The sequence below is a fragment of the Chenopodium quinoa genome, unplaced genomic scaffold (assembly GCF_001683475.1).
Source record: "Chenopodium quinoa cultivar QQ74 unplaced genomic scaffold, ASM168347v1, whole genome shotgun sequence".
NCBI classification, from domain to species: domain Eukaryota; kingdom Viridiplantae; phylum Streptophyta; class Magnoliopsida; order Caryophyllales; family Amaranthaceae; genus Chenopodium; species Chenopodium quinoa.
In genome coordinates, this window is record NW_018743518.1 from 178,967 (window position 1) to 239,914 (window position 60,948).

At 36.7% G+C, this 60,948-nt stretch overlaps 6 protein-coding genes, 1 long non-coding RNA gene and 1 pseudogene across 9 annotated transcripts; 3 read left to right on the forward strand and 5 right to left on the reverse strand.

Moving 5' to 3' along the window:
* Nucleotides 1-2,559: 2,559 nt before the first annotated feature.
* On the reverse strand, nucleotides 2,560-2,985 carry LOC110740120. The gene has a single exon (XM_021920618.1). The coding sequence runs from the start codon at nucleotides 2,983-2,985 to the stop codon at nucleotides 2,560-2,562; it is 426 nt and encodes a 141-aa protein (XP_021776310.1).
* A 532-nt stretch (nucleotides 2,986-3,517) lies between these two features.
* Nucleotides 3,518-4,504, forward strand: LOC110739929 (annotated as a pseudogene).
* A 317-nt stretch (nucleotides 4,505-4,821) lies between these two features.
* Nucleotides 4,822-5,652, reverse strand: LOC110739959. Its single transcript, XR_002514961.1, has 2 exons — nucleotides 5,189-5,652; nucleotides 4,822-5,067 (listed from the first exon to the last, which is right to left on the reverse strand). It is a non-coding gene; the product is annotated as an uncharacterized LOC110739959 (long non-coding RNA).
* A 4,130-nt stretch (nucleotides 5,653-9,782) lies between these two features.
* Nucleotides 9,783-11,095, reverse strand: LOC110739958 (probable CCR4-associated factor 1 homolog 7). Its single transcript, XM_021920440.1, has 2 exons — nucleotides 10,883-11,095; nucleotides 9,783-10,792 (listed from the first exon to the last, which is right to left on the reverse strand). Exon 2 carries the CDS (start codon nucleotides 10,711-10,713, stop codon nucleotides 9,889-9,891), a length of 825 nt encoding a protein of 274 aa, XP_021776132.1. The 5' UTR covers nucleotides 10,714-10,792; nucleotides 10,883-11,095; the 3' UTR covers nucleotides 9,783-9,888.
* Nucleotides 11,096-18,439: 7,344 nt separating this feature from the next.
* On the reverse strand, nucleotides 18,440-21,220 carry LOC110739960 (stromal cell-derived factor 2-like protein). The gene is made up of 6 exons (XM_021920441.1): nucleotides 20,849-21,220; nucleotides 20,612-20,752; nucleotides 20,395-20,535; nucleotides 20,068-20,117; nucleotides 19,860-19,989; nucleotides 18,440-18,897 (listed from the first exon to the last, which is right to left on the reverse strand). Exons 1-6 carry the CDS (start codon nucleotides 20,942-20,944, stop codon nucleotides 18,802-18,804), a joined length of 654 nt encoding a protein of 217 aa, XP_021776133.1. The 5' UTR covers nucleotides 20,945-21,220; the 3' UTR covers nucleotides 18,440-18,801.
* A 12,035-nt stretch (nucleotides 21,221-33,255) lies between these two features.
* LOC110739961 lies at nucleotides 33,256-42,377 on the forward strand. Of its 3 annotated transcripts, XM_021920443.1 has the most exons (13): nucleotides 33,263-33,630; nucleotides 33,745-33,872; nucleotides 34,091-34,294; nucleotides 34,381-34,562; nucleotides 35,548-35,674; nucleotides 35,773-35,961; nucleotides 36,235-36,624; nucleotides 36,715-36,801; nucleotides 38,197-38,282; nucleotides 41,055-41,106; nucleotides 41,318-41,404; nucleotides 41,496-41,539; nucleotides 41,842-42,377. In XM_021920443.1, exons 2-13 carry the CDS (start codon nucleotides 33,747-33,749, stop codon nucleotides 42,038-42,040), a joined length of 1,773 nt encoding a protein of 590 aa, XP_021776135.1. In that variant the 5' UTR covers nucleotides 33,263-33,630; nucleotides 33,745-33,746; the 3' UTR covers nucleotides 42,041-42,377. The 3 variants fall into 3 exon arrangements, with proteins under 3 accessions (XP_021776136.1, XP_021776134.1, XP_021776135.1); XM_021920444.1 differs by having other exon boundaries at nucleotides 33,256-33,872; nucleotides 35,554-35,674; XM_021920442.1 differs by having other exon boundaries at nucleotides 33,262-33,872.
* Nucleotides 42,378-50,714: 8,337 nt separating this feature from the next.
* Nucleotides 50,715-55,114, forward strand: LOC110739964 (cinnamoyl-CoA reductase 1-like). Its single transcript, XM_021920446.1, has 5 exons — nucleotides 50,715-51,048; nucleotides 51,153-51,307; nucleotides 51,410-51,595; nucleotides 52,315-52,667; nucleotides 54,744-55,114. The coding sequence occupies exons 1-5, from the start codon at nucleotides 50,898-50,900 to the stop codon at nucleotides 54,928-54,930; spliced, it is 1,032 nt and encodes a 343-aa protein (XP_021776138.1). The 5' UTR covers nucleotides 50,715-50,897; the 3' UTR covers nucleotides 54,931-55,114.
* An 81-nt stretch (nucleotides 55,115-55,195) lies between these two features.
* LOC110739963 (metal transporter Nramp6-like) lies at nucleotides 55,196-60,737 on the reverse strand. The gene is made up of 14 exons (XM_021920445.1): nucleotides 60,139-60,737; nucleotides 59,893-60,043; nucleotides 59,394-59,472; nucleotides 59,259-59,299; nucleotides 59,092-59,170; nucleotides 58,909-59,013; nucleotides 58,611-58,720; nucleotides 58,336-58,517; nucleotides 58,134-58,203; nucleotides 57,658-57,831; nucleotides 57,440-57,544; nucleotides 56,746-56,877; nucleotides 56,126-56,221; nucleotides 55,196-55,962 (listed from the first exon to the last, which is right to left on the reverse strand). The coding sequence occupies exons 2-14, from the start codon at nucleotides 60,013-60,015 to the stop codon at nucleotides 55,654-55,656; spliced, it is 1,605 nt and encodes a 534-aa protein (XP_021776137.1). The 5' UTR covers nucleotides 60,016-60,043; nucleotides 60,139-60,737; the 3' UTR covers nucleotides 55,196-55,653.
* Nucleotides 60,738-60,948: the final 211 nt, after the last annotated feature.

The following is a 60,948-nucleotide window of genomic DNA, read 5'->3' on the forward strand; positions in this document are numbered from 1 at the left end:
TGTGGCAGGTTGTAGACCTATATTAGGACTTGATGGTTGTCACTTGAGGGGACCAGTTCCTGGCATATGTTTGGCTGCAGTAGCTAAGGATGGGAACAACAACTTGTTCCCTGTTGCATGGGCTATTGTTGAAGTGGAGAATGCTGAAACATGGGAATGGTTTTTGGAGTTACTAGTTGCAGACTTAGGTAGTGTTGCTCAGCATTCTACTTGAGTGGGAGATACAGGTGTGACATATATGTCTGACAGGCAGAAGGTCAGGTTTATATTGCACACTATCATATTTGATTGCCTAATTATGCTAATTGTAACTCCTAATGGTAGTTTGCTAATTTTACAGGGCTTGTTGGATGTTTTCAAGAAAGTTGTACCTAGAGCTTAAATCAGATTCTGCTGCAGACATATATGGGCAAACTTCAAACTCAAATTCTCAGGGACGCTTTTCAAGCAATACTTCTACAAGGCAGCAAGAGCAACCACAAAGGTATAACCTTTATGATCTTGTTAATGTTTAAAAGTACTGAAAAAGGGTAATAAGTTGTAGTCATTTATTTATTTGGTTTCTATTTTTTTTTATTTCAGTTTAGGGTTGACCAACAAATGGAGTCAATTAAGTTAATATCACAAGAAGCTTTTGATTATTTGAACAAGATTCCACCATGCCATTGGTCAAGGCATGCATTCAGCAGTAGTTGTAAGTCTGGCATGTTACTCAATAACGTTTGTGAAAGCTTCAATAATGTCATTAGAGAAGCTAGGTCTATGCCTATCTTGGGAATGATGGAATGGATAAGGAGGTGGGTAATGAAGAGATGATGTGTGAAAAGGGAAGGGCTGGCAAAGTTTGATGGTCAGATTATGCCATCAGTGGTGAGGATGATAGAAAGGGCAAGTGAAGAAGTACAGAAGTGTGATGTGACTCGAGCAGATGTGCATGAGTTTGAGGTAGATCATGTAACAACTGGGGAGACATATGTGGTGAATTTGCAAACAAGAACATGTGGCTGTTTCAGGTGGGAGTTAATGGGGATCCCTTGTTACCATGCATTGGCTTGCATAGCAATGCAAAGGTACAAGTGGGAGGATTATGTCCATAGAGCATACCATGTTGCAACCTATGCTAAGACATATGCCCCATCATTCCACCCTATGCCAGGGAAAAATTAGTGGCCAAGGAGTGCATTACCAGGACCTTTGCCACCTCCATTCAAGAAACAACCAGGCAGGCCTAAGGGGAAAAAGAGAATCAAGGAACCAGGGGAAGGAGAGGATGCTTATGTACAGAGACCTAAGAAGCAAAATACATGCAAGAAGTGTGGTAGGCCTCGGCATTATCAGAAAACTTGCAAGAATCCACCACTCCAAGTACCTCCAAATGTTGAGGTAAACAAGGGTGGTAGAACTAAAAATGTTGCACCTATCTATGCTGGAAAAACTTCATCAACATATTTAACACTACCAGAATCACATGCAACAACAGCAACACCTATGACAACCACAAACACCCCCACACAAGTTGCTGCTAAGTCTGGCAAAAAGAGGGAAAGACCACCAACAAATGCTTCAAAAGGGTCAGCATCTTCTAAGGGCCTATCTACCTCAAAGAAGCAACAAGCTAATTCTGCTAGTGTCATCAGCTCTCAAGCATCCACTTCATGAGTTTATTATGCCTGTAATATCTAGCTTTTGTGGATTATGTATTGAACATATTTAAGTTTTAAATTCTATGTTCTGTTATGACATACATTTGCTACTATGGTTTAATTCAAGCTTGATGTTTAATGAAAGCTACAAGCCTCTTATCCTTCTATTTATTACATATGTTTCTGTTTTCTAATGCTTCTATTTATTATGCTATGGTTGTCTTATGCTGTCTTGTTCTGTGTTCTGATGCTGCTGGGGTGGGTTGCTTTCAGCAGCTGACTAGTTATTGCTGCCTGCAGCCTGCTTGGTTGTTCTGTGATGTTGCTGGCTGAGCCAGCTGATCTGCAGTTGCTTGGTGAAGTGCAGATCTGTATGTGACTTGGCTGTTAATTATCTTGTCTGTTGGTGTGGTTGTTATGCTTTCTTAGTCAGGGCTGACTGCCCCTACCAACTGCTGAATTGGATGGCATGCTCCTGAGTTCCTTCCAGGCTGCTGCTGTGGCTTTTCCTGCTTGCTGCAATGATGGAGGCATGTCCTGCAGTCTGTTTCCTGGTTGCTACAATCATCCTGCATTGCTACAGGGCCAGGCTGCTGTTATGGTTGTGTGTGGAATTATGATGTTGTATGTGACTAAAATCAGCTCTAAAATAAGAAAATCACATAAGTTCTATCAAAATTAAAACCCCGTCCCCTCACTTTGCAATGCTCAAATACACATTTACTACCACCAAGGATCAACCAATCATCAATTTGTCATAACAATATCCAAATTCACCCTAAAATGAGCTAAATCAACATATCTTAGGTAAGATTCTGTAACATTTGAATATGATCCTTTGATTTATGTAACACATTACAAATGCTTGCCTAATTCATACTACTTCTTATCAACTAAGCATATTATACAGGTTCATTCAACCTAACAATTTCACCATGATGAAACTAAACATGACAGATACAACTATACACAACATTATCATAATTCCAAAGCTTTCACTGTGCCCCTTCTTTGACTTCTTCAGCTTCAATTTCAGTTTCTCAAACTCCTCCTTCAACCTCTTATTCTCAGTCTCTAAGCAACATAATCTTGTTTGCAATACGCTGACTTCTCCTTTCATAAGTTGCTTCTCAGTTACCAGTTGATTAATGGTGTCGCGCTGCCAATTGGTCATATCTTCATCAACCCACCGAAAAAACTTGCAGCCCCTTTGATTCGTTTCTGGGTTGTAAAATTTACAGGCCTCAAATCTTCGTGCAGGGTTCTCATGAGTCCAAGACTTCAACCGAGCAATTGGGACGCCACACCCACACTTATAATTGTTCACTGGAGATTGAGACATCCTGTGGTACAAAAAAAAATTCGAAGTTAGCAAACCCTAATTTTCGCATTTCCCAATTCCAATTCGCATTTCAAAATTCGAAATTAGCAAACAAGAGATGGAGAAAGAGAAGGACATAGAGATAATGAGGAGAGAAAGATAAAGAAAAAAAAATGAACAAATAAACCTTACACACAACAATGGAGGAACGAAAGAAAGAAAGAGAAAGAAAGAAAGAAAATGTACGGGAAATTCGAAGAATAAATGAAAAAAAAAATGGGTTATTAAAAGTCACGTGCTTCGCACGTGACTGGGTCAACGCCGGAATTTAATGGTCAACGGCAACTTTCCGGCAAGTGGTGTTATTTTGCAACAAAATTTTTAAACAAGGTGGTCTTTCACAACATTTTTTTAAAAGGTGGTTTTTTACAAAAACAAGTTTTAAAAAGGTGGTTTTATACAAAATTTCCTTTATTAAATGATCGATATGTACTCAAAGCAATGGCATCAAGTACTAATAAAGTTCTATTTCTTTAGCACAAACTTTGGGGGTTGGGTACAGTAAATGACATAAACTATATCTAGTGTCGGAGATTCCACCGGATTCAACATAATATCACTATGTATTTTATTTTTTTGGTGTTTAGAGAGCCACAAGGGCGGGGGTGAGAATAAATCTCAGGATCTCTTGAAACCGAGAGGGAAGCTATAACAACTTGAGCTATTCCTCACTCTCAATCACTATGCATTTTATAACTCTTTTTTTTAATTTAATTTTCCAATGCCCTCTACTCTTAAGTCCTATCTATACATGGCAACTAGATTTCTGGGAAGCTCCTGAAGCAGCTGTCAAAAGAGCTTATAAAGACAAAGTGGTAGGCTCACGAGGCAGATCAACGTCAGTAACTGCTATCCTGATTAACCATGAGAAACTTATTGTTGCGAATGTTGGTGACTCCCGTGGAATATTATGCAATAAACACAGTATATAACAGATTACAGTTGATCATGAACCAGAAAAGGAAAAGGAGCTGGTTAAAGAAAGGGTGGTGGTTTAGTCTCCCAAAGACCAGGTACACCTTCATCATATAATTATTGGAAACTACCTATTTGTAAGACATGGCAAATAAAGACTGAATTCATTCATCAATTCAGGGAACGTTCGTTGTGTAGATGGCGTGTTGTCAATGACACGGGCATTCGGTGATGGAAGACTAAAGGAACATATTTCTTGTGAGCCCCATGTAAGGATCGAGACTGTGGGTGCAGATGCAAAGTTCATAGTACTTGCAAGCGATGGAATCTGGAATGTGAGTCAGTCATACAGAAATGGTTGATATAGGAAATAAATAGTTTATGATCTGATATGTTGGTGGTCTAAATGTGTTGTATATTGGCACGGGTTATGTCAAATGAAGAGGCTTGCAATTGTATCAGAGAACTCAATGATGCCCAAGTAGCGGCATAGCAGTTAGTCAAGGAGGCGTTGCTAAGAAGCCCTGATGATATATCATGTGTTGCTATTATGTTCCATGAATAATGTAGTACTAAGATTAGATATTAAGATTCACCCTAGCTATACAATACTCCTTATTCAGAATACACAAACATTAGTGAAATAGAGGATTTAGATTTCTTTCCCAACTCTTGCATCAAATTTGTTTGTGGCTACATGCAAATAAATCAATAATATGCATTTTTTAGGTTATACACCATAAGAATGGCATTAATATTGTTCTTGACTCGATCAAGTCTTTAGAATGCTTCTACATTTTTATCAAATGTAATAACCCCTTTAGAAATATACTTTGGAATAATTGATGTATGACTTTTTCTATCAATCTGTGATGTGATTTCATAAAATCAAATACAAACTCAGATACATGAGTATGGCTATATACCTTGATAAGGCTTAGAGTTAGAGATGACAAGGCTCTCCAAAATAAGAGTATATACAGGCATTACAGCATAACAGTACAACAGTTATTGGCATCCTCATGATAATACGTAATGTACAGGCCTACTGTGGCTACGCATAAGAGGCTTCAGTTCATAAAATCACATATTTGCTGTCAATTCCCGAATTTCATCCAAGGTGATAGTCTGCAAACAACATGGCAAGATTATAAGAAATCTTGATGAGACCACCAAATCTTGATGAGACCAGCATATTCAGAAAACAAAAGCCTTATTGGAAAAAGAGCATTTAGGATGTTAGGCTAACCTGATCCTTTCCAGCAAAATCATTGTCAGGGGTTAGGAATAGCAAGCAGTGGCACTCTTTCCTGTAAAATTGTCCAGTTCAGTTATAAGCTATGAGCCCTTTTGTTAGATAAAACAGAAATAAAAAATAAAAAATAAAAATAAAAAAAAAAAACCCGAGGAATTATCATGATCGAATGACAAGGCTATTCCACATAGGCACAGAGTAGCCATAAACATAAACACCGCCACCTAGAGTAACATAATGGCCAGTTGAGCAGCAATTAGCCAATAAGGTAGTCTTTCCTTATTGTATTCTAAGTTATAGACGTGAACATAAGAACGTAAATTGCAAGCAACAACTACCATAAAGGCATAGACCGCCACTTCCCAGCTCCCCATTCCCTCCTATAATAGGACACAAAAAGAAGACCCCTGATCAGACATTTCTATATTTGCATTATATCTTTCAGTTACCACATGTTTGGAAGCAACTTCTTAGCTTTTGCCGCTCAGATTATCTTTGTCAGTCCCAGAACAGTATATGCACAACTTCAGTACAACAGCATAACATGAACTCAAATCCATTAGCAGTCCATAGCACACTTTGGGATACAATTGGTTTGACTGTTTTGAGACATTACCCTCTTAAACACAGAGCAGCATATTAGAAAAAGTCATGAGTGTTTAGCAGGCATGAATTAGCTGGTGAATATGTGGAAGCCGGTCCCTGAAGGTTAATTTTTTTTAATTAGGAAACTAGGAATAGTGAAGTTCATCATCATAATTTTTTCCAAGGAGATTAAAAGGCAGTAGGAAAAGAACTGGAAGTAGATTCTCTCATAAAACAGGCTATGATGAATCAACACAGCTATAATTATCAAGCTCCTTTCTACTTTACTGCTAATCAAAAAACAATTGGAGGTATCAAGGTTAGCAATTCAGAGTATTGTCCACTGTCATTATGAAGTTGGTCCTTCTAGACATCTTACAGCATTCTATTTCAAAAAGGAATGCTGGAAAATTCACTTAAACCTCTTTGGTAGACTTAATTAATCGCCTTCGGTCCCCATATTCCCATGACCACACTTAAGAGTAGAGACAAACTGACTAACAATACTCGCCAAAAAATAAGAATCATAATCAGAGCATACAGAAATTGCCTATTCAAAGCAATACAATTTGTGACACTCTTAGCTCAAAATGAATACACGATAGCCACTGATTGGAAGTATGCAGAACATCTGAACATTCAATGGAGGGTGGAGGTGGAGCTGGAGCTGGAGCCATAGAGGTATCATAACGCAACACTATATAACTTGCTTCCAACAGTCTCAAAAGTTATAAAGCAGAGAGACTGACAATACCCACCAGAGTCACCACACATGCATGTAACTGACTCCATCACATCCTTACAAACTCTTGAACAGTTTATAGGCTAGTCTGTCCTTAAGCTACAAACTTGACAATTAAATTCCATTGAATCCCTTCACTCTGCATTGCACAGATGCAAATTGGAATTTGGGTAATAATTAAGTACAATCTCCCTCTGACCCCTCCACTATCAACCTCAGTATCTCGAAAATATGAGAATTGAAGCGTCTTGAGTTACTGTATTATTAACTCTTAATGGAGATGACAGAATCATATGTATGCTCCACAAGTTAAGCAGGCATCACTATATGCAGAATCATCTGCAAGAAAAGTTGATTTGGAAGAGAATTATACCTCTCCCTTATAGCCTTATAGGCACAGTAGAATTGTTTTTAACATCAAAATGTAAACAATCTTGTGAGAAAGTAGGAAAGCTCCGTGAAAAGTAACAGTACTCACCGACATGGACATAGGGGGGCACCTAATGTTTCCCTGTGTTCTGCTAATCCCTGTAAACATCCAAGCAGGAAAGTTACATAAAAGTTTTAAATTGCAGAACAAGAAGCAGTGGGCCTGTGGAGAATTTTACATATCAGACCAGGAATTATTCTTTTCCCCAACAGATATCTGACCAGATAGATGAAACAAACCTTTTGACATATACTCCTCCAATTTGTATGAATTACTTCTAAAAAAATTCATACATTCTCGTTTTTCTATGATGGTCGTTTAGGTAGCTCATCTAAAGTACAAACAATAAGCAGCATCGAAAAAATTGTCAGATCTTTATTGAAACACCAAATATAGTTCAAGATCCCTAGTTACATTTCTTGACAAGAAATACAATTATATTAGGTGGCTAATGGCTTCCTTGGATGTTCTTATATTGCACACACTAAGTTGACTCTATTGGAAGTGGCTCATAATCTACAATCTACATGAGTACGTGGCAATGATGGCATGGCATCTTTGATTGACAATCCGTTCATATTGGAAGCAAGCTCTACCTAACATTATAAAACCTTCAACAAACATACTACGTATTAAATTTACCACCCAATTCTTATGTGGTTTCCATAGGGTAATAATTATCTTCTTAAATAGACAACATCTACACAAATATAATTGTGAAAGAAGTACCACATAAACAAGCAAGAGCAAACATGAAATATAAGAAGGCAACATTTACCTTGATAACAACAGCAGTGGCACTTTTATCAACACAAAAGTATGTATCAGATTTACGACAGAACTGCTCAGAGAGTTTCCTCATTACTTCAATAGATTTCTCCGAAGGATCCGCTGAAAACAAGTTGAGATGTCAATAACTAATAATACCTAGATGCTGAATGAACTAAAACAGAAAGATAGAATACTGAAAATAGGTACTCTTCAAATATCTTTTAAAAGAACTTGACCAGCATCTCAAAATGCACAATCCTTATTCATATCTTTGTACAGTTTATGGAGCTCATTATCTTAGTCCTGACACACAAACAATCTTCTCCTTGTCTCACAAACTCTTGAGTGTTGAGGCCACTCCAAGAATTCCAAGAATAAGATATTACAACTTCTAACATATAACATACAACGTATTACACGAACAATATTCCAATTCACCCTTGCTTGTTCAAATGTACGCGTCCATGGGAACTTCAAGTTCCATGGCATACCGAAAAAGAAGGATTAATTATCTCATTTCCAATACCCACGTCATCAATCTCATGAAACATAAGAACTTGCTTGCCTACAAAGCGCCTAGGAAGTTAATACATCCCTCATTCATCTATCACACAAAATACAACTTGCCAATCATTTGTTTCACTTAGTTTTTTTTTTTTAAAACAAGTCATAGACTAAATATTATTGCAGACATAATCCTTAGAAATTGGCTTACCAATCAAATGAAAGAATAACAAAATTTACTTCCATTTTCCATGAATCACTCATCTTCCATTACCCATGTATTAAAATTCTTGCAAACCATATTGATTAATAATTTATAAAATTACAATAATTCAGCTAACAATAACAGCCACAAACCTCAATTGATAATTAATCTTCTAACTTCTCAACAACTTAACAGAAACTCCAAAACTATGTTCATATCCAAGATTTAATGTATGTAGCACAGAAACAGCTCGGGTTTTGGAAACGGAAAAACCTCAAGTCTAAACCATTTCTGGGTTTCATTAATACCAAAATTTGTATCGCTTCTATCGCGCAAATTAACAGGAAAAACTTTTAGAGACGAAAGAGTATCAAACAAAGTGAATATGAGAGGAGGAGATAACAACATATGTAGTACTCGTAGTTTAAGTTGCACTTCTATTTTGGAGCTCAAATCCGAGAGGCAAAGCATTATTGTGAACCTTCCATAGGAAGACTTACCAGTTCCGCTGATCAGAATCTTTCAGGTCCTATTTCATTGGTAATTAACCCTCCCAGTAAGCTCAGTAAAAGTCCCAATGCCACATCGTAGGCAAAAAGGCCCCCTTCCTGAAAAGCATTGAGACCAAGTCTCTGGTGCCCACTGTGGATTGTATAACTACAGTCCCTAGAATGGTTCCAAACGATGGAGTCTTCTTTGCCAACTTGGAGAAGATCTGTGTCGAGAAGTTTATTACAAGCAAAAGGAATAACCTCTCATCCACTTTCTAGTGGTCCTAGGTAGTGCCTTGGCTTGTTAAATCCCGCACAAAGTTGATCTAAGGTAGCCCTGTTAACAAACATCAGTGGTTTGCCATCCCCATCCACCCAAGAACCATAGAAGCTACCCACCCACTCTTGTTGGACTGAACAATGACCAACAGAAGCAACATTTTAAGCAGGGCCTGCTGATCAGACTTGCCAGGTGCCCACTCTGGTTAGACTGGAAAGAAGGCCTTGACGGATGTTCAAACATCTTTCTTAGTCAAAAACTATAAAGAAGAATCATAAGAACAGATGTCTATTTTAGCACTGATGTAGCAGGAATATTTCAAGCGTCATCCAATAAATGCTGAGCACTATCAGAGAACATCATCAGTCGATTAAGTATCTACATTTTAAATAAGGCAGTGTGAAATTCACATTAAGATTGCCAGCTACCTCTATTTTACAATCACAAGCAGATAAGGAATTGTAAAGCGTTGAACACAGAGAGAAAGAAAGTGCAGTCGGTAGAAGAACGCGGGGGGGGGGGGGGGGGGGGGGGGGGGGGGGGGGGGGGGGGGGTGGTTATGATCAGCAGAGCACAGGTATGACAAAACTCTATAAATCAAAAATTGATTATAAAGCTGATATTACCAAAAGTGTACACAAAATGGCTACATGGAAATTGGACATTAAGTTTGATAGTTCTCCTGATTAGTGAACACTTTGACCATTATCAAAACCTAGTCCATACAAAACACCAGCATATTTCTCCATGGATCCACTGAAGAAATTGTCCTTCAACTTCCTGAATGTACAAGATGTAAGCAAACTATCAGAACCTGCCTGGTGACACACACCAACCCTTTCGACTTCCAACAACTCAGCGAGCTTGTTCAAGCCACCATGTAAGCTGTTACAGAACTTCATGAGGTGCTTAATATCATAAACGGTAGGGAAATAGGTCTTGATCATCTCAAAGAACTCCTGCTGGGTGTCAGGGAGGTTGCGACAAGTGAGGAGCTTAAGCAAGTAACCAAAATCATAACCACTATGGAAAGTGACCCAGTGAACATTATAGTTCAAAACAACACCAGAAGACATCAAAAGCTCACCAAACCTCTTGGCATCAATACCCTTGTCATTATTTTTCTTGAAATCGATGCCACTCTGACAGAGAAGCTCAATAGAATCATTGGCAAAAACATCCTCATTAAGGTTGAATTCGCGGAAATTGAATTGCCAAATGCAGAATTTATCAGTACCGCAAGTTGGAAGGTTACCAAGTTCATCAGAAAAGGTGAGGCCTAATTGAATCAATTTCAGCATGTCGACATTATCCTTGAGAGTACGGTAGTGGAAATCAGAGCTACTCTTAAAAGTACCGACAGGTCGAAGGACAATACCTGGAAACTCAGTATCCATCGCTACAAAAGGGTAATCGTCTACAATATCACGAATAAAACCAAATTCATCCTCCAGATTATCTTCCCAGACCTCTCTAATGTGAATTGAATCGCTATTCGGAAGAAGCGACATTTCATTAACTGATTACAACAGCAATTAAAGAATTGAGCATACCCAATTCAATCCCCAGCCTTCTCAGAATTGATAAGATCTGCCAAAACAAAGAAATGAATCAGTAAACAAAACGAAAATCAGAATGAAATAGTCGTACAAAGTAAATGAATTGGCGAATATAGAGAACCTGAAGGATCTAGAGAGAGAAAGAGATTAGGGTTTGAAAATGTGGTCTAAAAAGATAACAACTTTATCAATTACTCTGGGAATTAATTAGGAATTTGATGAAAATTCCAGAAATTGAGACCCACAGGAACAAAGACCGAGACAGAGGAGAGAGAAAAAGAGAGGACAAAGGGCCCTCTCCTGCAAACCTCCAACTTCAACAGATGCCACACCAAACAAATACTTCTTTTAACTCAAACCTTATTTTAATTCCTTCATTAGATATTCAATTGACACCACTTTATTTTTCTTTCAATTCGTGTGTATTTTGTGGAATTTGATAAAAATCCAATCTTTTTTCAAAAAAAAAAACATTGTATTCGGTACATAGTTGTGAAACATATACGTAGTATGGAGTACATACCAATTGTAATACCAAGTCAAGTTTGTCTAGTGGTAAGTTTGTATCTCACAACCAAGAGGTTGTAGGATCAAACCCCATTAGAGGCACTTTGGTGGTGGGATTCCCTTATCCTTCCCTCATTCTCAAACTGTCTAACCTGCTATCCCAAGTCGGGAGAACTTGTGAGAGTTCCGGCCAGATAGAGTCCTTCTCCTTACCGATCAAAAAAAAAAAAAAAAAAATTAATGTACATAGAATTGATTTCTCTGTTTTTTTTTTTTTTTTTTTTTGGAGGAAACAAGTAATTGATTTCTAGTACAAAGCTAAGGTTTTTATTTTTTTACAACATTAAAATTTAAGAGAGTGAGGGATAAATATGTTTTTATTATGTTAGTAAAAAATTATGGTCAAAACTAATACATAAATAGTGAAAAAAGTCCAACTTCACATTTATTCTGGGACGGAGGGAGTACACTTTTGCATCAGTGCATGTGTCAACAAATTTGTTTGTATTATTTGTCAAGCGGCTCTCCAAAATAGTGTAGTTCTGTAATTTAAGTTCAGTAAAAATAAGTTTAGTTCAGCAAAAATAATTTCATTTCAATAAAAATAAGATCTAAACAATAAAAATTATTTCAATTTAGTAAAAATAATTTAAATCAACAAAATAATTTCAATTCTGTAAAAAGAATTTTAGTTCAAAAATCCTTCAAAAAAAAAAATAGTTCAACAAAAATAAGTTTAAGAGAATAGAGAATAGATATTGTGCTATTACTTTTATTCATTGATACATTTGAAAAGATAGTAGTACATACAATAGCATAAAGGGGTGTTTGGTATGTGGGAATTGGGGCTTGGGAATGGGAATTGAGGGGTAGGAGTATATATTGCCTTGTTTGTTTTGTGAGAAGGGGAATTGTAGGTGGGATTGGAAATGGGAATAAAATTGCTCTATTCTCATGATTTTATTACCTAGGGAGGCAAGTAATAGAGATTGAAATAGGGAATAAAGAGGAAAAGACCACTTTGCCATTAATGAATGTTTAAGGATATATATTAGTAAGGGTGTTATTGTAAATTTGCAATTTTACTCCCAATTAATTCCCTTCATAACCCAAACAAGGGATTGTCAATATTTTATTGAATTCCCAACTATAAAGGATTTTTTTGACTTTTACCACCAAAAAAAGAACAAAAAAATGTTTTTTACCACCAAAACTTTTATTTTACCACCAAAAAAATTTAAAAATTAATTTTTACTACCTGCCATCAGAAATTTTTGTAAACTTAACGGAATTTTTTAAATTGTTTGAATTTTGTGTCAAAAACATGCTCTTGAGGGGTTTAGGGAGCATATTGGCCCTATGGGTCCAATTTAAGGTTAGAATTTAAAAAAACGTTCGTAAATGGCTCGTTTTTCCTACGAAAAAATACCTCGATTTGCATGAAACATGCAAAACGAGGCATTTTCGATCATTTTTTGTCAATTCTGACCTCAAATTGGATTTGTAGGGCCAAAATGCCTCCCTAAACCTATAAAGAACATGTTTTGCATACGAAAATCGAATAATTTTTTTTAGCACTGTTAGATTTAACGGTTTTCTTGACATAGGTGGTAAAAGACAATTTTTAGAATTTTTTGTGGTAAAATAAAAGTTTTAGAAGTTTTGGTGGTAAAAAACTTTTTTTTTTTTTTTTTTTGATAAAAGTGAAAAAATCCCAAATTCTCATTCCCACTTGCCAAACGCCCCGTAAGTTCACATAGGTATGTAGTAAATGGCGAAGAGATATATTATAAGATGAAAATAAAAGAGTTTTTTTAATGTCTAAGATGACATTTAAGTAGTTAAGGAAATTGTAGCCCTTGCATCTAAGTTATCTTCTACGTATGTTTTTATAAATTTTATAAATATATTTTAATTATATTTAAAATTTATTTAAGGGAAATTATCAATAATCCACCCCAGGTTTTGACTTTTATCAATGGTACACATCATTAAACTTCCATTATCAGTGATACCCCTAAACTTTTACCTAAATTACAACAGTAAGCATGACGTTAAACAAACGTTAATTATCCTTTGTTTTAAGCGTTTTAAAGGTTAGGTAGGTGAAAATACTTCATTGCCCCTCTCATCTAATTTCCCTCCAATTTTCCCTTCCAATTTTCCCTTCCAATTTCCCTCCTTTTTTCTGAAATTTGCCTACTTATACACCCTTCCTGTTTCCCCTTTAATTACATTCACGCTTTTTTTTCTTCTTTTGATTCCATATCTTCACCTTCTGGAAAATCAATGGCATCATCTGGCAGGGCTTCATCTTCAACTAGTGTATATGGAAGAGGTGATTGGTTCAAAGGCATGAATTGCAACTGTGAACCTCCAAGATATCAACCAAAGTTCAACATTTACACTGTACCAGGGGCGGAACTAGGGTGGGTTCAAGTGGGTTCATTGAACCCACTGATTTTTTGAAAAAAATTTAAAATTTTTTTTTTTAAAAAAAAAAAAAATCAAAATAGGTTTAAATAGAATATTTGTGTATTATATGGCAACAAGTAAAGTTGTAGCCCAGTGGTTATTTTTACCTCCCATCACACAAGAGTTTGTGGGTTCAAAACCCATAACTCACACTTTTTTTTTTTAATTTTGTTTCCTGAGCACTGAGCTTTCCTGCTTCCAGAGTTCGCTTTCCTCTTCCTCATTCCCCCAAATTGCAAAACCCTAACTTCTTCCTCCAATCCTCCTTCTCTTAATCTCTTCCCGTTCTTCCTCCTTCTCTTCCCGGCGCAGCACGGCAGCAGAGTCAGCAGAACACGGCGGCAGCGGCAGGCCGGCAGCGCACCAGCCACTCACCCAGACCCAGCCTCACAGCCGTGTATGGTGTATCGGTGTATGTAGGGGTAAGTGAATTTGGGGATTTTTTTTTTTTTGCAAATGTAATTTACTTCTCAATTTGGGGATTTTTTTTGCTAAATCATTGAATACTTGAAAATTGAAATTCATATGCTAAATTCAATTGCTAATATACATTACGATTTACGAATTGCCAATGTTTTGTAAATTGCTGAAGTTTGGATATAATTATCTAATTTACTTCTCAAGTTCTCAATTTGGGGATTTTTTTGTATTTCGTATGCTATTTTCATATGCTATGCTATTTTCTGCCTTTCGTTTCTGCCAATTCATATGCTATTTTCTGTATTTCGTTTCTGCCTTCTAGTTTTCATAATTTCATTTGCTATTTCGTTGATATGGGTTTGATTGATGAATATTATAGATCTTAGAGATAATTTATTTACATTGTTATGTTTAATATATGCTAATTTTTAATTCAATCGTGAAAATTTGGCCTTTAATTATTCTGTGTTTGAAGCATGATTTTGAGTTAAGTGATGTTTGGCGAACACTCTTTGATAATTTTATTTGTATAATTTTGAGTTCAGTGATGGTTTTGTATTGTTGATTAATTATATATAAAAAATTGAAATTAATCCTGTGACATGAATCTACTACACAATTTAACTCTAACTAAGCTACATTGAATTGAACATTTTTATTGTCGGCACATAAGAATTCTGTCAAGCCATAGCTAACGACAGTAATCTGCTACAATAATCTAAGTGAGCAATCAGAATGAGAAAAGCTTCGATAGTGAAACGATAATATTTAGCTACTTGAACTTAATATCCCTATTTGGTTAGTTTGGCAACTTATCAAATGAGAAATAAATGTAAGGTGGGATGTTGATCCATGTATTGGGTTAAGTCCTTAAGCTCTAGCGATGCGTGAAAGGATACAATGAAATATCATGGCCATTATCATTATTTTTCCGTCATTAAGTTAATATGTGCTGATTGTTGGCCTCTTTGACTAGTTGAATCCATATTTTAACTCTATAACAATGATAGTATGTAGCTTATTCAGTTTAAATAGTATATGTGCAATGTAATGCTTACTTGCTAATTAGAATATTGTAGCTTTTTTTTTAATGTTAACTTGTAATTTATTTAATGTGTTGCTTCTCTGCCATTGTATTAGCTTGATCAGATTTTATCGGTTATAGCTTTTTTTTTTTTTTTTTTTCATTTTTCTATGTGTAATCTATTTGTAATCCATAGTTTGAAATTATTTATGTACTGAATATTTAATTATTGTATTTTTATTCCTTTGTTAATTATGATTTCAAATTTCGGAAGTTTCGAACCCACACTTCGAAAATCCTGGTGACGCCACTGCACTGTACCATGCAAATTCACTGACAATCTCATCGAATTAAGAGCATAATCCAACAAAAAAAATACAAAATTTAGCACACAAATATGATCATATGGAAATCGAGATAAATTAAGAGCAAAATCCAACAACAAACTACACAAGTATACATATATTCATTTAAACCTAACAATTTAAACTAACAAAATCCAAAATTCAAGAAAGCACTAACCTTTAATTATCAAAAATCCACACAATGTAGCTGAAATTCCACGAATTTTGCGTCAAACCAGAAGAAAAAGGGCGTCAAGGGTTTAAAGAAGAAGAAGTAGAACAGGGGAGAGAGGAAGAAGATGAACGATCGTTTTTTTTTTTTTTGTACTTAATGCTGTTGGTTGGGCTTGGAGGGAGGAGTAATGAATGGGGGTGCATTTTAGTCAACGAAAGTCAGACCCAAAACAAAGGATAATTAACGTTTGTTTAACGTCATGCTTACTGTTGTAATTTAGGTAAAAGTTTAGGGGTAGAAATGGTCCGGAGATTACTCATCTATTCTTTGCAGATGATAACCTTTTGTTTACAAGAGCCACTCGACAGGAATGTTCAATTATTGTTGATATACTCAACAAATACGAAGCAACTTCCGGGCAAAAAATCAATTTAGAGAAGTCGGAGGTGTCTTTTAGCAAAGGGGTTAATCTTCCGTGAAGGATCACATTTAGCTCCATTCTTGGGATGGAAATGGTGGACATCCACATAAAATACCTTGGCTTGCCGACCGTGGTGGGAAGATCAAAGAAAACGGTCTTTGCCTTTGTGAAGGACCGAATTTGGAAGAAGATACAAGGATGGAAGGAAAAGCTTTTGTCAAGAGCGGGTAAAGAGATCCTTCTCAAGTCTATAGTCCAAGCCATTCCGACATACTTGATGGGGGTTTATAGATTCCCGAACACTCTCATCCAAGACATTCACGCCATGATGGCACGTTTTTGGTGGGGGTCTAATGAGAAGGGCAGGAAGATACATTGGAAAAGTTGGGAGGCTTTGTGTCAACCTAAGTTCCTAGGGGGTATGGGGTTCAGAGACATGGGAGTGTTCAATATTGCTTTACTAGGCAAACAACTTTGGCGTTTAGCAACGAATGAGAACTCCCTGGTGAGCAGGGTTTTCAAAGCCAAATACTACCCCAGGATATCGATTTTTGAGGCTGCTTTAAGCCTAGTGTCGAGTTACTCTTGGCAAAGTTTATGGAGTGCTAAAGCTCTTGTGAAGGAAGGCTTGCTATGGAGAATTGGGAATGGGCATAGTATCAACGTCTGGTCAGATCCTTGGCTTATAGATGATGAAAGCAGATTTGTAACTACAGAAAGTAGGACGGACCTTTGTTTGACAGTAGAGGAACTCATTGATCGAGAAAAATGTGCCTGGGATTTGACTAAGATCGAAAGCATTTTCAATGATCGAGACAAAACAGCAATCCTAGCCATCCCGATTAGTGAACGCCTACCCAATGATGCTCTAACCTGGGCTTGGTCGAAAGATGGATGCTACACAGTGAAGTCTACATACACTCTGGGAAAATCACTTGAATTGGACAATTTTGAGAAATTCTGGGTTGAACTATGGAAAGCACGGATTACTCCTAAAGTCTGCCATTTCCTATGGAGGTGTTGTTCTGATACTTTACCTTCTCGAAGCCTTCTAGCACACATGCACCTTTTAGAGGACTCTCACTGCCCCTGCTGCGAGCTGAGGCCTGAAACAGCCATTCATGCTGTGATCCTATGCCCGAAATCACACCAATTATGGAGGAAGAGTGGCTGTCTTGAGGCCCTTTCTTTCACCTCATCAGAATCCTTTGGTGAAGTGTTGTTAGAATGGGCAAGCAATCTCTCGGCCGAAGTTTTTCAGAAATGCTTGTTCCTTACTTGGCTCATCTGGTATCGTCGCAACAAATGGGTATTTGAAAAGGTATGGGACCCGGATGAAATCATCCTTCTCAGGCATAGCAGGTTGGTAACTGATTTTGGAGAGTATGTAGAACGAATTTATGGAAGGAACCCTCTGATCTTTGTCCCAGCCAGCAGAACAAAGTGGGAACCTCCTCCCTCTGGCCTTGTAAAGGTGAATGTTGATGCGGCATTATCAGAGGATGGATGGGTGGGGCTGGGTGCTGTTGCCAGAGATAGTAGGGGCTGCATCCTCTTCTCGACTGTCAAACGAATTCGCGCAAATTGGGAGCCAATGATTGCTGAAGCTATGGCAGCCCTGTTCGGAATCAAGAAAGCTATAACGCAAGGTATAAGAGATATTATCTTGGAGGCTGATTCCCTTGTGCTTATCACGAAGATGAAGAAGGGGTCTTTTGGCCTTGCTGCTGTTGATGGGGTGTTAGAAGATATTTCTTCTGCTAGCTCAGTTTTTTCATCTATAGTTTGGTCTCATGTACGACGTGACGGGAATTTTGTGGCCCATCATCTAGCAAGGTTAGTGTCGAGTAGTCTAGAAAATTTGTGGGAATTCTCTTTTCCGGATGAGATATCCCCATATGTACTGTTAGACTCTCTTTCTATGAATTAATGCACTCCCTGCTTTCTTTCAAAAAAAAGGTAAAAGTTTAGGGGTATCACTGATAATGAAAATTTAATGATGTGTACCATTGATAAAAGTCAAAACTTGGGGTGTATTATTGATAATTTCCCTTTATTTAAAGTATTTTATTGAAAGCTCTAGGAGTCCATTTGTTAATAGCTTAAACAGATTATGCGCTTTTCCAACCCTTTTCGATTTGCAAAGTATATCGAGTAAAGTATTAAACGGAGTCAAACAGCCATGTTTAACCAGTAGCTCAAGAAGCAGCATGGAAGTTCAATTCTTCTCCACTGAAAAAACGACTACATGGCGTATCCCATACTGGTACTCAATGCGAAGGGAAAAGGGGGGAGAAGTAAATGAATGTAACTTGAGGGAAGTTTCAAGTTTGATAAATAACAACCACCTCAGTTTTAAGGTAATAGAGCAATTTGACTATTACTTTTAAAAGTATAGATGCTAAAAATATAGTGTTAAAAACAATAAACTGTGGCCTTCTTGAAAAGTTTATAGATGAAACTAGCCCCTCTTACACTTCATAACACATACATCATCAACCAAAGAGCTTCAAGTATCGTAGCCTTTCCTGTTATAAAAACATCAGTCCTACTCACCTATACGTTCCAGACAACATAAATAAGAGAGCAATGCTACACCAACTCAAAATTCGCTTCAGAGCATCAATAGAGTGGATCCTGAGTAATACTAATGAGGTTAATTGGGTGAAGAAAACTAAGATGACTCTGCCTTTCCATCACTGATTGGGAGGTATACACCCTCTGCTGCAAGCCAAACATTGTCCCGGCTCTTCTCTTTGACACCACAAACCTGCACAGAATAAATGTCACAAATCACCACAATACAATAATAAGAATTTAAAAGGTGCTCAAGGCCATAGGGGGTAAAAACAATGTCGAATCCAAGGGCTCCTAAAGATGCAGATTATCATTTAAGCTTTACACGATGTTTGGATAAAGAGAAATGAAAGGAAAAGAAGAGAAGAGAAAGGGAGGGAACTGTCATCCCTTATTTAAATAGCATATGGAAAGAGGGAAGAGGAGGGAATTAGAAGGATCCATTTTCCTTCTTTAATATATCAAATCCTTCCAACATTGGAAAGATTAGGAAAGAAAATAGAAGCTCACACTCTCCCTCCCCTTCCTTTCCTCCTCCTTCTTTATACTTCCCTTCTCTTCATTTCCTTTCATAATTGCTATCCAAATTCCAAACATAGCATTGATATCAGGATAGAGTTTCTTTTTTTTTTTTTCAATATTCAGCCAGAAGTCTATGTTTCCTACATTGTAATATTGTATAGCCAAAATTCAAACCAGAATGGTGCTAACAGAATCGAATGTGATCATGATGAGTTTTTTTTTAAAAAAAAAAGTGATAGCTTAATTAATGCCCGTCACAATACAATCTAGCATATGATGAAGTATCAAAGAGTTGAAGGAATTCTTCGTAACTTTATACAGATGATACTACAAAGGGAAAACGTTTTGGAGAAATTGTTTGACTAGTAAAAAGTAGGTAAGCAAATGTTTAAGATGGCTGAATAGTAATGAAAGAAATAATTATGATTAAAAAGGGGCTGATACATATACTCATGAAAGAAATAATGGTCCTTTAATAAATAATTGTTAATTAAGATAATTTTTAATAAAGATGGCAAAATCTTAGTATAGCTATATTTAATGTCTAGCCGGTCATTACCAGAAACTCATCCAAGCATAGCTCTTCAACAGCAAACAACATCAGAAAGGGAAAAGAAAGAAAACTATCCTTACCTCTTGCTGACCTCCAGCTATGCGCTGATATTTCTTGTCATGGCTGTGCAGATACCCTCCAGTGTCCACGTGATGAAGCCTGATCTTCTGATCTTGCTTCCAGATCTTCCCTTTTCCCTCGATTTCAAGTCTACCAGGAAACATCAGATAGAGTAATCAACAACAACAACAACAACAACAAAGAGTAAAACACAGTTTTGAGCCTTACTTCCAGAAATCCCCTGTATCTGAGACTGAATCTCCCCCATAGCAACTTACCTAAAGCAATCGAATAGGATTAGAAGTTAATGCTATATCCCCATATTTAATAATCACTAATGCCTGCACCTACTACATAAGTTGTCAATCAATAATCTAATTTGATAAACATGAAATGAGAACCCTGAAGACTGAAAGTGAATGTCACATAACAAAAAGTGTTGGCATAGCACTGAAATCATAATCTAATTTGTTTTCCAGGCAGCATAGATAAATTACAGGCGAAACATGTAGTAATTAATCAAATGGGGACATTAAAATAGTAAAACAATTATACCTCTAAGTTCCCTGATATAGGGGATGCATGGAGGTGACTGTGTAGCCATTTACGAGTCTTCATGTGTTGCAGGCGGATAATTGCCCCATTTGTGACGGTGTCACCCTGCTTTGCAGGCGTGTCGGGTACAGGCTTAACAACCTAGGCAAACAGCAGGTAAGAGTGGGAGGCAAGAGAAAAAAGAAAAATGGAAATGAAAGAGCAGGTTAGAAATTACCCAGTAGCTATTGGAATCGTCAACATTAGGAAAAGCAGTAACTGATTGCTGACCACTTCCAGAACCATACGGCACATCGTGTGAATGCAGCCTGAACTTTGTTCTTTCATGCATCAGTTTGATCACAGACCCATATGTAACCTGTAAATGTCAAAATCAATCTTGCTAAGCCTCAATCAGATCCCCAATTAATCAGAAATCCAGTATTTGAAAACCCTAAAAAGAAGGGAAAGAGACCTCTACACCCTCGGAGGCAGGGACAGCGGAGGCAAAGTAGTCGGAATCAAGTGAGAGAAAGAGGAAGATGGCGAGGGCAAAGAAGGCGAAAGCCATAACAAGCAAAACAAGAATGAACCAGGTTTTCTGCCAAAAAGGCAAATCTTCAGATTCAGCTGGAAATTTCTCTCGGTAAACGATCCTAGTCGGAGAAGAAGATGATGATGAAGTTGTGGCGGTTGCGGAAGACTTTCTCCGGGAGAGAGACTGAGATTGTTGGCTTGAGTGAGCCACGGTGCTTTGATTTTTAACCGCCGGGAACTTTGACCTCAGGATTCAGGAATTCAGTATTGGAGAACCCAAGCGCCTTTTACTTCTGCTATCTTCTCAAGCCACGTAACATTTCGACTTTGTACCCAATTATATCGTGACATGTTGGAACCCACTCAGGACGTGGACCAATTATTCTTCTGTTTTTGCTGTTACTTCGTCGTCTTTTTATTTAAGTAAAATTAATCGAGGAAGTAGAGAAGTACATAACAATATTAAAATATAATAAAAGTACATATAAGATTAATAAAAATAAAAAAGGTTTTTCTAAACTATACCTCTAAAATAGTCAAGTTTCTAAGGTGTACCCATACTTTTTCAAGTTTCTAAGCCGTGTCCTTCAACTACTTATCAATACTAAAATGTACCCTTATTAGTTGTTTAAAAGTTAATTGAGAGTGTGATTTCGTGGCTTCGGTTTTCGTTATTAGGGATACGGTGGCTAAGATTTCTTTCTCCTATCATTTCCTAACCTTTTATCATCTTTTTATTAAACTTATAGTTAACTTTAGGTGATGTGAAAGTCCCAAGGAGGGTACCATTCATTAATGGTAGTGAATTGAGGGGCATAACTTAGAAATTTGAAAAAGCATGGGTACACCTTAGAAACTCGACTACCTTAGGGGCATAGCTTAGAAAAACCCAAATAAAAAAGTGATGTGAACCCATTACACGTAAAAATAGTGTTTTTTCGAAAGTAAGCTTAATTGCAAAACTATTTTTTAAAGTAGACTTGTGGCCAAATTATTTATCAAACTAAGCTTTCAGGGTAAAACGCTGTTTCGAACAGCATTTTATACCCTGATTTTTTTTTTAAAAGAAGTCAACATGTAAAACGTTGTTCCAGGCAGCGGTTTATGTACTGGATGTTGGGGAAAAAATTAGTATATAATACGCTGCCTGGGACAGCGTTTTATGTACAATTTTTTTATATACATAAAATGCTATCCCAGACAGCGTTTTTTCTGCTAGACTGTAGCAGCCTCCTCACTCCAAATTCAGCCCCCAACCCACCACCCCCACCACCAACCCCAACCTCCCCACCACCATCGACCACCACTAACCACCCCCTCCCGCCACTTTCGCCCACCCTTAGCCACTTCAAACCACTCCAACCACCCCCAACAACACTACAACCACCATGAACCACCACATTAACCACGATCGGCCATCGCTTCTACCCCGTTTCTCATTATAGAGCCCAAATGTTTTGTGTTTGATGTATCACCTTAGAATGATCTATTTTGACTGACATAAGTCCAATTTGGACAAATAAGAAAATTAACTTCAAACCACACACAGATTCATTCAAAAAAACATTTATTATATTAATAATGTAAGTGTTATATACAACAAATTAGAAAATCCGATTACAACAAATAAATCAGATGATAATACTATCCCCTTGACTCATTTATTTGGGGTAACAGTTCTCTATCTTGTCTGTCGTCCCTCTGCCTAACACGACGCCGCCTGTAATGAGTAATGGTGGTAAATGGGTCTGGGGGCGGTAGCGGAGTCTGCTGGCTGGACAATGGGTCCTCCGGAATAGGGGTGGCGCAGAACTGTGGATGATGTAATCCTCTGCGATTTTGGGTGACGTAGGATCACCTCCACCGCTACTCTAGCCGAACTCGAACTGTGAATGGACGGAGTGGCCTCCATGACCATCCCACAGGTGGACAAAATAGTTGTGACCATATCTCTACAAGGTAGCCACGCCCATATCTCGCACCCGCTCGACCTGGGCTCTAGTGGGTCCATCTGCAAGGCGTCTGATAGTGCATCAACCATCGCCACCATATCCGCCGCCTGCAGTAATCATCGATCAATCAGTTGTATGACATAGAAATTTAAAAGTTGATGAAAATAAGTAAATTAAATAAACTCACATATCCGGTAATGACGTCAAAGGCTGGATCGTAGTGGGTGGATGGTGGCGTGTAGGTGGGGTTGATGAAACGCCGTGTAATACACCTGTACCAGACCATGTATAGATCGTGAGGATCCATAACGCCCTGGATTGGATCACCGGCGACGACGAACTCCAACCGTCGCTGTCATAGGTCAATGTAAAGCCTATGCTACACTAACTAGTTTGTCTCCCTCTTTCCCCGACGGTCAATGTCGTGCAAGCGGATACTAGTGTCACACTGTACTGCTGAGGGACAGGCCGGCGTAGTCCAAACTGTCGCATGACTCAGTCGGGTAGGTGACTCTCCACAACCTCGAAACAGATCATGGGGGTCCTGGCACGCCACTCTGCCTGATGATCCAGCAGATGAGCAGGCATGGCATCAACTAAGTCAGCTACATACAGATCCCATGTCACCTGCAATAACACATCAAAAGTAATACCGTAAATAGGTTAGTGCACAAACAGTATACATATTAAATAAATGTTTACAAATTCCTTTTAAGTTACCACCTGATCCTCGGTGAGTCGGTCAAGGGCGTCTCGGTAGTACGGAATACCCCTCGCCGCATGCGCATGTGTCAGTTGGGGACCACCCACCTAATACCAAAAAATGTTTTAGTTTGTCAACTAGTAAAATAAAACTGTATGAGGTCTAAAATAATGACAATTGTTACAATCCTGCAACTGTACGCCTCGTCAGGTGTAGGGAGCGATGGAGCAACGTACGCCTGGTACTGCTGGTCCTGGTCCTACTGCCCCTGACGATGTATAACAGGCCTACCTGGTCTGTCTGCATGGATGTGCTCCCAAGCCCATAACTGTAATATAAAAATACAAAACTAGGTTAAGTATAAATTAGGTAAGTAATTTCCAAACTAAATTGTTGATAAGTAGGTGAGTTACCTGAAGCACAATCAAAGGACCCCCGATCTCACCAGAACCACGGTTGGATGCTCTACACAGCTGGCGATACAACGTCACCAAACGGGCACTACCCCAGCTGTAGCCACGGATATGATCCCAGTCGTGGTCTAACAGCTGTAGGTAAATAAGCTGAAGATGGCTCCCGCTCTTGTTGCCGAACAACATGCCCGAGATGAGCAGGAACAGGTATGCTCGAGCGTGTCTCTGAACCGTGGCGTCATCAGCGTCCGCAAGCAGCACACGAAAAGTCTCGCGTATCCAGCCGGTCCTCAACCCGGAGCCCCTGATATTGTCACTACCTAGCTGAACCCCGAGAACCCGAGCTACCAAACCAGGAGGATCGACTAACGCAAGTCCAGTCACTGCAGTCCCGTGGTTTGATGCATGTACACGTTCTCAACTGAAAGTTAACAGAATGTTTATGACCTCCTTTTCTACCAAGTCGATCTCCCCTTTCTGTTGTAACTTGATATATATGCAGTCGGCGGTTATACGCATCCACTCTGTGATATCTTGCTTTTGTGGTGTTCTTCTCCAGAATGGCAATGACCTTAGGGGGGGTATGCAAGTCTCTGTTTAGACCTAGCCTCAGAGGATTCCCTTCTTAAAGTGAAATACCTGTTAACTCTGTGGAAAGTTAACTCGACAAGGGACATGATCGGTAGAAACCGAGCTCCCTTCAACACATTGTTAAATGTTTCAGAGAAGTTTGTAGTACATATCCCATATCTGCGACCAACGCCGTGAAACAAAGACCACATAGGAAACGACACTTGGACAATATACTTTATGGCCTTGGTACATGCCTGACTGATCGAACACGGATCAGCTTGCAGTTTTTTTTCTTGTCGTTGGTACGCAGTATCCTTGAACATATCTCTCATGTCGTTGCTTCGCACGTGAGTTTTCAAGTTAGAAACCATGTGGCGAACACAAAACCTGTGATAGGCTCGCGGCTCATTGAATCCAACGTTAGAATCATTCATTGCTGCAATGATCCCAACATGTCGATCAGATATAACACAGAGGCCATCTCGCTGTGTGACATAAACTCGAATGCAGCTCGGAAACCAAGACTAGCTCGAAGGGTTTTCCCCTTCAACCAACGCAAATGCTAGCGGAAATACTTGGAAGCTTGCATCCACACTTATAGCAACCAACAGTGTTCCTTTATACTTCTCGTACAAGTGCGTCCCATTAATACAGATAACAGGCATACAATGTTTAAAACCATCGATACAAGGACCGAACTCGTTCAAACACTTCCATGTTGCTGTAGTATAAACCATCCACTAGAGGTTTGTGTTTCCATATAACAATGGTTCCCGGGTTTGACTGTTGGAGTGCTTGCATGAAGTGCGGAAGTCTGCCGTAAGAACTCTCCCAATCCCTAAATATTTAAGTTATAGCATTCTCCTTGACATACCATGCTCTTCGATACGGAACATCAAAATGAAATTGCTTGGAGATGAGATCCTGTATGAATTCAACTTTCAAGGACGGATCTTTCTGCTCAAAGGACTTCACATACTCAGATATTATGGACGAATCCAAGTGTGGGTGATCAGTAGATAGTACTTCACTGACACAATTCTCCCGGTGCGGGCCTTTGTATGTGACTAGGGTAAAGCCACGCGAGTGCTCACTTGTTTTAGTACCCCGTAGCGACCAACTACATTTCTTCTTGCACCGCAGATGAAGGACATTCTCATTCGAGGTCACTGTGGTGTAGAATTGATTCCTCTATATAGAATACATCTTCACCATTTCTGAATTGAAGCATTTTCTTACTTTCAAAAAACATGCCCTTCTCAAATTCTCCCCCGGGAACAAACGATGTATGGCTACCCGATTCGGCCCAACACTGATCAACTTCATAGTTCTCGTATCTGACTGAACCAAGGTAAGGGAGTTCTAACCATGGCATCACCAACTTCCATGTGTGCAGGTTCAACATCCATGTTGTCAAGTTCATCTTCATCCTCTCCGCTCTCGGCCTCATCATTTGTTTCCGCATACACATCATACACAGATAATTCGTTATTCACAATATTTTCAAGATTTTCAAGATGATTTACCATAGGTTGAGACAGTGATGCTTGAACATCATCTTGGATAGGTGAATAATTATGCAATTGCATCGGTGAAGGTATGACGGTGTTTGATGTCGAAGGACCAGGTTGGCCGAACATTGCCACAGATGCCCCCCCCCCCAAGTACATGTGAAGCTATATGAGAACTAAACGGCATGTGAAATTGATCGTCGTGTAGCATTCTACTGAAAGATCCCATCCCATATTCATTTGATGGAATGTCGTGTGAGGGCATTTACAAGGACTCTGTGTTGTAACCGGAAATATATGTAGCTTGTTGTTCTGGCCGAGTACTTTGTTGGGTACATATATTCACCATTTCTACATATATCTCAGTGGGAACACCCTTCATTGAAACAACGCTCGTCAAAGCTTTCAAATGTTTATCCGTAGAAACAGGTAACACTTGAACCCCATTGACAGTCTCAAACCTCATTTTAATGTTTAGTTGAACATTCATTAGGTTTGAACCAATACGACTATGAACCTCGTTCATCAAATCATTGAAAATCATGTCCAGTTCAAGTGTTAGTGGTTCCATATTTCCTCCATTATACACGACATTTGGTTCAACAAACAGAATTTCACCTCCCCATCGGCATAACAAAACTACATTTTGTGCAGCCATATTCTACATAACAACCAAAACACATTTTAGGATAATTGAAATCTAGAGCAAGGTAAAAAAAAAGCCTAATTGAACCATACGTAGCTTGAATAGTGGATATTGATATCACAATTCAAGAAGGACCTACATGTTTAGCTAATATGACAACAATGAAACAAGGCCATCTTTACTGCCATATTATTTGTTCATTTGTTGACAAGAGCTCACAAACTAATATTATAAACATAATGCCCTTAAATTTCACATAAATGTACCACATTACCATCAACAATTTCATCAACAATTTCATCAACAATCTACCACATTACCATCAATAATTATCAACAATTTACCAGATTTTCACTAATAGTTAGCAACAATTTGATACAATTTACAACAATTTGCTACAATTTACAACAATTAACCACAATTAAAAGCAATTATCAACATTACACTAATATGAATTTAGGGTTTACCAAAAAATAGAGTGGATGAGTGAGAGAGAGTGGGTGTGACGAAAGGCAGCAGCAACGGCGACCGACGGCAGCGTCAAGTGCGGCGGTTAAGAGTGAAAGTGTATGGGTTCTTCTACCGTTAGTGAGAGTGAAAGAATTTGAGTGAAGCAGCCTGCGAATTCGATTCTTGGAACATAATACCCAAGAAACGCTTACTAGCGTTTCACTAAAAGACATTTTTTTTTTTCAAAAAATCAAAAATTACGAAATTATATAAATAAAAGTCAAACATGTAAAACGCTAACTGAGGCAGCGTTTTACACTTTGGTTTTTTTTTTTTTTTTAAAAAAATAGGGGTAAAATCGCTGACCGAGTCAGCGTTTTACCCCAGAAGCTTAGTTTGGTAAATAGTTTGGCCACACATCTTTTTTGGTAATTAGTTTGTGAAATTGACTTAGTTTGGAAAATTGTCCGTTGGGATCACACTTTGACTATACCATTGGATATATACAATGGTATTATTTACGGAGGGTAAACGCTCCTCTTCTCTCTTCCTTTCTTCAAGGGTTTTCTAAATTTTTAAGCCAGAAATAGTTTAATTTCTTCGGAAATTACACTATTTCTTGTAATACTCCGTATTTTTATAATATTTTTATATATATAAATTATTTATTTTATTTATAAATTAAAATGATTAATTTTATTTTAAAACAATTTAATTATTGAAATATTAAGTAAGTGTGTATAAAATAATATGAGTCATTAATTGAGGCAATAAAAATCAACTTGTTGAGAATTCATGAACACTTAAGAGCCCAATAAGTTGGCCCCAAAGAGAAGTTAAAGGGGAGTAGGATTAGTAATGACAGTTTTGTAAATAAGTGTTTTTGTTTTAAAAGGGGAATATAAATACTTTAAAACCTCAAGAATTTTACACTCTAAAACCATAATTATCAGATTTCACAAAAATCCCAAAAGTTTTCCTCCTAATTTCTCTCTCCTTTTTCCTCTCTTTTTCTCTATCTTTTCCCGCACTTCTCTCTCCCTCTTCTCTTCCCCTCACGGTCGACAGCCACTGGCACCACCACCGACCACCGGCGGCCAGCAACAGCAGCCGACGACCACCAGCCGGCCACCCATCTTTTCTCCTCCTTCTCTCTTTTTCGGTTCGGTATTATTATAAAAAAACAAATAAAAATATAAAAAACTCTTTCTTTCTCCTAATTTAATTCTAGTAGTTTCATTATTTTAAAGCTTGATTTTTTATTATGTTTTGGTACTGGTTTTGGGTATTTGATGTTGTTAAGTTATTCCTATAATTTTCAGATTTTAATTTAATCAATAACCCCAATTTACAAACCCTGGAATTTGGGTTTAATGTTTTTGGTTATGGTTTACATTAGTAAGGTCTAAAGAGTATTATAATTGCTAGAAATTTGTGAGAATAGTGGATTAATTATAATTATGTACTCTTATTTGTAGGAAGCTTTGAGCTAGGTGATTTCTAGCGAGTGTGACCAAGTTTAGGCACTATTTAAGGTACGTATGTGCACAAGAATATTTGTGTATGCGTAGTATCATGCTAGGATTGTAAACTATGATTAAGTGATGAAATAGTAGCATTTTTGGTTGATTATATGCTTGAAATTGTTGTTGGTTGAGCATGAATTATTATATATGCAGGCATGTGAATATGTTATTTGGGCATGATACAAGTTGAATATATGTGAATCATGGAAGTATGTTTCATTTTCAAGTATCAAGAAAGCATGAATTTAATAAGCAAGACTTATGTATGTTTAAAAGAGCTAAAGTTAGAATTATTGAGCATGATTTATGAATTTATTTCTCACCCATTTATAATTGGTGTTGAGTCAAGAAGTTAGTTTATTTAATTATTCACTCATGTAAGTTGAGTTTGAGTCAAGGAAGGTTAGTAGTGCATCTTATGCACCAAGGTAATAATCGTACAATTTTGTGCACAAAACTAGGCAAGGAACCTTAATTAAAATAAATAGATGTGCTCACTAATTAATTCAAGAATAAATTGGAAGTATGAGATGAATGTTGCTATACTGCAATCTGCTCTGCTCTACTCTGCTGACTCCTGCTCTGCTCAGAAGCTCAAAAGAATAGGGCCTTAGTTACATTGGTTACCAAAGTCCTACACTAAAAAAAAAATTAATAAATTGAAACCCCATTTAACTTCTCATTATTCAAACGAATCAAATTAAATCCTTCTTTAAAGTCCATTCACTCCTCCCTTAATTTGCTTCATTTCACTCCAATAAATTACCATGTAGATTGTCAAAATATAATAAAGTAACCCAATTTATTAGGAGGGAATTTGTGAATTTCGAAATGCTTTTAGGATTGTGGCGTGGCGTGGGGTTGATTGTGTTAAGTGGTCGAAATCTTCCCAACTTTAGTCCCATTGCAATCACATTGTGGGTTAATGAAGAAACTCTAAGTCACAAGGTTAACTAGGAGAAAAACAACGAGAATAAGACATGGTTGAGCCGTTGAGAGCTTTGAAGAAGATAGTACAACAATGTTGAATAGCAACTTAATTATAGTGTAACTTGAAAACTTTTTATTTATTTATTTATTTATTTTAACCTTTTTAGTGTAGGATTTGGGTCTAATATAACTAAGTAAATTAACGGAACTACTTAACTTCATGTTAACGGCAAGGACATGGTGTGTTAAAAAATTGTAGCTGACAGGTACCATGTGTAATATGGAAAAACAGTGGGCACAAGTACAACTTAGATAAGTCAGTAGAAAAACCCTTTTTATTTGTTAAAAAAAAAAAATTAACCATGGTTAATGAATTTAATTAAGATAGTTATTATCTTTGGTAATCAATAATAAATTTTACGAAAGATAATAAGTTTTTTCACAATTTACAGTGTTACCAAAGAGAATTTCCCTTTTTTTATTTTTTTTTAGGGAATATATTACTTCTCGAATTGAAATAAGGCAATTAGCCATTTTGTTAAAAAAAAACATAAATAAAGTAAAATATATTTCTTCCAATTTTTCACATGCAAGAGTTGCAACAACTTGACTTATGCGTTATTTACATACTCTATTTTCATGAGTTTTGATGATTATATTTAATGAATAAAAGAGTCATATGAGATCTTGTTAGATTCATCTTGATGTATGCTTTTAATATCAATTTTTTTTTTTTTTTTTTTATAATTATTACATATAGGTAATTAAAGATATCAGTGCTTGAAAAAATGCATTGGGGTACACATGAAATGAAAAGTGTTGCAAATAATTAGAGGGAGTATGTATAATTTTTATTTTTTTTTGAAGAAAGGAGTATATATAATTTTAACATATTGATAATAGCGAGTAGGGATGGCAATGGATCGGATTCGGATTGGGTGGAGCTTCATCCGCATCCATCCATTATTCCAATTGCTCCATCCACACCCATCCGTCATCCGCTTCAACCATCATCCATATCCGTTCGTCCATCATCCGTGGATGAAACGGGTGGAGCGGATGACTAATGGATGAACATTTAAAGTAAAAAAAAAATCCACATAAACTCTAATATTCGGTTATTTATACAAATTTTTTTTATTTTATTAAAAAAAAAGAAACAATAACAACATATTGTTTGAAAAAATTAATTTGCAACAAAAAAAAAAAGAAAGTAAATTTCATGCACAATTTTCATATTTTATTTTTAAAATTTTCAGAGAAAGAATTTAATATATGTTTAATGGGTGGTGGATGGTTAGCGAGTGAAGAATAGTATCATCTACATCCGATCTGACCCATCATCCGCTTCATTCGTCACCCGCTTCTTATCCATTTATTTCGGGTTTTCATCCATTTATTTAAAGCAGGTGGAGTGGATTAACGAATATCCATTTAATATTGCCATCCCTAATAACGACATATTTTGAGGGTGGGATTCATTAACCTTTTCCAATAACAATAATCACTTTGGTATTTAAATTAAAAATGGATTCCACATTGATATTCTTTCAATCATACATACATACATTCATACATACATGATGTGCTACAGGCAATTTTGTTGCATAGTGAAGTGAAAAAAAAAAAAAGTAATACTTTTTTTTTCTCCAATTACCTAAACGGTTTATGCATATTGCTCATTTTGTATCCTTTTTCTTTTTTTCACTTTGTACCCATATTTTTCATTGGTTTATTTACACTACAATTTATTATTATATTTAATGAATTACAAATAAAATTCACAAAATTGCATTACCATTGTCAAAAGCTTTGTACATAGGGAGTGGATCCATATCATATAATAAAATGGAAAAAGAGTTAGAAAAAAAAGGTGTGATATTTAATTTAAAAGATAGAGAGTATAAAGTGTACTTGATCTTTAAAATGCCAAATCCGACAGATACTTTTTGAAATCTTTTAATGGTCAACAAATCACATTTTTAAGGTAACATGCCAGATTGCCAACTAATAATTTACATGTACATTAAATAAGACACCTTTATACATCAATTTTATTTTCCCTTAAAAACTATCAAATTTATTTGCAATATGCAATTGCAATTGACAATTTGATAGATTTTTTATCACACAAATCACTTAAGTTGGTCATTTTCTGTATAATATCAAGATCTTGCCGATAGCTTCCATGATGTTCATACCTCTCAAAACTTAATTGTTAAATGTAAGTATACATCTCAAACCTCACTTCTTCTTTTGTTAGAATTAAATCATGAATTCTTATATGTTCATTGTTCTTTAATTTTAACATTGATAAATTTAACTTTTTGTGCACTAGTGGCCATGTTTTCCAATTAGGGTTTTGTGTGTGTTTTAAATAGCTCCACATAGGGATTTTCAGTGATTTTTAAACCTGGGAAATCAAGATCAGTCGGACTTTGAATTAGCGGGCCGAATTTAGGGATAATATTAGGGTCAATCCCAAGGCCCAAAATGATTCTTTCTTTTTATCTACAAGTTGAATGTCACTTGCTGTTAAATATTATAATTCAATTACCAATGTTTTTTTTATTTTTTTTATCTCGCATGATTCCATAATAATGCTATTAAGTGAACAATATTAGACCTAATCAAAGGTAGCCTAGCCCAATGTGAAAAAATGCCAAGTTTGGGTAGAAATGTTGGCCCAAATTTTGGGCCGAACCCTTTTGGTTTTAGGCAAAAAAATCCATTTTTAGTTAACATTTTTGGATCGGTCCAATTTTGGCCCGAAATAGTTGGTCTAGCCACGGTTTTCAGCCCGAAGTTATGCTCGACCTATTAAAAAAATCGACAATCACCTCTAATCATGATATGCTATGCTCGAACTTACAAAATCTAGGCTAGCAATATGGCTAAGTAAAACTATCTGGAGAATGCTAATATGGATTTTCAATTTGTGTGCATCATTATCCATTATGAAATAATTATTCATATATTTAAATCCAGGTTGCGTTGTAGTGACTGAGAATCATATAAATATGAGTTATCATGTCACAATCAAAAGATTTTACCAGTTAAGCTGGCGAGCATACACAACATTCAGGGGACGACACACCTACATTAATGGTAAAGTATACTTGGCAATATTTTTGTATCTAAATTGCTGTCTATGATGACTTTTAGCAAGTTGAGTTACAATATTTATAATGGGGATATTAGAAGTGTGTAATGTTGGAGATATGTATGAAGTTACCTATTCAACTTAGAAAGGATGAATGCATGTTATGTACATTAGATCGATCTACATTTTTCTTGTAACTTTTTGCTTTTATACCATGCCCACATTAATAGATTAACTTAGTGTGAAGATTGATTAAACCTTTTTAATCCTACTATAGAACACATAAAAGCAAAAGTATGTACATATTTATAACAAATCATGCTATACATATAACTTCATGAGTATGAAAGAACACTTGAAAAGATATAAATACATATAATACTCTTTGTTAAAAAAAAAAGTAAACTATGAAGTTGTATGTAAATCAAAAAGTACAAAGTATATGCTAGATAATTTTATTTTTTTTAAGAAAAATGTTAGGATTGGAAACGAGGGAATTTCTAATGCATCAGAGGAAATAATAGAGTACAAAAATGAGGAAGTACAAAGAGTAATGTCCATGTTATCATTAACAATATGATTTACATTTGCGATCCAATCAGTTGCCCTGTTTACTTCTCTGTAAACGTGGATAGTTTCCCATTGCTGAAACCTTTGTAAACAGTTTGTATTGGGGTTAGCTTTGTCATATTAATTTTTTTTTTGCCCAAAACCCACAACTTCCACAGTCCCACAAGGTGAAAGGGCTGAAGTGCTGAACCTCGTAAAACCCCAATTCATTGTTGTTCGTTGTTCCTCCAAAACCCTGACCTTGTTGAGAGTATATCTGTTGAGGTGGTTGTAGCCAAATCAAGTTGATTGATTGTAGAGAGTATCTGCTCGGATTCGGAAAGAAATCAAAGCAATTTTGATGGTAGAGTATCTTTCCAGCTAAATCCCAATTGTAAATTTCCAGCACCCATTATCATTTCCCTTACATTCATTCTTCATCTTTCCTTCAAATTTTCTGGGGTTTAATTATTTGCAGAGATGGCAACCGCCAAAACAAGTAATGATAATAGTGTGAATCAACAATTCCTTGAACAACTCAAGGATGTTGGGAATAGGCTTTTGTTGGCCCCTTGTTCCTCCCCCGAACTCTTATCCTTACTCGATGTAAGACCACGCCCCTCTTTTTTTTATTTCTTCAATTCAATTCAATTGCTTCTTTTAGTTTACTGAATTCCCCATTGCTTTGTTTGAGATCATTACTATTAACATCGCCATTCCATTCGCGGTATCATCTCATGGAGAGAATACTTTCAGGGTTTGCTTGCTCTAATCTATCTCCTAGTTTAGTAAACAAACTGATATTGGCTTACTCAATCCCATAGGAATTGGTGCTACTCTTGTCCAAGGTTGGCCAAGCCCCATCCCAGCCTGTACAGGACGCTCTACTGCCAACAATGAAGGCTTTAATTTCGGACCACCTCTTCAGGAATTCTGATGCTGATGTCATCATTACAGTTGCTGCTTGTCTCAATGAAATCTTGCGGATTTCCGCTCCTGTTGCTCCGTATGATGATGACAAAATGAAAGTAGGGAACCCCATCTGTATTTCACTTCTGCTATTTTCGATCCTATGTGTGTTTTTCTCTTATGCGCTGCATTCCTCTTCCTTCAGGAAATTTTCGAGCTCATTGTCCTATCATTTGACAAGTTATCCTGTCCGCCAGGCCGCTCTTATTCTAAGGCCATTCTGATTCTTGAAAGTGTAGCCAGGCTCCGATCATGTGTAATGATGCTGGACCTTGATTGTGATTCACTCATCACTAAGATGTTTCAACTGTTCCAGAAACACAGCTGGTGAAACTCTTACCCCTATTTTCCCCTCCTTATGTTGCTGTCACATTGAAGCCAATCTATTTATGATATTCTTTTGAATCTTGTACAAGGTTCTATCATATGTTATTTGTTTCTCCCGAGACTGGATTATCATATAATCATGATTGTAGGTCAAATAAGTTCTGGTGTACTCCAGCAATTTTATTAATTGTAGGAAAGCAACTTAAATGTCAATTTGATTCTTCACTTGATCTCAACCATGTACCATAATGCAAGTCTTAGAGCTTTGGTGAACTACATCAATTTGTGGCTTTTTATTTGATTGCTTTCCCACTATATAAGGAATCTAATCAACCCTGAATTTTATCTACTTTCTGATTGGTAACTCCTAAACCCTGTGAAAAAAGTTAATCAGTTATGGTTCTTGGTAACTTAATATTTGAATAGGATTCTTTATTGTTAGGTTATGAGAATTGTTGAACGATAGTTTTCAGAAACAGCCTCATGATAACACTTATGCATCAGACCTCCCAACACATGCCTTAGCTCGAAGCCTATGTGCTACACTTTTGGAGATTAGCTGAGGAAAGAGTTAGAGGTTATCAAATTAAATTGGAATCAGATTGCGTAGTATATATATCTGTTTATAACTTCATTTTGCATTATCTTTGCTTCATCATTACCATCTGAGGAATACCTTTTTCACAAGTATTGTTTTTTTGAAACACAAACCTTGTGAATATAAAGTCCTGTTCTTGACATTTTTTATGAGAAAAGGAAAAAAAGAATCCAATCTAATTTGTGGTTACAAGATATAAAATGTAGTGTTATAATGTGTCTATTTTTGAGAAATAAACCTCCTCATCCTTATGGACTTCCTCACCGTCTTTGCAAATATTGGATATATCTTTGTTGTTAATATCCAATTTAATTAGAGAAACGAGTCTTTAAGCTAACTTTTAGCTCAATCACTGACCTAAACTGTTTTGATTTGATGAAATTCTAGCTCCAGTCATCCTCATTCCGTGTTCCTGGCTATGGAGAAAATCATGAATGTCATGATAAAAGAAAGTGATTCTCTTTCAGTGGAGCTTGTCAAGGTGTTGCTGGAAAGCATCAGATTGGAAAACCAAGTAGGTTTCACTTGTCTCCCCCCCCCCCCCCCTAAGTCTCATCTTTTTCTCGATTGCTGTGCTTCCATGTAATTCTCATGATTATTCCTTTGTCTCAGAATGCTTTACCTGAATCCTTTAAAATGGGAGCTAAAGTTATTGAAGAATGTTCAGAGAAGCTCAAACCATATATCCGGGAAGCAGTAACATTATTGGGCTACTGCCTTCAGGATTATGCTCCCATTCTTTCTTCAATTTGTGAGACTGAGCCAATTGAGGATCTTGTTCGTAATTCTGCAAAGCATTCGGTATCCTGTTTACTCTGTAGACATTGTATTATGAGTAACAGCAGGTTTATTTAAGGATTTTGTTGTTTTACGGTGAATAACTAGTAGATTAAGGTAGAATTAGTGGATCTGACCATTTTTTTACAGTTGAGGTTGACTGGTCCAAAAAGCAAACCCACTCATTTGGTGTTTAGCAGATTTTCTGTGTGGGCCTTCTGTTGTCACTCTATACAGGTCATATCATTAACTTGGGATTTAAGAGCCTAATATGGAAAATTACATTTTATTGAGCAGGTAAAAAGTGAGCTCACTATTGATGAGCGTCATTCTGCGGAATATGCCCAACCTTTGAAGGCAGTAGAACGTTGCAGTCAGAATCCAGGAACAGATTCAGAAACTGCATCCGAAAGGGGAGGAAAGCTCAGTTCCCATAGTCTCGACGAAGGGTATGAGAGTTTGACTGGCAGAGGGAAAACGTCTCAGGGTCACGTGAAACGAAGTTCAGGAGCACCAAGAAGTAAAAAAGCAGTTCCCGCAATGGAGGACGAACTTTCCGAAAGGGAGATAAAACAAGCTGCTGATCTTGACATTAAGAAGGTTCTTCAGGCAACTACTCTTGGTGGTAGCAGTGATAAGAAGGGGAAGCCATCAAAGAAGGATGTTTCTGGGGGATCTAGGAAGAAGGTACTAACTATTACAGTAACTAAGTTCTATTCATCTTGCATTAAACTCTTCAAAATTGAAGTTGACGATTGAATTTGATCATCTCTATAGAGCACAACAGGCTTATCAAGAAAGGATAAGATCCAGACAAATGATGCCTTTAGATCTCAGAGGAAGAGGGCCTCCTCAGATGACGATGTATGTACTCGTTCAATTAGAAGTTAGTCCTGTTTATTTAACAAAATACTGTTTGTGATAAAAAGTCCTTGTGAATGTGAATCCTAGTTTGTGCAAGGTTGCATTGCATCATTGACTTGTCATTTTGTCTGCATATACTGTAGGAGGTATTTCTGCGAGGTAGATGTAGGAAGTATTTCTGTGATGTAGTTGTTTGTGTTGCACTGAGATATCCAAACTTATTTATGAATCTGAATAAACCATATAGACTGAGCTTTGTAAAATGAGAACCTCTAAGTTGATTCCTTTACCTTTCTAAGGCATAGAATAGACTGTAATTGAGAGTTTCGTACCCTTATGCCTCTCCGCTGTTCTTTCCAGACTCCTGCTTTCCACATTTCTTTATTGAAAATCCCATGTCATGCCGTCTTTATCATGTTATAATGTCTTAGTTATGAGCATCTTGACAGGTGCATATCCAGCCGTCCGACTCATCTTCTTTTCTGAAAATAATTCATGGTACTTTAAGCTTAAGTTGAAGTGTCCATATTCCATACACAATAACTACACGTTGTAGCATCGAGTATCAGAGGACTAGTTTATAAGGTGAAATGTACAGTTCATCTATTATTGCCTTCTGCTTTATCAAAGTTTGAAGGACAGTGGTGGAGTAAAATCCATCTTCTTGTAGTAGAGACATAAGGCATTCAATCTACTGGCTTGCTAGATGCACATACAGCAGTGTAGCACAGTGCTTGACAATTTTGTTGCTTTCAAATGTGATTTAATTGTTTAAGTGTTAATTGAAGCAGTTTTCAATATATATTCCAATATGATTTATAATAAGAAAATCTCATTTGGAACTTTTTGGTTATTCCAATTTTCATATAGTTGATAGTTGTTATTGCTTTAGTCTCTTACTGCTCTAGAACTGTTAAACTGATTTAATTTTGTTGACTGTATGATATAAGAGCAATGTGTGAAGCTGTACAATTTGGCTTCCGTGGAAGCATGTCTTCAATAGTTAAGGCCTGAAGGGTTAATCTTGTCACAGTTCTTGCTTTTAAATGATTATATATTAAATTACCACCACAGAAGTTTATTAATATCTCAGATAATGACTTAATAATGTTTTTCTCTTGCGTTGTTTCTGATATTCAAAGTTCCAATTAAATTATTAATCACCTCATTGTAACTTTTCATCTCTCGGTCAGTTGATACATTATCCTTGCTTCTAATCTTTGAAGCATAATGATATGTTTTGTTTAGTTCTTCTGGTTTAGAGCCTGAATCTTTGGTGTATTAATTATTGCTTACACCATTTGATGGGTTTGTTTGCTAACAAGTCCCAATCAAGATTTTGAATGCTGATGTCATATTGCTTCTTATATTTCACTCGCTCAAATATAATTTAAGGTTATTGAGACTCCGCATGGAAGAAAAAATTATAAAGAGGATTTGGTTGGCTGTAGAATCAAGGTGTGGTGGCCTCTCGACCGCAGGTAATCACTTTAATGCTTCATATGTTTGATTCCGTAATTGATTTTTTATTTTTTATTTTTTTTTAAGTTTTACTCCAAGCTCATCCTTTCCTTCATCGTCATTTGGATTGTTTGACATGCAAATGAAGAATAGAAAATGAGAACTTTGGCCTTCCAAAATAGACTTGGAGTTGAACTGGATAAGAATTAGGAGAAATATAGCAACATACTACCTCCGGTTCGCTTACTCGCAACATTTACTAAAAACAAATGGTTCACATTACTCGCAACAAATTGTTTTCTTTCCTTTTTTAGTAAGTTTTTTGCTGCAAAATGACGAAATTACCCTTACCTTTTATTTTTTATTTTTAAAAACAACCTTATTAAACTACAAATCTGATTTCATTAGATTAAATCCCAAGGTTAATTAATTTCTCCCTCATCCCCATTATTTTTCTCTCTCCTCCTTCAACCCCGTTCTCATGGTGGGTTCATGGGTTCAGATCGGTGAAGTCGTTGGTGGTAGTTTTCAGATTGTGGGTTTGTCGGTGGTTTCAGATCGTGGGTGGTAGGATCACATCGTGGGGTTCGTCGGTGGTAGGTTGATGGGTTCACATCGGTGGGTTCGTGGGTGGTAGGTTCAGATCGGTGGGTTCGTGGTTGGTGGCTTGTGGGTAGGGGTTTTTAGATCCGGGTACTCGGGTTTTCGAGTGGGTACCCAGGGCCCATGCCCCGACTTGAGAAAATCGGGTACCCGGGTTTCGGGTACCCGAATTTCTCGGGTCGGGTCACAGGGTACCTGAATTTTTATGACTATAATTTATTTGCTCCCCAAAAGGTGAAAAGTGATAAACAATCTAGATCTACTACCCAAACTTCACACAATTAGAATAATTACAGTACAACCAAGATAAAAACTAACCAATCACACAAAGTTTTGTTTCAAAAATAATAAAAAAAATTGTAATATACAAAGAATTAGAAAAAATTAAAAATATAATTAGAAATTGAATGGGCATCAAGGAACTGGAACGTATACATACGAATAAATAAATAAATCTATAAACAAAAAAATAAGAGCATTGGTAGTTGCCTATTTGAAACTGTTGCAAGTCTTGCAACATAGGTTCGGTTGATTAGAGCCTTAGAAGTGGAGTAGCAATACTTAGAGGTGGAGTAGCAACACCGGCGACAGAGTTAGGCGAAGTAGCAGCGACCACCGGCGACGGAGTTAGGCGAAGCAGCAGCGACCCAGAGACAAAGGTGGGCAAAGCAGCAGTAACGACAGAGGAGTTGGCGATTGCAGATCGATAGTGAGGGAATGAGAAATGCGGTGGAGAAGAGGCTTTGAGAGTTTAAGGAATAGAAAGTAGGAAGAACTGAATGGAACTGATGCTTGAGGCGTGAGGATGAACTGAGTGAGGAATTGATGAACTGAGTGAAGAAGAGAGAGAGAAGAAGGCGGTGGGCGGTGGCTGCATTGCCTACATATATTTGAGGGAGTGAGAAAAATAAAAATCCTACGTGGGCTATTGGGCTGGGTTGGCTTGAGGGAGTGAGGATTTTTTTTATTCTGTCATGATTTTATATATTAACGGGTACCCGAGAGAACAAAATTGCGACCCATAAAATGGCTATGTTGCCCGAAAAAATCAGAAAATCTAGCCAATTACCCATCGTGTTTTTTGTGGGTAGTCGGGTCGGTTTTTTTTTAACACCCCTACTTGTGGGTGGTTTATTCCAGATGTGTGGGTTTCGTGGGTTTGGTGGGTTCGGTGGGTTGCTGTGGCTCGTGGGTTTGGTGAGTTGCTGTGGCTTGTGGGTTCGGTGGGTTGCTGCAGCTTGTGGGTTCGTGGGTGCGGTGGGTCAACAGGGTTCGGTTCGGTGCTGCGGCTGGGTGGTGGTGCTGGGTTGTTTTGGTGCTGCTGGGTGGTGGTGGTGGGTGGTTTCGGTGCTGCTGGGTGGTGCTAGTGGTGGTGGGTTATTTAGTTTAATTTTGGTTGAATTTGTTTTTTTTTTTTTTTGGGTTGGATTAATATTTAAGTATATGCCCTTATTTTTCACTAACTATGCTTAAGATTTTTTGCCTAGGAGTCTGCAAAACTACTCTTTGTTGCGAGTAATGCAACTGGAGGTAGTATTTTTTTTTATTTCCATCACCAGATTCTCATTAGAAATTGGAATGCTTTGGATTATCAACCTTTTTTTCCCTGTTGGTTATGTCACTGGCTATTATTGAATTGCTGCAAGGCTAGAGTTTGGAGGATGATGAATAATAATAGTAGCATAAAATAACCTGTCCTCACTTTTCTTTTCTATTCTGAATTAGGAGCATGCTCTTGCTCCCTCTCTCTCTCTCTGAATAGTTTTAGTATCCAAAGGTGGTCAGCGATAAGATTTGCTTCTATCCACTGTCATGGTAGTACTTGTTGATGAAGATTAAAAAATTGCTGCCTTGGTTATGCAAGCTTGAGGCTTCCGAGCTCATTGATGCCTAGCGGTGTGCCTTATGACAAGTAGATGCTTTTCCTGGCTTCCTGCATTAGACTAAACGAAAGACAAGAAAAACAAACCAGATATTTTTGTTCAACTGGTTAAAGCTTAGCCAAAGATCTAACAGGACTTGTCCAATTTGATAAAGTTGAATTTCAACCATCTTAGCTGTAGCCATCTGCTACCCATTCACTGTCCAATTCGGTTAATTAATATATTTTGTTGGTGCATTCATCTGATGAGGAATCCCTTTGTTCATAAATATTCCAGTTGCTCTAACCATAGAGTTCTATTTTGCAGTTATTATGAAGGCACTATCTCATCATTTGACGCTTTTACAAAAAAGCACAAGGTGAGGTGTTTCCTAGAGTACTTGCATGTCAGTTTGGCTGCTATTTTTTTTTTTTTTACTCTTATGCTACAGCATTGTCTAGCTCACTGCTATTTTTAATCATGGTCATCATTTTACATTTTGCAGATTGCTTTTAAACATCTTTTTTTTACCATGAGCATCATGATACTTTGGCTCACTAATGATGTAGTCTTATTTGACTTGTATACAGGTTGAGTATGATGATGGAGATGAGGAGGTTTTAAATCTGAGAACTGAACAATGGGAATTCTTAGGCGATGAAATTCCAACTGCTATCGTAGGTGTTCTCCCCCCTTCCCTTTGGCGTCTCTCTATATCATTACAAATCATTGTTCTAAAGTCCTGACAATAATTAATTTGTTACCCAGGATATATTTGTTGACAAGAAATCTCCTCAACCACGCTCAAATACGTAAGCATTCCTTCTGACTGCTGAGTAGTTAAAAGCTTTCCATTCCGACTATTCTGTATCACTTTGGTGCACTGTAATTAAGCATACATGATGCTTATCTTGTAGCATAGATTGACTGCATAGTTTCACTCGTAAGTGTCTTATGAGCTTAGTAAAACACGAAGCTATTGAATCATAGTTGTTCGGGGTTATGTCATGTAATTTGCTGCATGTTAGACTTATGTTTATAATTTCAATCTAGTAACCTAGATAATTATTCTTCCGTTTAGTATATATTATTCGCCTGTATATGATGCAATCAGGCCAAAACGAGAAGGGTCAACAGTGTGTGAGAAGGAAACCTCTCAGACCAACACTAGGAAGAGGGAGATAACGCCTGACTGTGAGGCTGAAGCTGATGATGGAAGCCATCAAGTTGCCAAGGTTGTGGAGAAAGTGAAGACGCCGGAGGTTTTGAGTGAGATGAAAAGACCAAGATTACCGGATGGACAGAAGTCATGACTATATTTTTGTTGTTCATATCTTCTTCCTGCTGTGAATTAGTGGAGGAATTTAAGGTAGATTCATAAGACAACAATTTTGTACCAGATTGCTGTTGGTGCACCTTTTATATCTAGATTGTTACTTAGAGGAGGTTGGAAGCCATGTAATATATATGGTGTAATGATTGTAAGCTAGAGAATGTTCCAGGGGTTTGGTAAGGATTAGATGGATTATTACCTGAGTATGTTCAGGTTTTGAAGGGCAACTGTAATTAATTTATCAGCCCAAAGGCTCAATTTTGTACACATCAAACTACTCCGTAGTAGATATAAAATATCTCGTTATTTCCAGGATTGATTGTTTTTGTGGTTCCTTGTCCATGTTCTTGGTTTCCATTCCTATTTGTTTTTATGATCCTGAACTCCAAGGATTCAGTTGGTGGAAGACTTATGCAAAGAACAGGTAATGATTTATAGAAAAATGTTTTATAGAAAATTCGTCAAAATGCTCTTTTTTATTTATTTATTTATTTATAATCATATCCTACTTTAGTTTAATTCAATTCATTTACATGCACGGGAGAGCAAAGATACTTTCTCATCCAACTTATGAGCAAGACACACTCGGTCAATAGTTTGACATGCTAATACATGCTTTCTCCGTTTTATATTAGATGACACGTTTTATTTAAGCACATTTTCCAATGCATACCTTATAATGCAAATATCCTTGATTATATATTAGCAAAAATTATAAAAACTAGATATTTTAAAAAAACGTGTTGAGACAAATTTAACAAGACCCTACATGACTATATTTTTTCTCATCACGAAATCACAAAACAAAGTCAAAACAAGTTATGTGAATAGTGCACCAAGCCAAACCGTGTCATCTAATTTGGAACGGAGGAAGTAATTAATTAACAACATTTTTTTTTGACAGGAAATTAATTAACAACATTTAAAAAAAAAGGGCAACCATACATAATCTAACAAGTTATTCCAAATAATAAGACTGAAAAAAATGTGGAATCTCAAGGATTTTTTACGAAACTAAGCCTTATTAGTAAACTATTTACGAATATAGACGCGTGGCCAAACTATTTACGAAACTGAGCTTCTGAGGTAAATCGCTGCCTCGGTCAGCGTTTTTTCTCATTTTTATTTATTTAATTTGTTTTGAATTATGTATTTTGTGAAATACAAAATAAAAAATAAAAAAAACTGAAATACACAAAAACGCTGCCTCAGTCAGCGCTTTTGTGTTAGGCTATAACAGGCCTTAAAACGCTGACTGAGGCTGCGTTTCATTAATACTAGAAACACGCTGCCTCAGTCAGCGGTTTTGTCTGGTATATTCTTCTAGGCAGACGCAACGCCTTCACTCTTCCTCAAAACTAAAAACTCAAACTCACTCTTCCTCACGCAACGCATTCACTCTTCCTCAAAGCTCTGCCGTCGCCGCCGCTGCCGCCGCCGCCTGCTGCCTGCCACCGTCGCCGCCGCCTACTGCCTGCTGCCGCCGCGCCTCTCCTCTTCTTTATAATCACATTTTTGGTACTTCTCACTTATTTGTTTTTAAAATTTTAAAACCTAGGTTAGTTTGATAATTATATAGTACATTGTTTTAATTTGATAATGTTGTTGATTATTCTAAGTTGATGTAAATTGATAATTATGTTGATAATTCTAAGTTAGTTTGTTGTAATTTGATAATAGTTTAGTATAAAAGCCCTAAATTGATGTTAGTTTAGTAAGAAAGTTTATGATGAAATTGTGGAAATGTTTGGTAAAAATGTTGAAAATGTTGATGAAATTGTTGATATTGTTGATGAAATTGTTGTTTTAATTTGATAAAATAGCCTACATTGTCGTTTAATTACGAAAATTATGTTATGTAGAATACGTTGGTTGTTAGTGTGAATATGTTCGTTGTGTACTTTGTTTTGGTTGTTATGTGAATTGGAACAATGATGGTTAATTATGTTTGTAGTGTGAATTTCTTGGTTGTTATTGTGCGAATTGGTGGAGATTGCATGCAATTAAGATGGGCGGTCCCCAAGCTGACATATGCGCATGCGGCGAGGGGCCTGCCGTACTATCGAGACGCCCTTGATCGTCTGACCGAGGATCAGGTGAAATCTTTAATTTGTTTATGAAATTGTTATTTATTATGTATACTCTTAACATATTTAATATGCACTAACCTGTTTATTATGTTACTTTTTATGTGTTATCGCAGATGACATGGGACCCGTATGAAGCTGATTTAGTTGCTGCCATGCCTCCACATCTGCTAGATCATCAGGCGCAGTGGCGTTCTAGGGTCCCCCTGATCTGTTTTGAGGTCGTCGAGGGTCACCTACCAGATCGAGTCATGCGACAGTTTGGACTACGACAGACTGTCCCCCAGCAGTGTGACACTAGTGCCCGGCTGCACCGCATTGACCGTCGGGGAAAGAGCGACAGGAACTGGCAAACGGAGCATGCCCAGTACATTGACTTGTGGCATCGACGGTTGGAGTTCGTCGTCATTGGTGACCCCATCCACGGCGTTATGGATCCATACGATCCATACATGGAGTGGTACATGCGGATTACACGACGTTTCATCAACCCCAGCTACACACCGCCATCCGACATTACCATCCATCCTTTGACGTGATCAGGGGATATGTAAGTGTATTTGATTAACTTATTTTTATCAATTTTAAATTTGTATATCATTCAACTAACTCATCCTTAATTACTGCAGGCGTTGGATATGACGGCGATGGTTGACGCACTGTCGGACGTCCTTCCAGACATACCTGAGCCGCCCAGAGCACAGGTCGAGCGGGTGCGAGATATGGGCATGGCTACCTTGCAGAGATATGGTCACGCCTATCTCGTCCACCCCCGGGACGATCATGGCGGCCACTCTAGTCACTCACAGTTCGAGGCTGGCCAGAGTAGCTGTGGGGGTGATCCTTCGTCATTCACGGGCGCAGAGGAGTACGACATTCGCAGTTCCGCGCCCCTACGTCATCCTGATGACCCATCTTCTAGCCAGCTGACTCCGCCAGTACGCCCCGAACCCATTTACCACGGTCCGTCACTACAACCGTCGTCAAAGGCCGAGAGTGGACATAGAGGATAGAGAGCCGTTACACCAAATTGATGAGTCAGAATAGGATAGAATTATCTGATTTATTTGTTGTAATGACCTTCTCTAGTTTGTTGTACATAACACTTACATTACATTATTATTTTAATAATTATTTGAATGAATTTATGTCTTGTTTGAATTTCAAATTCCTTATTTGTCCACGTTTGACTCATTTCGTTCAAAATAAATTGTGGATGTGGAGGTGGTGGATGTGGAGGAGGATGGGTGGTGGAGGTGGTGGATGTGGAGGAGGAGGGTGGTGGAGGTGTTGGAGGATGTGGAGGAGGAGGGTGATGGTGGTGGTGGATGTGGAGGAGGAGGGTGGTGGTGGTGGTGGATGTGGAGGTGGAGGGTGGTGGATGTGGTGGATTTGGAGGAGGAGGGTGATGGATATGGAGGAGGAGGGTGGTGGTGGTGGTGGTGGATGTGGAGGAGGAGGGTGATGGTGTTGGTGGATGTGGAGAGGGTGGTGGATGTGGAAGGGGGCTGCACTGGCTGCTGTTGGGGGCCTGCTGTTGCTGCCTTCAGCCAGCAGATAAAACGCTGACTGAGGCAGCGTTTTATGCTTAGGTGTAAAACGCTGACTCAGTCAGCGTTTTTCTCTGTTATGGATACAAGAAAAACGCTGACTGAGTCAGCGTTTTACTGTATTTCCAATTTTTTTTTTTTTAAATTTGTATTTCACATAATACGAAATTTTATTAAAAAAAATAATAACCAAAGGTAAAACGCTGACCGAGGCAGCGTTTTATGTCAGAAGCTCAGTTTCGTAAATAGTTTGGCCACGCGTCTAGATTGGTAAATTGTTTGCCAATTAAGCTTACTTTCGTAAAAAATCCGAATCTCAACCCATATAAGTCATACACGATAATGAGTCATTCAATGAGTCTACAAAATTGTTACCAAAATCATTGCAAATAGACTAAGAGTCTTTCTACCTCATAGAATTTTCCCCAATCAAAATAGCTTTCTTTCAGGTAGAGGTACGGAGACTAACGTCATTGTGGTTAATGAAATTTTGCATTCCATGAGAAGTAGAAAGGTAAGAGAGGTTGGTTCATCTTGAAGCTTGACGTAGAAAAAGCGTATGATAAGTTGGAGTGGAGCTTTGTGAGAAGCTCTCTTTGTTCTTTCGGTCTAGATCTTGAGTCCACTTATATGATTATGTCTTGCATTTCCTCTGTATCTTCCTCCGTTTTGGTGAATGGCATCCCTTCTTCGGTCATTACCCCTCTCGGGGGATAAGGCAAGGAGACCCTATCTCCCCTTACCTCTTTATTATTTGCATGGAATTTCTATCCCAAATGATTCATAAGGCTGGAGGAGATAAAGTCTGGACCCCCTTTCGGGTGGGTAGGAGAGAGGTCCCTATTTCTCACCTCTTATTCGCAGATGACATTCTACTTTTTGGTGAAACCTCCCTGGAAAACATCCTTTCTCTAAAAGATATCTTGAGCTAATTTTGTGATGTGTTTGGGCAAACGGTGAGTGCAATCAAAAGTAAGGTCCTTTTTGCTAGAAATACTTCCCCTGATGACAAAAATCATTTCTGCAACTCTTTGGGTTTTAAGGAAACGGGTGACCTGAGTCCCTATCTTGGCTTCCCACTTTCAAGTTCCAGACCTTCCAAAGCCAAAGTTCAGTTCATTTCTCAAAAAAATCTCAGAAAACTAGAGTCTTGGAAGTCCTCTCTGTTAACAAGGGCTGGTAGGTTATGTCTTATCTCTTCCACTCTTAATACCCTCCCTAACTATTACATGCAATGCCTTTTATTGCCTGAATCCCTCTTGAATCATTTGAACAGTGTCATGGCTAAGTTTCTTTGGGGTAAAGGTGACAATCAGAGAGGTATTCATTTAGTGGGTTGGGATAAGGTAGCAAAACCTAAGGATAAAGGGGGGCTGGGTTTAAGATGCGCTAAGGCTCTTAACAAAGTGCACATGCTGCTAGATTTCTCAAAGATAAATATTCTAAACCCAACAACTTCTTTCGGTCCTTCTCTTATGGTTCTCATCTTTGGAAGAGTATGGGTAAGGTTTGAGATCTTTTTAAGAGTCATATCCAGTGGGGAGTTAGGGATGGGGTAGATATTTTTCTTTGGAATGATAAATGGAGTGGGAGTAACACCATTAGAAGTATGATTCAAGGTTCTTTACAGAGAGGAGAGGAGGATATTATGGTTGACCCGTGCATTGTGGATTCAAAGTGGAAGTTCTCCAATCTGTCCTTTGTTCTTCCTGATAATATTCTCAATCACTGTTTGAGTATCCCTATCCAGATTCTTGAGCATGATTGTCATGATTTATCTTCTCAGATTTTACTTCTAAAGGCAAATTTGATTTTAAAAAGGCAATGCTTTTATTTAAGGATAAATATGATTTGAATAGGGACTTAGGGTTGGATCTGGAAAATTAACACAACTCCAAAAATAAATTTTTTTATCTGGTTATACTTTATGGACAGATTACCTCATAAGGTTACTCTTGCAAGAAGAAACATCATTCCCTCTGATAAGTGTGCTTGCTGTCCAAACTCCCCTGAGACCTCAATTTATATTCTCAAGGACTACACACAAGCGAAAGAAATCTGGGATCTATGTTTAGTTTCCTCTGATTTTTTCTCTCCCCAAAAATCCAAGATTGGCTGGTCACCAACCTCACCCTCAAACCCCCTTCTACCCCAAACACTAGCAAACCCTTTTCTCCTTTGTTATTTGGAAACTTTGGCTTAGGAGAAATGAGGGAACTTTCTGCCAATCTCAACAACCCATTGAAAAATCCTACTTGGAAGCTCAAGCTTTAGCTTGGGAATTTCACACCTCCAAGCAGAATTCGTTGGGTTCCTCTCTCTCTACCGCTCCTCTTTCTCATTTGATACCTCCCCCTGATCTATGACTAAAATTGAATAGTGATACTTCCTTCACAAATGCTTCTCAAGCTGCAGCCATTGCTGGTATTTTTCGAGATGAATAGGAAAATTGGATTCTTGATTTTCAACAAAAATGTCGACTAAGACCAGCTTTGATGGGTGAACTCAGAGCTATCCAACTGGGTCTGCAAAATGTAGCAGAGAAGGGCTGGACTAACATCGTGATAAGCTCGGATTCTAGCCAAGTTGTAGACCTTATTTCTCGCAATGAAAGTGTGAAAGATGCTAACCTTTTGATCATAAAAAATGCAGGTACCTTATAGAGAGTATGCAGGGAATTAAATTATGCTATGAAGGGAAATCTGCTAACAGGGTTGCTGATATTTTAGCTAAAAATTGTAGAAAAAGTGTCTCACAAGACTTTAATGTTCTTCATTTAAATCACCCTCCTGGGTGCATTGCTGATGTAATTGTGGAGGATAAACCTCCCTAACCTTGCTTTTTAGTCTATTGGATTTTCCTAGCTTGCATAAAATAAAATAAAAAATAAAAAAAAAACCAAGTAATACACATGTGTTCTTTACTATTTCTGTCATTGACTTCATCAAATCAATTAAATCTGATATTTATATACAACTATACAAATATTATTTTTCAAGACTAAGACCAAATTAAATCAAGGACTTGTAAATATGAATTAGTCCTTGCATAATCAAAACTAATTTTTTTTTTTTTTGACACAGCATAATTAAAACTATAATAACGCACTAAGTGTGGTAGTATTATTATCTAATATCTAGCGGCGTTCAATTCGTTGACATGTATGCTAACTAACAAATCAGTTACCTTCTTGACCTTTTTAGCCACACCATTTTGGTTGGACCTTCGAAGCACATGCCCTTTATTTTCTGCGGACCTAACTCTACGTCTTTGTACTTCTCCACTTTCTTTCTTTTGCCATTCAACAACAACAACAATAATAATTATATAATTGTCAGTATGAATTATTCTTCCCCAAGTAAATTCAAAGTATTAGAGAATACCGTCCTAACTTCTTGAATTCTTGTGTGTATATATATTTTTTTTTAAAAAAAACGTGCACAAACTCTTAATAGTTATTACTTAATAATAAGATGGAGTATAGAGTATTAATTTATCACAAGACCAAGCTATAATGTATTAATGATATAACTAGTGAGTAGCCCACGTTGCCCCGGATTACTACTTTTATAGTTGTGCAATTGCTAATTTATAAGAGCATTTAATAGTTTGTATGTAGTATGTGGCTTCAATACTTTGTAGTATAATATTATTTTATTGTGCAATGTTAAAGCGTAATTAACAATTAGCCTAGATGGTTATATACAATAACTTTTCTTCTAAGAGGTTAAGTGTTTGAACTTTCTCATCCATGTATTTTTTCCAATATAGTTGAGACAACATGGAGTATTGTTGGTTGTGTGGATGACGTGGCATATTAAGGAGTTGAGTAAGTGACGTGGCAAAATAGCGCATAAATGTTTTTAGAAACGCCTTTTAATATATTAGTATAGATATGTGTTTTTTTATGGGATATTATAGATCTAATTAGTTATAATTGATTAGCGTCACATTTATAAGACTTTATAAAGAAATTAAATAAATGAGAATATAAACGAGATCGAGCTGTAGTTCTGAATATTCTTTTCAAACTCATTATCCAATCTATCTACAAAGTCGTTATCCAATTTGACCGTCTTCGTTTTTGGAATTCTCAGACGTAATTATTTAGCGAAGTAACACATTATACGGTTAACAATAACTTAATTATAGAGGACGGCAATGCAACACCTAAAAGAGCAAAATCTAATCTAAGTAATAGAATCCTGTAAAAGACAGCACATATATAGAAGAGTAGCTTTTCAAAGAATACTCGTACTAAAAAATTACTCCATCTACTTTAAGTTACTTGCAATATTTTGACATTTTTACATTTTCATGTATTACTTTGATGTTATTTTGATGTTTATTTCATATTATAATAAAAGAGATCAATGATCATTATTATTATGTTGAGTTCACTTTTACAACATATAATAATACATACGGTAATACTACTTTACTCCCTAAATTTAATTTACATAATTACTATTCATATGGTCATTATATTATTATTACACTTTTGGTAACAAACTAATTAGGCAAAACAAAGGTTAAATTATTTTCAATCAATACCAATCATTAAGCAATGAGATATTTTCAAAATATTTAAGTACAAAAAAAAACGTCAACATTATTTTCCTTTGGAAATTAATAAAAATGCACACGGTATATTTTCGAACGTTGTTAAATGTATTGGTTGAAGTTGTTTTTGTATTAATTTTTGATGCACAATATTTACCGTACACAATAAATACTCATCGACTTTACTCTTGTTTCAATAAGCTCTAATTTGCAAAAGTAATTACGATCCGTGGCACATATATTTTCACCTTTTGCCTTCCAAAATAATCCTTACGTAAACAACAAAGTAACAGTTGATGATTGTAGCTTTCCCTTTCACTGAGCACATACTCAAAACCCTCTTTTTATCATCTCTCTTTGTTTTTCTTTAAATTTTAATTAAAATAAAAAAAAAATGTTGGGCTAAACTAACGTTGGTAGGTGGGAATAGTTGATCTGATAGTGCCTTTAAATAGAAACAGAATTCCTAATCAATTTCTTAGCTTTGAAAGCTTAATATTTCCCATAGCTTTGAAAGCATTCTCCTTCATTCCCTTTTACAGTTTTACGTGCCCAATAATAAGTACGAGTACATACACAACCCTTGAATTTTTATAAAGTAACCAACTTATATATTTGATAATTACATTAAAATAAAATGCCTTCTGACAACGCTGGTGCGGCCGCCACTGCTACCGGAAACGGGCAGACAGTCTGTGTGACGGGTGCTGGTGGGTTCATCGCCTCATGGATCGTTAAGCTCCTCCTTGAGAAAGGCTACACCGTCAAGGGGACCGTCAGAAATCCAGGTATATATATTATATTATATATTTATTTATGCATGCCTAACTATAAGTTGTATGAATGTTTGTATAATGAATCAAATTATTATTCTGTACTGATAATTACGCAGATGACCCAAAGAATGCACATTTAAGGGAACTGGAAGGAGCAAAGGAGAGGTTGATATTGTGTAAAGCAGATCTTCTTGATTACGAAGGACTCAAAGCTGCCATTTCTGGCTGTCATGGTGTTTTCCACACTGCTTCCCCTGTTACTGATGACCCTGTCAGTTTTCTTTTCTTTTAATTTATTTCTAACTATCTATACTACATTATACAGATCATAATAATAATACTTGTGCATGTTTTAATAAAAAAAAAACAATAGGAACAAATGGTGGAGCCAGCAGTGATCGGAACAAAGAATGTGATAACAGCAGCAGCAGATGCAAAGGTGAAGCGCGTTGTGTTCACTTCTTCAATCGGAGCTGTTTATATGGACCCTAATCGGACCCCCGATCAAGTGGTTGATGAGTCTTGTTGGAGTGACCTCGACTTTTGCAAGAACACCAAGGTACTTTTATTAATTGTACGGACTATATATGTACTAGTATTTCGTTACTCCATTATTGTCCATTCTAATGCTATTGATATTCATATTAATTATTACCGAGTATATCATTACATCAACATATATATACTCTACCTCAATCCGATCTTCATGCTTTATTTATTATCTTATTTACTTGTACAAAACAACCTTAATTAGCCACTTTATCTCTTTGTAACTAGCTAGATTTGATATATTATTTAAACCAGAGCATATACATATACATACTCTATATTTATAAGTTAGATAGTGATTTATCATTGTGTTTAGGTGTTGTCACTAAATTAAAGTAACTTAATTTTTCTACACATCGTGTCCTATACTTAGCCTGTGACCAGACAATAATATGTAGTCCGTAGGACCTTTCCTTAGTACGTGTAGTAGTTGCTACCTTTTTCTTCTTTTTGGAATGAAGAAAATTAATAAGAAGCTAAAACAGATGTGGTACTAATTAGACTTATTTGGGGTGGTTGATGAGATATGTCAAAGAATACGTATGGATGGTCTGCGATTAGGTAAATAACATTGTTACTTGTATTTGCATTATAATGATAGCATTTGCATGCTAGACCACTGACCACAACAATCAAAATTTGGTTGTTTCTTACTTTCTACAATCATGATCAGTCGTCCAATAATACAATTATGATGCTTTAATTTGTTACTTTTGAAAATGAGTGTAGAACTGGTATTGCTACGGGAAGGCAGTGGCGGAGCAGGCGGCATGGGAGGTGGCGAAGGAGAAAGGAGTAGAGCTGGTGGTGGTGTGCCCGGTGCTGGTATTGGGGCCACTGTTGCAATCAAGCGTAAATGCAAGCATAATACACATACTAAAATACCTGACAGGGTCAGCCAAGAAGTACGCAAATTCAGTACAAGCTTATGTACATGTAAGGGACGTGGCTTTGGCCCACATATTGGTGTATGAGACTCCTTCTGCCTCTGGAAGGTACCTTTGTGCTGAGAGTGTGCTTCATCGTGGGGATGTTTGTCATATTTTGGCCAAGTTTTTCCCCGAGTATCCTGTTCCTACCAAGTAACTACTCTATACTCCCTACCCTTTTCTTTTATCCTTATTATTAAGGAGTACTACATTTTGGACTTTTCAGCTTTCATAGCATTTTTTTATATTTTTTATTTAATAATTTAAAGTAAAATGATTCAAATATAAACTGTGTCTAAATAATATAATAAGATATTATGAGGGTGCAGCAGATGTACCTCCTTCCTTTAAGAAATAAACATAATTATGTGTTTTGGCTCCACCACTACCAAAAACTACAAGAAATAAACATATATTGTTCCATCTTTTAAGATCGATATGATGTGCCTAATCTTTCATTAATTTAACATCCTCAACAAAAAGAAAGAATGCCTTGAAGGTTCTTTTCTTTATAAAGTAATGGAAAAGGCAATCACATCCTTATCAAATCCTTCGTTGTGCAATTGCGTCCAGACATTCTTATGACAATAACAATCTATGTTGATCCAATTTTGAAACTTTTTCAACAATTTATGGTATATATTATTATAATATACCCTAAGTGGATGTAAGTTTAGCAATTTAATAATCACATATGATTCCTATGATATTTTTTTTCCACCGTGTTTTAATGACTATCATAAATCAAAATATAATGTACTCAAGACTTGTATGCTGGTCAAATTTTACAAAGTAATCCGTAGTATTTATTTGTCTACTAATAGTGAAATCACTCAACTTCATACACCTATATATAATATTCTCTCACAACATACATCAACAAGATACTAACAAACGGATCAGATTTTACCTACCATCCTTTTGATATGTCATGCTTTAGCAAAAATAACTTCCAATATTAGTGATTTAAAAAAAAAAAAAAAACATAAAAAACAAAAACACGCAACTGTAGTGTTGAGTTGGTGTGAAAGTGACATAAAAAGACCATATCTTCTTGAGGTCTGTTAGTTTCTAAGGTCTTGGTTATTAGGTGATTGTTTTGTTAATTTAGCTTTGATTTCTTATGTTAAATTCAATAATCATTTTGGTGAAGAAATCAATATTGAAAAACACCATATTTCATTAGTGAAAGTTGGTCCCACATTAAGCTATAAAACTCGTAATGTTAAATTATGGGTGGAAAAATGAGAAGCTCTAATAGCTCCTCACCTACTACGAAATTTGTTGTTATTATGCTTGGGTGCCCAACTACACTATCTCAGTTTTGATTTTGTTATTGGGGTTTGTAGGACCCCCACTAAAGAATATTGGGTGACTTTACAATTGAATTAAATGATGGGGCTTCCTATTCTAACTTTGGATCTTACAAGTGGGTTAAAGTAGCCCATATTTACACTCATCTTCAAAATCTTCTTCTTTTTGTTAGTTTCTGATTGCTTGTTGTAGTATTGTGTATTGTGTCAATTCTCAAACTTGTGGGTTACATTCAATGATTTTGCCCAAAAATAATGATATGATAACATATATAGATTTGAGTATTTGACCAACAAATAAAACTCTTACTTACCTTCTTTTGCTATGTATGGAGGCACATACTTACATGTTTTTTGATGCAAACATAATTACATCTTCTCGTGTCCCATTTATCATATTATCCGCATATTATGATACTAATATTTTTAACTAATAAAAAAAAATCTACGCATAATTTTTTTTTAAATTAGTAGAACAATATGAAATCAGAAAAGTTAAACTTTATGTCATACGAAGTATATTTGAATAGTATTGTAGAATAGATATTATGAAATGAAGAGTGTAATATCGTACTTGGTATTAAACATATGTGAAAGGGTTGAGGATTACTCCCAAGTCGGAACGCTATGAAGAATGATAGTATTAGTATTGCATGAGTTAATGTGGTGCTTGGTCTCGGTCAAACTTTATTGTCTCTAATCTCTATGGAGTTATCAATTCTCAAGTTGATCAAAACAATTTGCATATCCTTCACTATTGACGAAAATATGTTTGCTACTCCATTTATTTTTCCCCCCTAATAATTAATTAGTTGTCGTTCTTTTTCTCGATCTAGTGTTAAGTGTTTGACAATTTTAGTTTGATAACTATATAATTTTGTAACTAATAAAAAGTCTATATCAAAAAATAATGTAGGTGCTCAGATGAAGTGAACCCAAGAGCAGAACCATACAAGTTCACTAACCAGAAGCTCAAGGACTTGGGATTGGAGTTCACCCCTGTAAAGCAATGCTTATACGACACCGTTATGTGCCTCCAAGAAAAGGGTCACCTTCCTCTTCCTGTCCCTCCCCAGCAAGAGGAATCCATCCGTATGAAGTGAAATGAAATGAATATATTGTATGCTTGCCTTCTGATGAAAAACTTCTTACCAGTATGTTTTTGTGAAGAAGGGATTACATTGTTCAGATATTGTACTTATAATGGGGCTATGAAGATTCCTATGAACTAGACTATGCTTGTATTTTGAAGCATATCAATTTTAACAAAGTACAAATTCGCTTCCACTTAATAAAAAAAAACTAAAAATAAAAGAACAAAATGTGGACGAGGTATATACATAGTAGTAGTAATATGCAAAGAAAAACTATCAAAGCAAGATCTTAAATCGTGCAGAAAATTCATGTACTTGTAATATGTATGTTAAGATCCATCAATGTACTCTCAACTCTCCTAAAAGAGGCCAATCTTGATGTACATACAAGGCCAAATGTTTCATTACCAATATTATTCTAAATCTTACAGAAATCTTCCAAGGAGAGCTCCTAGCTATCTAGTATCCTCCCAGTAACACCTGACTTTCTCAGTATTCAAAACCACTTGACTGTTATGTTTGCACAAACTCTGCATACCCCTAACGGCTATTTCTTGATTATTAGCTGAAGAAAAAATAATATTCATGAACTTTCTCTAGTATATCGTCAAGAGCAAGCAAACATTCAACGATTTTGATCTACGAGGTTGCGAACAGTTTTTGACTCAAAACAACTCAGAGAAGTTCATGAATATTATTTTATTTTAGCAAATTCCAAAATTAAGACATGAATTACTCAATGTTGTCTAAATTGCTCCTCCTTTGAGGCAGTTGCATGTTAACTATGTCTTCACGAGGAATTTGTTGATCTTCACGCGTTGTTAGTGACAGAAGCTGGGTACTCTCCCTGTTTTTACGGAGGACAAGGTACGCAATTGCAGCCAAATATATCACTAGTCCCAAAAATCCGAGTATCCCACAAAATATGGCAGCTACTAGTTTTAATTTGCTGTGTATCAGTAGCTTGATAAAACTGCTTGCGATGAAGTAAATGTTAATGACCATGATCAAGGAGCCAATCACCCAGGTGACTGCGGAAAGCTGTACATAGATGGACAATTTAGAAACATCAGGACTCAGACAGAATTTCCATTCACCCAAAGTAATGTATATAATCTGGTCTGAATGTTTTTAGGTCGAATCTAATCTGTTCTAATTCTTAGCTCTTACATCAGAATTCACAAAAAAAAGATAAGAAACTTACCAGGAATGAGTTAGCATAGACACCCATCTTAGCCTTACTACTGGTGAATTTGAGAAGTGGAATGAGAGCAAATGGGAGTTCAAATGATAAGATCATCTGCAAATTCAAGTACGTGAGGTTTTAGCCGAGCATAAATGCTGTAGTATCAATGATTCTTTGAAACTCAATATAAACAACAAAGTTTAAGAGATGCTAATGTTCAATTATCCATGAAGATTGAGGTGGACCATTCCAAGATTCATATTGCCTACGAACAGGAGACAAACGCTAAAGACATTTGTGGCCTCCGTGTAGATTTAGCTGCCAAGGAGCCACTTATGAACAAGAAAATTTCCGTTTCTTATTCTTAGATACAATGCAGCAGGAACAGCAACAAGGTTTTCACTTTTCAGCCTAACACAACATTTTGATTCTGCATAATCAAAATGTCTAGCAAATGTCTTTCAAAAAAAAAAAAAAAAAAAGTCTAGCAAACTTTATCTTAGATGGAAGTCTTAAATATAGTCATGGATAAACAGATGAATAATATGCAAATTTACAAGAACCCTTAGCTTAAATATAGAAAATTAGGAAAGAGAATATATAAGAGCAGAGAATGTTGTTAGGAAAGTGGGTTATACCGAAGCAATAATGATCAACTGCCCAGCTCCTGCAGAACCACCAATTAGAGCAACGATCAAACTGGGGACTATAGCCAAGCATCTAGTCAACAAGTTCCTAAGCCATGGCTCCATTCGTAAATCAAGAAAACCCTACAAACAAGAAATTTGCAGAAAACATATTGTAGTACCAATCAAGATAATTTAACAACCAGGCTGGTGTAATGGGTAGGATGACAGACTAAAACCAGGATATTAAGCAGACAAAAAAAAAAAAAAAAAAAAGAAAAGGTTAATAGACCTGAACTGAACTAATTTGAAAGTATTAAGCCTGAACTGAACACTTTTCTACGCTTAATTTTTAGCTATGAAAATCTGTCCCTTAACTGAAATCATTTATGCTCAAGTCCAAACTTGTCTGAACGTGTGAATCTTGAACTGAACTAACCAGAAAATATCAGATCAGAAACTTTCTACAGTATAAAGTGCATGACCTTGATCAGAGGTATTGATCTAATCATGAGGAGTCAACTTTCTTCTGTTTTCTTGTTCTAACATAGGATATGTGAAATAACTGTCGATGCAATAAGCAGGTTTATTTTTATGCAGAGATCAGAAGGTATTGTACTATACATATTGATTTGAGAAATATCAACAAAAACAATGAAATTGGAGAGTATTTACCAATGAGCAAATAAATCAGAATGAACTGTACCTGCATGACATATTGGCCAGCATAAGTTCCAGTTATTGTGGAACTCTGACCAGATGCCAGCAATGCTATTGCAAAAAGTTTTGAGCTCCAGTTGCCCAAGACATTCTGTAAAAATTGAGCATATGCCACTCATTTGGTATACAACTACAAACCATATAGTATACTTCGTATAAACTAAGGATTCATAATACAGAGGAAGTTAGACTAAGAAAATGTACCTTAAGTAGAAAGGATGCTTCATTCAAGTCCAAGTCTTTGCAGCTCTTTTGATCTCCTTCGTTCAAATCTGAGGAACTGCAAACTGCACCACTGACAGCTATGACAGATACATTAATGAGGAACGCCACAGCGAGAGCAATTCCACTTTCTATCAGATAGAATCTACAAGCTTCCTGTGAACAAATAATTGCATAATGTAGTGTTCTTTATAATTAAGATATTTGAAACGTTATAACAGATAATAGTAAGAGCCACACAATCTGAAATCCAAAGCTACAAAGTTACCAAGGAAAAGGATCCTAATTAAAAACAAAAGACGCATAAAAAGTAACACAGAACATGAAGAGGCAGAAAGGAACCCTTTCAAATGACAACGCATAGTAGAGAGTAGACAGTAGACAACTGGGGGAAGGGAACAAAACTCTACTTATTGATATTTGTAAACTAAAAGTACCATATTCATCAGGTAAATTACCTTGATACCACTAGCAGAACGTGGTATTTTTCTGGAAAGTACTAATGCTGAATGGAGAAAGAGATTGTGTCTGAATCAAGAAATCAGTATCAGAGTCAGACACCTTTTGAATCAGGAACACAGTATTTGATCAGGAAAATTAATACAGTGGGGAGTTGGGGATATTTAACAGAGCTCAAGTTTGACTATGACTTAAACTTACGGCATAACCATAGCACCAAGTAAGGAAATGGCAAGGCCAGTTGCACCATCTCCTTTGAGTTGAGGAACAAAAAGCCCATGCAATACTTCTGAAGCCTGCGGTTTTGCATGTCCAAGCTCCACAAGAAAGCATGCAGCAATAGTAAGAACCAAAAAAGTAATCAAGAACTCAAGCTTGCGCACCTAAAAACGGTATAGATAAGAACCAATCAGATTATATAAGCAAGAATTACAATATGCTCCATAGCAACGAATACGGAGTATCTATTCACACACCCCATATTGCTGTAGTGCAAGTAGAACCAGAGTGCTAAGACCAGTCAGAAGAACACCAGCCCACACAGGAATTTTGAAAAGCATATTCAATGCAAATGCAGTTCCGATAACTGGAAGCAAAAAGTAAATTATTAAGAACTAGCCAAGAAACAATGTAATCAAAACAAGTACCACCTTGACAAGATACCGAATATTTACACACATCTCTTAGTCATTAATTAGGTAGTCTGCTGTAAAACATGTTAGTTACTCAGTTGCTTTATCAGATATTCATATTAAAGTCAAATGACATTCAAACCTTCAGGAATGTCGCAAGCTACTATTGCAATTTCAGCCAAAATCCATAAAATAAAATTTGGAACTTTTGAGTACTCAAATCTACAATGTTCTGCCAAATGCTTCCCTGAAAGTCAGTAGCTAAATGTTATGTAACAGGTATGGAAGGACCAAAATAGATGCATTGTTGGGTAAAAGGACATGCCTGTAACAACCCCAAGCTTAGCTGCCATAGACTGAATGATGAGGGCAGCACATGATGCCACCAATATAATCCAAAGTAACTAAAGCCATGTAAAATTCAGACGGATAACATTAGAAGAAGAAAAAAAAAGGCTTTTAAGATTAACATGTAAAGATAACAATACATACCTCGTACTTGTATTGAGCTCCAGACTGGAGATCAGTTTCAACTGTAAGTTAGTAGAATTAAACTGAGGAGGTTAGAACAGTAAGATCCTAGGAAAAAAAAAAAAAAAATAGAGAGGAGGTTTACTTAAGCCTTACAATTTCCAGGATCAATGTAAGCAATGGAGACTAGGAAGCCAGGACCCACATATGAAAAGAAGTTTTTCCAGCTTTTCTTCTGTGCAAAATGGAATGTTGATTGGCTTAGCATAGGTGAACTTAGAGTGATAGATATAAAGCAAATATGAATGAACGAGTAAAGTGCTTGTAATTTTACTTGCAGGATGGGAAAGTAGAAAGCTTCAATGTCGAAGGGGAAAAGATAATAAAAAATTGTACAAATCCATTGTTCTTCCTTAGAAAATTAATCAAGTTATTGACAAAATGAGTGGTTTTCCATAATCCAAACTTCTAAAATCAAGTAATAGTTCCTGCAGTTTTTAGCATGAGCATGACATGAATTATCTACTATACTTATTGATTATACCAATATCAATGTAATTTGTGAACACATATTCATATCTATACAACCCAATCCCGACTGTATAAAAATGAGAAAATTAAAGCAAATGCAATAAAAAGGAGAGTAAGAGTGGACCTCAGAAACAAGAATCTGGTTAACATCAGGGGTGTCAATTAATCGGGACCTGACATGAACACTCCCGACTTGTTCATTCCTGTTACAATTATCTCTTGCTATGAACTGCGGCTGATCACTCATTTTTTTATACTTGTATGAAATATAATCCCTGTTTTCAAAATCAAATCAATAATTTACTACTTTAATTAGTAGAGTATTCAAAATCAAGATTATAGCATAGATGATAAATGACAGAGTGAATACCTCGTAGTCAAAATGAAGCAACGATGTTTTGGTTTTCCGGCGCCACCTTGAGAGTTTGTTTCAGTCTGACGTGTTTACAGAGGAGGTACCACCAATCACCTTTGGGACCGCCGCATGCCCCCTTTGGCCATTTACTTATACTACTCCCTCCCTCAGGATCTTTGTGGGGACCACCTTTTTCTACTATGTACTCCTTCTGTTTCAAAATAAAGGTTACTCCATATCACGTAAATTACTTTTACCTACTCACGTGTTTTTGATTTATACTTTTATAGTATTGCCTAGGCATCTATTTAGGTGTATCGCTAAATTGTGCATAAAGTTTTATACAAGTGAAATAATCATTTTACATCATATCTCTTTTACGGTCTCTACACATCCTCACTAAATTGTGCATTAAATTTTATACAAGTGAAATACTACAATAGTATAAGCCACTGGAGTTGAGATATAAATAGGATAAAAGATGAATGGAATGGTATTTTATTCTAAAAACAATAGTATTGTGAGGATGTGTAGAGACCGTAAAAGAGAAAAAAACAATAAAATATATCAAAGGAGTAAAAAAATATCCTTAAGTGCGCCATATATCCGAGTGTATAATTATTTTCAACTTAAAAAAAAACAAAAAAAAAAACATCCAACATACTTTTTTTTGAATGGAACATCCAACATACTTTGTAGAAGGCAAGACGAACCGTTCTATCAAATCGGAATCTTGCACAAGTCAACAGTAAACTAAGCCTAGATTAGCAAACTAGACATCTAACAGAAGGGTAAGCAATCTCTACATAAGAGTATTTTTAATGG

Coding starts and splice junctions, on each gene's coding strand:
- LOC110740120 (XM_021920618.1), bottom strand. CDS start 2,985: ATGTCTCAATCTCCAGTGAACAATTATAAGTGTGGGTGTGGCGTCCCA.
- LOC110739958 (XM_021920440.1), bottom strand. CDS start 10,713: ATGTCGCTTCTTCCGAATAGCGATTCAATTCACATTAGAGAGGTCTGG.
- LOC110739960 (XM_021920441.1), bottom strand. CDS start 20,944: ATGGCTTTCGCCTTCTTTGCCCTCGCCATCTTCCTCTTTCTCTCACTT. Junction 20,118..20,394: donor CTATATCAGGGAACTTAGAG/GTATAATTGTTT, acceptor CGATTGCTTTAG/GTAAGTTGCTATGGGGGAGA. Junction 19,990..20,067: donor GATACAGGGGATTTCTGGAA/GTAAGGCTCAAA, acceptor GTTTCCTGGTAG/ACTTGAAATCGAGGGAAAAG.
- LOC110739961 (XM_021920442.1), top strand. CDS start 33,747: ATGGCAACCGCCAAAACAAGTAATGATAATAGTGTGAATCAACAATTC. Junction 36,625..36,714: donor CTGGGGGATCTAGGAAGAAG/GTACTAACTATT, acceptor TCATCTCTATAG/AGCACAACAGGCTTATCAAG. Junction 36,802..38,196: donor GGGCCTCCTCAGATGACGAT/GTATGTACTCGT, acceptor ATATAATTTAAG/GTTATTGAGACTCCGCATGG.
- LOC110739964 (XM_021920446.1), top strand. CDS start 50,898: ATGCCTTCTGACAACGCTGGTGCGGCCGCCACTGCTACCGGAAACGGG. Junction 51,308..51,409: donor CCCCTGTTACTGATGACCCT/GTCAGTTTTCTT, acceptor AAAAAACAATAG/GAACAAATGGTGGAGCCAGC. Junction 52,668..54,743: donor GAGTATCCTGTTCCTACCAA/GTAACTACTCTA, acceptor AAAATAATGTAG/GTGCTCAGATGAAGTGAACC.
- LOC110739963 (XM_021920445.1), bottom strand. CDS start 60,015: ATGAGTGATCAGCCGCAGTTCATAGCAAGAGATAATTGTAACAGGAAT. Junction 59,473..59,892: donor ACCAGATTCTTGTTTCTGAG/GTCCACTCTTAC, acceptor CATTTTGCACAG/AAGAAAAGCTGGAAAAACTT. Junction 57,832..58,133: donor GTTCTGCTAGTGGTATCAAG/GTAATTTACCTG, acceptor ATTTGTTCACAG/GAAGCTTGTAGATTCTATCT.